Raw genomic sequence first — 71,785 nt, forward strand, 5'->3', positions numbered from 1 at the left:
AATAGAAAAAGCAATCATGAAATTCATTTGAAAAAATAAGTGGCACAGACTAGCCAAAGTAATCCTTAGTAAGAAGAGTGAAGCAAGAGGCATCACAATACCAGACCTCAAACTATACTACAGAGCCATACTAACAAAAACAGCATGGTACTGGCACCAAAACAGACATGTAGACCAATGATACAGACTAGAAGACGCAGAGACAAACCCACATAAATACAGGTAGCTCATACTAGACAAAGGCATCATAAACATGTTATTAGAGAATAGATAGCCTCTACAAGTGGTACTTGGAAAACTGGAAATTCATATGTAACAAAATGAAATTAAACCCCTGTCTCTCACCCTGCACAATAATCAACTCAAAGGGAATCAAAGATTTAGGTATTAGACCAGAGACAAAGTGCCTAAGAGAAGAAACAATATGCCAAAATCTTTACCATGTTTGCTTACAAACTGGCTGCCTTAACAAGACTCCTAAAGCACAAGAAGTAAAATCATGAATCAATAAATGGGATGGATTCAAACTAAAACGTTTCTTCACAGCAAAGGAAACAATCAATAAGGTGAAGAGAGAGCCTATAGAATGGGAGGAAATCTTTACCACCTGCACCCCAGATAGAGCATTAATCTCCAGGATATATAAAGAACTCAAAAAACTCAACATCAAAAAAACAAAATAATCCAATCATTAAATGGGCAAAGGAACAGAGCAGACACCTCACAGAAGAAGATACAATCAATCAACAAATATGTGAAAAAATATTCAACATCTCTAGAAATTACAGAAGTGCAAATCAAAACTACACTGAGATTTCATCTCACTACAGCCAGAATGGCAATTTTCAAGAATACAAGCAAAAATAAATGTAAGTGAGGATGTGGGGGAAAGGGTACACTTGTACATTGCTGGGGGGACTGCAAATTGGTGCCGCCACTCTGGAAAGCAGTGTGGAGATTCCTCAGAAAACTTGGATGGAACCACCATTTGACCCAGTTATCCCACTCCTCAGTTTATACCCAAAGGTCTTAAAATCAGCAAACTACAGTGAGGCAGCCACATCAATATTTACAGCAGCTCACCTCAAAATAGCCAAATTATGGAACCAATGTAAGTGCCCTTCACTCGATGAATGGATTAAAAAAATGTTGTATATATGCACACTGGAATATTACTCAACCTTAAATAGGAATTAAATTATGGTGTTTGCAGGTAAATGGATGGAGCTGGAGAATATTATGCTATGCAAAATAAGCCAATCCCAAAAAAACAATGGCTGGATGATTTATCTGACATGTGGATGCTGATTCACAATGGGGGGGGGGTCAAGGAAAAATAGAAGTATTTTTGACTAGGTCCAGGGGATAAAGGGAGAAGAGGAGTATGGGGGGGGGGTAGGAAGGACAGTAGATGGAATGTGGTAATTATTACTCTATGTACATGTATGATTACATGATTGGGTTGATTCTACAACCTGTACAACCAGAAGAATGAGAAGTTGTGCTTCATTTATGTATGATGTGTCAAATGCATTCTGCTGTCATGTGTAACTAATTAGAACAAAAAGAGCATCTTTTATACAAAATAAACTAAAGTAAAATACAAAAAAACACACACAGTGGGGTGGAGCATGGTGGCACACACCTGCAATCCCAATAACTCAGAAGACTGAGGCAGGAGGATTGCAAGTTTGAGGCCAGCCTCAGCAACTTAGTGAGGCCCTATCTCAAAATAAAAAATAAAAAAGGACTGGGGATGTAGCTCAGTGGTAAAGTGCCCCTGGGTTCAATCCCCAGTACCAAAAAAAAAAAAAAAAAAAAAAAAAAATCCCACAATGGGAATATTTACCTCACACTCGGTAGAATTGCTATTATTAAAGATAAAAAATAACAAGTGTTGAGGATGAGGAGAAAAGGGAACTCTTGCACATCACTGGTGGGAATGGAAAACACTGAACTAAAAATAGAACTACTGTATGATCCAGCAGTCCCACTTCTGGTCTATCTCTGAGTGAAATGAAATCAGCATGCTGAAGAGACACCCGCTGTCCCCTGTCAAGCATGATTCACAACCGCCAGGTTCTGAAATCAGTGTGCCCATAGGTGGATGAATGAATACAGAAAATACACAATTTAATACTATTCTACCTCAAGGAGATGATGTGTCATCATCTGTCATGACACGGGCGAACCTAGAGGAACTGACGTTAACTGAAACAAGTCAGACACCAAGGGACAAGTGCCACAGGATCTCACTTACGTATGGCCTCTGAGGTGTGGGATCTCATTGAAGCAGAGTGCAGAAGTGTAGTTAAGGGGCTGGGAAGTAGAACAAGGTGTGGTACTGGGGAGATGTTGGTCAAAGAACACAAAAGTCCAGTTAGAGAGGAAGAGTGAACTCTCGTGTACATTGTGATGACTTGGCTAATACCAACATGTCTTATAGCTGAAAACGGATAGGAGAGTACACCTTATACCACAAAAATAAAATCGCTAAGGATGTGAGGTATTGCATGTGGAATTGACTCAACAGCCATTCCACTATGTGTGTATCTCAGAACAACATGTTGTGTACAATAAATATATACAATTAAAACGATTCAAATAAACAGTAGAATGAGGACATTCACTTCACACTGCCCCAATCTGGGCAGAAAGGCTCTATGGAGAGGTGGTCTGTGAGGGTCACCTAGGCAGAGTCAGCAGTTGCTTCCTGTATCAGCGCTGCAATCCAGACCAAAGCCAAAGCACCACCCTGAAGAAGCACCCTAAGACCCATCTTCAGGGGAAGGGCTTTCCCTATGAAAGCTACTCCATGGCATTGGAAAAGGCAAAAATATTCCATAAGAAGCTCATACATTGATGTAAAGACAGTAGAAAGAGGAAAATGTCAGGAAACATGACACTAGCAAAGAAACACAATTAGCCTCCAGTAACTGGCCCCAGACAAAAGAAGACTTGCAAGGTGCCTCAAAAATAATTCAAAATAATGACCCTAAGGAAACTCAGCAAGATACAGGAGAATATTGATAAGCAATTCAATGAAATCAGGAAAATAGGTCATGATCTGAATGAGAAATTCAACAAAGTGATAGGTCTGATAAATATCTGGCCCGAAATCTTAGAGCTGAAGAACTCAATGAATGAAATAAAAAATACAACTGACAACTTCAACAACAGACAAAGCAAGAATACAGCAACCGACTAAAGAAAGGATATATAAACTTGGAAATAGGTATTTTGAAATAACCCAGAGTAGGGAAATACAAAAAAGAGAGAGAATGAAAAAGAGTAAAGACTATGGGAATTATGGAACACTATTAAGTAAACAAAAATATTAGCATCAAAGGAAGTTTCAGAGGGAGAGGAAATGAAGAAGGCACAAAAAGCTTGGTTAACAAAGTAATAATGAAAAACTTCCCCAAGTCTTAGACAAGATAGATATCCAAATCCATGGAGATCAAAGGTGCCCAAATAGATTTCACCTAAACTACATCTTGCTTAGGCATATTATAACCAAACTGTCAAAAGTCAAAGACAAAAACAGAATTCAAAAAGCAACAAAAGAAATGTGTCAACTCACATATAAGGTAGTCCTCATTTGATTATTGGCAGCTTTCTTAACAAAAATTTCAGGTCAGAAGAGAATGGAATAATTTATCAAAGGGCTGAAAGTAAAACCCTGCCAGCCAATATTACTATACCCAGCAAAGCTAACTTTCAGAAATGAAAGAGAAATAAAATGACCACCAGACTGATTGTACAGAAAACGCTTGAGGGAGTATTTCATCTGGAAGTTAAAGAATGATAATTACCATGAAAACATATACAAGTATAAAATTCAGAAGTCAAGGTAAATTTATCATTAAACTCAGAGTATTCCAGCAGTGTCATGGTTGGTAGGTACATCTTTCAAGTCTGCAGCACGAAGCCTAGAAGTCAAAATGCTCCAAAGCAGCTGTGGCTAGGAGGGAGAGAAGATGGCGCATCCAAGAAAGTGTGCACTCCCAGCAGTTCCTCACTACAAGGCTTAGCAAGCAGGAAAACCGCTCCCCAGCAAGGTGGGTGGCCAAGGGAGTTCATGGAATTCAATAGCGGACAGTAGAAGAAACCTTGGAGACACAGAAGGTCAGAAACTCCAGACGTAATAAGAAACGATAAGTCAGAGACACACTACTTTGGACACTGAATAGAGGGGGAGCAAAGGAAGAGAGAGAGGAAAGCATGGTGGAAACAATATCGGCTTTCCTGTGGCCTAGGGAAGGATGAGCCTAATGGTCTGAGAGTCGGTGAGGGAAACTGCTGAGTGAAAAGCAACCAAAATGGCTCCAACCGTAGGCAGCTAGTCCTGTGGGAACCAGAGTCGCCAGCATGGGAACCACTTATAAAGGCTGCGTGGCCACAAGCAGAGGCAGGAGATCGGAACTCATAAAGGAAGTTGCTACTCTGACCCAGGAGTCGCCTACTGGGACCCCCTGAGTGAGGTTGGCCAGTATGGCTGACTACCATGGATATGACTCACATCCACAGTGGTGAACCTGAGACCTGTGGGGCTTTAGACTCCAGACTCCAAAAGTGGCATTTACAGGAGGCGCCCAAGCCAGACACCCAGCAGACATCAGCCTCTCCCCAGCGGCAGGGTACATGGATCAAATCTCAAGTACTCTTGGACAGAGTCCCAAACTTCACCCCAAACTTAAACCCCATCTCCTGGAACTTCCCATTTAGAGCTCAGCACCACCCGGATGACAAGGGTACAGAATCCGTCAGCACTCTCCCGTCTGTTCCACCCAAAGTGGAAGAGGGGAAGATGATAGCTGCTGCATCAGCTTTGGCTCCTGGCCACGATGCTGGCAGCCAGTGAGGAACACGGGACACTGGACCTGCCAACCTCCGGCCTTACAAGCCCCAAAATAAACACAAAGAATGAAGTCCACCCACGCCCACAGTTCCTACCACCGGGGGGAAACAAGCCCTTTACTGCTCATTAAGAATATTTATCTTTTCCCCCATATCCCCCATATTTTACTTTTTTATTTTAATTGTTCATTTTTTTTCCATTTCATTTCATCGTACCTTATTATTTTTTACTTTTTTCCATTCTGCAAGATTGGATATGTGCGTGGGTGTGGGTGTTCTCACTGTGTGGACAGGTTCCATTATACACATGAATTTTTTCATACGATTTTATTTTCATTTTAATTGCTTTATTCTCCACCTGTTTAATGTTCAGCCTTGGTTAAACTTGGTGGGGTGAAGTCATACTCGGGTTTGGGTGGTTGTGATCGTCCTTTGCGCATGTGTTCACACCTTGGTTTTGTGTGGCTTACTGCCCCTTCTTCACTGTCTTCCCCCATCAAAAACCTGGCTCTTCTGTTCCCACTTCCTCTCTTTCACTTTTTAAAATTACTTTTAGTTATTCTTTCACAGCCCCCTCTCTACAGCAGTCATCTGCTCCCCCTCTCCTGCCTCTCCTTTTTAAATATTTCAAACTTCCTCCTGAGCTTCTGCCCTACTTTCTCTTCACTTAAAAGCCTGTAATCCCACCACCTTATAGAGGTACATTGTTTTTGCAATTCACACCACACTCCTGCTGTTTTGATGATCAATACAGTGGATGACACAGTATGACCTGTTGCTTAATGCCTGATTTCATTCACAAACTTTTTATTGTTGGTGCTGATGTTAACTTCCGAGCCCTCCATTCCTACGTAGGTGACAATTAGTGTTGTACAGGTCAGTAGGCCCTGGACATTCAGCTTCATGCTGTGCATCTGCTGCTAACATTAGTATTATTCCTGGTGCCCCCTTTCTCTGAGAGAGGCTGGGGCACTTCCCATTCACAGAGTAGAGACCCTTCTGCCAAGCAATACTCAGGACTCAACCAAGCAACAGCGAATCTCATTCAACACATGATCTAGCCCCTCTCAAACTTCAACAATAATTCAATAAAGACTAGGGCAGACAAAAACCCCAAACCAGCAACCAGGCCCCAAGGAGGAACAACCAGAGGGAACCTCAGGTCACAGCCCTGAACATTGACTCACGCAATGAAAATGAAGAGAAGTCCCAGAACCAAAAGAATAATAATAACAACAACTGATCACAGAAGGGCACACGTTTAAAACAGGAAGGGAAGTGCATCTCAACTGGTGCTCAAGTCCAAGACCTGGGAAAACATGAGGAAACAGGCAAAAAACCTCCCCCCAAAATTGACAATCCCCCAACAAAGGATCCCACAGATCCATAAGTGGATGAAATCCCAGAAAAAGACTATAAAAATAAAACTATTAAAATGTTGAATGAACTCAAAGAATATCCAAGGAATGAGGTAAGAAAGCAAATGCAGGAGATGGAAGAGCATTTCAATAAAGAAACAGAAATCATGAAAAGAAACCAGTCAGAACAGACGGACATGAGAGACGCAACGATTCAAAATAAAAATTCACCTGAAAGCATCACCAAAAAGATGAGATTGTGTAGAAAGTAGAACTTCAGACCTTGGAGATTGGGTACATGAATTTCAATACTGCTTTAGTCAGCTTTTTCACTGCTGCAACTAAAGGACCCGACCAGAACAACTGAGGAGGAGAAAAGTCTATTTGAGGGCTCACAGTTTAAGAGGTCTCAGACCATAGAAAGCTGTCTCCATTCCTCGGGGCTCGAGGTGAGGCAGAACATCGTGGCAGAAGAGTGTGGCAGAGGGAAGCAGCTCACATGAGGGTCAAAAAGCAGAGAGAGACTCCACTTGCCAGACACAGTATAAACCCCAAAGCCACACTTCCAATGAAACATTTCCTCCACTCTCACCTCACCACCTCTGGTTACCACTCAGTTAATCCCATCAGGGACTAGTTCACTGATTAAGTTAAAGCTATAGCCCAATCATTTCTCCTTCAAATCTTCTTGCATTGTCTCACAGGTGAGGATTTGGGGTACACCACATCTAAACCACAACAGATACCAGTATGCAATAGGAGGAAAACCATGATCAGAATATACAAGAACTCTGGGACAGTATCGAGAGAACAAACCTGCGAGTTGTTGGAATAGAACATGGAGATACAGGCTAAGGTCATTGAAGAATATGTTCAATGAAATAGTAATGGAAAAATTCCCCCATGTTAGAAACAAAATAGATAGCCACATGTAGGAGGCATATAGGACAAGTAGACAAGATCAGAACAGAACCTCTCCAAGACACATCATAATCAAAATGCCTAACAGAAAATAAGGAAAGAATATTAAATGGTGCAAAAGAAAAACATGAGGTCTCATTTAGAGGCAAATCAATAAGACTTCCTTCTGACTTCTTGACTCAGACCCTAAAATCAAGGAGGACCTGAAATGAGATATTCTAAGCTCTAGAAGAAAACAATTGTCAGCCAAGATGGCTGTATCCAGCAATGCTATTTTTCAAAATCAATGGAGAAATAAAAACCTTCCATAACAAAGACAAACTAGTTTATGACCACTCAGCCAGCAGTATAAAGAAAACTCATAGACACACTGCACGCAGAACACAAAAACGAACCCCCAGCTTCCAAATAGATAAAGATCACTAGAAGGACAACCAACTGAATGAAAATCAAGACAGAATTAAATGTAGCAAACAACCCAAAATGTCTGGAAGCAACAAACATATCCATAATAGTAATGTAAATGGTCTCAACTCCCTGATTAAAATATGTGGATTATCATAAGGGGTTAAAACATCAAGATCCAACTATATGCTATTTGCAAGAGACATATCTCATAGGCAAAGGCAACCACAGGCTTAAAGTTAAATGATGAAAAAAACATATTCCATGCAAATGAAGTCAGAAAACAAGCAAGAGTTGGGAAAGGTGGCACACACCTGGAACCCCAGCAGCTTGGAAGGCTGAGGCAGGAGGATCACAAGTTCAAAGCCAGTCTCAGCAACTCAGCGGGACCCTGTCTAAAATAAAGTACAAAAAAAAAAGGGTGGGGATGTGGCTCTGTGTCTGAGTGCCACTGGTAGTAAAAGAAAAGAAGGAAGGAAGGAAGGAAGGAAGGAAGGAAGGAAGGAAGGAAGGAAGGAAGGAAGGAAGGAAGGAAGGAAGGGAAGATGGAAGGAAGGAAGGAAGGAAGGAAGGAAGGAAGGAAGGAAGGAAGGAAGGAAGGGAAGATGGAAGGAAGGAAGAAAGGAAGGGAAGATGGAAGGAAGGAAGGAAGGAAAGAAGGAAGGAAGGAAGGAAGGAAGGAAGGAAGGAAGGAAGGAAGGAAGGAAGGGAAGGAGGAAGGGAAGATGGAAGGAAGGGAGGGAAGGAGGTAGGATGGAAGGAAGGAAGGAAGGGAGGGAGGGAGAAAGAGAGGATGGAAGGAAGGAAGGAAGGGAGGGAGGGAGGATGGAAGGAAGGAAGAAAGAAAGGAAGGGAGGGAAGGAGGAAGGGAGGATGGAAGAAAGGAAGGGAGGGAGGGAGGGAGGATGGAAAGAAGGAAGAAAGGAAGGATGGAAGGAAGAAAGGAAGGGAGGGAAGGAGGAAGGGAGGATGGAAGGAAGGGAGGGAAGGAGGTAGGATGGAAGGAAGGAAGGAAGGAAGGAAGGAAGGAAGGAAGGAAGGGAGGGAGGGAGAAAGGGAGGATGGAAGGAAGGAAGGGAGGGAGGGAGGGAGGATGGAAAGAAGGAAGAAAGGAAGGAAGGAAGGAAGGAAGGAAGGAAGGAAGGAGGAAGAAGGAAGGAAGGAAGGAAGGAAGGAAGGGAGGGAGGGAGGGAGGAAGGAAGGAAGGAAGGAAGGAAGAAAGGAAGGGAGGATGGAAGGAAGGAAGGGAGGGAAGGAGGTAGGATGGAAGGAAGGAAGGGAGGATGGAAAGAAGGAAGGGAGGGAGGAAGGGAGGATGGAAGGAAGGAAGGGAGGGAGGAAGGGACGATGGAAGGAAGGAAGGGAGGGAGGGAGGGAGGGAGGAAGAGAGGATGGAAAGAAGGAAGAAAGGAAGGGAGGGAGGGAGGAAGGAAGGGAGGGAGGGAGGGAGGGAGGATGGAAGAAGGAAGAAAGGAAGGAAGGAAGAAAGGAAGGAAGGAAGGAAGGAAGGAAGGAAGGAAGGAAGGAGGAAGGAAGGGAGGGAGGGAGGGAGGATGTAAAGAAGGAAGAAAGGAGGAAGGAAGGAAAGAAGGAAGGAAGGAAGGGAGGGAGGAAGGGAGGAAGGGAGGAAGAAAGAAAGGAAGGGAGGGAGGAAGGAAGGGAGGATGGAAGGAAGGGAGGGAGGAAGGGAGGATGGAAGGAAGGAAGGAAGGGAGGGAGGGAGGGAGGAAGAGGATGGAAAGAAGGAAGAAAGGAAGGGAGGGAGGGAGGAAGGGAGGATGGAAGGAAGGAAGGAAGGAACGAGGGAGGGAGGGAGGGAGGATGGAAGGAAGGGAGGGAGGGAGGAAGGAGGATGGAAGGAAGGGAGGGAGGGAGGAAGGAGGATGGAAGGAAGGGAGGGAAGGAGGAAGGGAGGATGGAAAGAAGGAAGAAAGGAAGGAAGGGAGGGAGGAAGGGAGGATGGAATGAAGGAAGGAAGGAAGGAAGGAAGGAAGGAGGGAGGGAGGGAGGAAGGGAGGGAGGAAGGGAGGATGGAAGGAAGGAAGGAGGGAGGAAGGGAGGATGGAAGGAAGGGAGGGAGGGAGGATGGAAGGGAGGGAGGGAGGGAGGATGGAAGGGAGGGAGGGAGGGAGGGATGAAGGCGGATGGAATGCAGGGAGGGAGGAAGGAGGATGGAAGGAAGAGAGGGAGGGAGGAAGGGAGGATGGAAAGAAAGAAGAAAGAAAGGGAGGGAGGAAGGGAGGATGGAAGGAAGGAAAGAAGGAAGGAAGGAAGGAAGGGAGGGAGGGAGGATGGAAGGAAGGGAGGGAGGGAGGGAGGGAGGAAGGGAGAGAGGAAGGGAGGATGGAAGGAAGGAAGGAAGGAAGGGAGGGAGGGAGGAAGGAGGATGGAAGGAAGGGAGGGAGGGAGGAAGGAGGATGGAAGGAAGGGAGGGAGGGAGGAAGGAGGATGGAAGGAAGGAAGGAAGGAAGGAACGAGGGAGGGAGGGAGGGAGGATGGAAGGAAGGGAGGAGGGAGGAAGGAGGATGGAAGGAAGGGAGGGAGGGAGGAAGGAGGATGGAAGGAAGGGAGGGAGGGAGGAAGGAGGATGGAAGGAAGGGAGGGAGGGAGGAAAGGAGGATGGAAAGAAGGAAGAAAGGAAGGAAGGGAGGGAGGAAGGAGGATTGAAGAAAGGGAGGGAGGGAGGAAGGGAGGATGGAATGAAGGAAGGAAGGAAGGAAGGAAGGAAGGGAGGGAGGGAGGAAGGAAGGGAGAGAGGGAGGAAGGGAGGGAGGAAGGGAGGATGGAAGGAAGGAAGGAGGGAGGAAGGGAGGATGGAAAGAAGGAAGAAAGGAAGGAAGGGAGGGAGGAAGGGAGGATGGAAGGAAGGAAGGAAGGAAGGAAGGAAGGAAGGAAGGGAGGGAGGATGGAAGGAAGGGAGGGAGGGACGAAGGGAGGATGGAAGGAAGGGAGGGAGGGAGGAAGGGAGGGAGGAAGGAGGATGGAAGGAAGGGAGGGAGGGAGGAAGGGAGGATAGAAAGAAGGAAGAAAGGAAGGAAGGAAGGGAGGGAGGGAGGATGGAAGGGAGGGAGGGAGGGAGGAAGGGAGGATGGAAGGAAGTGAGGGAGGGAGGATGGAAGGGAGGGCAGGAGGGAGGAAGGGAGGATGGAAGGAAGGGAGGGAGGGAGGATGGAAGGGAGGGAGGGAGGGAGGATGGAAGGGAGGGAGGGAGGGAGGAAGGAGGATGGAAGGAAGGGAGGGAGGGAGGAAGGGAGGATGGAAGGAAAGGAGGGAGGGAGGATGGAAGGAAGGGAGGGAGGGAGGGAGGGAGGAAGGGAGAGAGGAAGGGAGGATGGAAGGAAGGAAGGAAGGAAGGAAGGAAGGAAGGAAGGAAGGAAGGAAGGGAGGGAGGAAGGAGGATGGAAGGAAGGGAGGGAGGGAGGAAGGAGGATGGAAGGAAGGAAGGAAGGAAGGAAGGAACGAGGGAGGGAGGGAGGGAGGATGGAAGGAAGGAAGGGAGGGAGGAAGGAGGATGGAAGGAAGGGAGGGAGGGAGGAAGGAGGATGGAAGGAAGGGAGGGAGGGAGGAAAGGAGGATGGAAAGAAGGAAGAAAGGAAGGAAGGGAGGCAGGAAGGAGGATCGAAGAAAGGGAGGGAGGGAGGAAGGGAGGATGGAAGGAAGGGAGGGAGGGAGGAAGGAAGGGAGAGAGGAGAGGGGAGGAAGGGAGGGAGGAAGGGAGGATGGAAGGAAGGAAGGAGGGAGGAAGGGAGGATGGAAAGAAAGAAGAAAGGAAGGAAGGGAGGGAGGAAGGGAGGATGGAAGGAGGAAGGAAGGAAGGAAGGGAGGGAGGGAGGATGGAAGGAAGGGAGGAGGGACGAAGGGAGGATGGAAGGAAGGAGGGAGGGAGGAAGGGAGGGAGGAAGGAGGATGGAAGGAAGGGAGGGAGGGAGGAAGGAGGATGGAAGGAAGGGAGGGAGGGAGGAAGGGAGGGAGGAAGGAGGATGGAAGGAAGGGAGGGAGGAGGAAGGGAGGATAGAAAGAAGGAAGAAAGAAGGAAGGAAGGGAGGGAGGGAGGATGGAGGGAGGAGGGAGGGAGGAAGGGAGGATGGAAGGAAGTGAGGGAGGGAGGATGGAAGGGAGGGCAGGAGGGAGGAAGGGAGGATGGAAGGAAGGGAGGGAGGGAGGATGGAAGGGAGGGAGGGAGGGAGGATGGAAGGAAGGGAGGGAGGGAGGAAGGGAGGATGGAAGGAAGGAAGGAAGGAAGGAAGGGAGGGAGGGAGGAAGGGAGAGAGGAAGGGAGGATGGAAGGAAGGTAGAGAGGGAGGAAGGAGGATGGAAGGAAGGGAGGGAGGGAGGAAGGGAGAGAGGAAGGGAGGATGGAAGGAAGGAAGGATGGAAGGGAGGGAGGGAGGAAGGGAGGATGGAAGGAAAGGAGGGAGGGAGGATGGAATGGAGGGAGGGAGGGAGAAAGGGAGAGAGGAAGGGAGGATGGAAGGAAGGGAGGGAGGGAGGAAGGGCGGATGGAAGGAAGGGAGGGAGGGAGGAAGGGAGGATAGAAAGAAGGAAGAAAGGAAGGAAGGAAGTGAGGGAGGGAGGATGGAAGGGAGGGAGGGAGGAAGGGAGGATGGAAGGAAGTGAGGGAGGGAGGATGGAAGGGAGGGCAGGAGGGAGGAAGGGAGGATGGAAGGAAGGGAGGGAGGGAGGATGGAAGGGAGGGAGGGAGGGAGGATGGAAGGGAGGGAGGGAGGGAGGAAGGAGGATGGAAGGAAGGGAGGGAGGGAGGAAGGGAGGATGGAAGGAAAGGAGGGAGGGAGGATGGAATGGAGGGAGGGAGGGAGAAAGGGAGAGAGGAAGGGAGGATGGAAGGAAGGGAGGGAGGGAGGAAGGGAGGATGGAAGGAAGGAAGGAAGGAAGGAAGGGAGGGAGGGAGGAAGGGAGAGAGGAAGGGAGGATGGAAGGAAGGTAGAGAGGGAGGAAGGAGGATGGAAGGAAGGGAGGGAGGGAGGAAGGGAGAGAGGAAGGGAGGATGGAAGGAAGGAAGGATGGAAGGGAGGGAGGAAGGAGGATGGAAGGAAGGTAGAGAGGGAGGAAGGAGGATGGAAGGAAGGGAGGGAGGGAGGAAGGGAGGGAGGAAGGAGGATGGAAGGAAGGGAGGGAGGGAGGAAGGGAGAGAGGAAGGAAGGATGGAAGGAAGGAAGGAAGGAAGGAAGGAAGGAAGGAAGGAAGGAAGGAAGGAAGGAAGGGAGGGAGGGAGGAAGGAGGATGGAAGGAAGAAAGAAAGTAATGAGGGATGGAGGAAGACAAACAGGAATCTCTATTTCCATATCTGACAAAGCAGATTTCAAGCAAAATTAATCAGAAGAGAAAAAGGACAATACATACTAGGAAAATGAACAATCCCACAAAAGCTAAAAAGTAAATATGTATACCCCAGTAAATATGTGCACCTAATTAGATTTAAAAAATATTTCTTGACATTAAATCTCAGATAGACTCTAATACAATGATACTGGTTGGTTTCTACACACCCTATCCTCATCACTGATAGACAGGTAGTCCAAACATAAAATCAGTAAATATGTCTTTGACCTGAATAATACTATAAATCAAATGGATCTGAGAGACATGTTCAGAATATTTCACTATAAACAGCTGAATTTAATTACTCAGCAGTTCATGGAATCTTTTCTAAAATAGACCATATTCTAGAACTCAATTCAAGCGTCAGCAAATACAAACAAAAATGGATATAATCCTGTGCATCTTAAGAGATCACAATGGAATGAAATTAGAAATCAACACTAAGAAAAATAATAGAAACCACATAAACACATGAAGATTAAATAATATTCTTTTTTTTTTTTTTTTTGAGGAAGACTGGATCATAGAAGAAATCAGGAAATTCATAGAAAGAAATGAGAACAGAGATAGCAACATATCTGGGGTGGTATGAAAGCAATTCTAAGGTGCAGGTTTACAGCATTAAGTACCTACATTAAAAAAAATATCCCTTGAGAGGCTGAGGCAGGCTCACAAGTTCAAAGCCAGCTTTGGCAACCTAGCGAGGCCTTAAGCAACTTAGAAAGATCCTGTCTCAAATTAAAAAATAAAAAAGGACTCAGTAGTTAAATGCTGCCAGGTTTAATCCCAAGTACCAAAGGAAAAAAAATTATGCATCAAGGCTTCAGCAAAGTAAGATGAAATAATTCCAAAATCAGTAAAAAACAGAAAATAATGAAGATCAGAGACAAATTGAATAAAATTGAAAGTAAAAAATACAAAGGATCAAGGTAACAAAGAGTTGGTGCTTTGAAAAGATAAATAAGATTGATAAACCTTTAACCAAATTAACAGAGAGAGAGAGAGAGAGAGAGAGAGACCCTAAATCAACAAAATTAGAGATGAAATAAGAGACAGCACCACATACACTTGTGAAATCCAGAGAATCATCAGAAACTATTTTGAAAATCTACACTCCAATAAACTAAAAAAACTAGATGATAAATTTTGAGACACATGACCTGCAAAACTGAACCATGACAATACAGAAAATCTAAACAGACTGATATCAAGTATAGCGATTAAAGCAGCAATTAAAAGTCTCTCAACAAAGAAAGACTCAGGACCAGATGGATTCTCAGCTGAGTTCTATCAGACGTTTAAAGAAGAACTAATGCCAATATTCCTTAATTATTGAATGAAATAGAAAGGGAAGGAACACTGTCAAATACATTGTATGTCAAATACATGGCATCACCCTGATACCAAAACCAGCTAAGACACTTCAAGAAAAGAAAACTATAGAACAATATCCCTGATGAACACAGATGCAAAAATCATTAATAAAATATTAGCAAACCACATTCAAAAACATTAAGAATAGTACGCCATGGTCAAGTGGGTTTCATTCCAAGAATGCAAGGTTGGTTCAACAAGCAAATCAATAAATGTAATTCACCACATAAATAAAATTAAGAACAAGAATCACATAATTATCTCAATAGATGCAGGAAAGATCTTTGATAAAATCCAGCACCTTTTCATTCTAAAGTGCTGGAGAAACTAGGGATAGAAGGAAGTTACTCAACATTATCATGGATATATATGACAAACCCAAAGGCAACGCCATCCTGAATAGGAAAAAACTGAAAGCGTTTCCTCTAAAATTAGGAAGAAGACAAAGATGTGCACTCTGAACAGTTCTGATCAATATAGTTCTCAAAACTCTAGGCAGAGCAATCAGGCAAGAGAAGGAAGTTAAAAGCACACAAATAGGAAAAGAAGTAAAACCATCTCGATTTGCTGATGAGATAATCCTATATCTAGAAGACCCCCCCAAAAATATTCCACCAAAACACATCTAGAACTGATACATAAATGCAATAAAGTAGCATGACACCAGATCAACATTCATAAATCAATAGCTTTCCTATATTCCAACAGTGATTCTGCTAAGAAAGAAATTAGGAAAAATATCCCATTCACCATAGCCTCAAAAAATAAAAGAAGGGTTGGGAATTAATCTAATCAAAGGAGTGAAAGATCGCTGCGATGAAAACTATAGAACACGAAAGAAAGAATTAGAAGAAGGCCTTAAAAGATGGAAAGACCTCCCATGTTGTTGAATATGCAGAATTAATATTGTCAAACGGCCATGCTGCCGAAAGCAGTATACAAATTCAACGCAATCCCCATCTAAATGCCAATAGCATTCTTCACAGAACTAGAAAAAGCCCCAGGATTCATTTGGAAGAATGAGAGATCCAGAAGAGCCAAAGCAATCCTGAGAAAGAAGCACAATGCTAGGGGAAGCACATAACCTCATCTCAGATATACAACAGTGACAGTGACAGAAGAGCCCGATATTGGCATCAGAATAGACGTGCAGACCAATGGGATAGAAGAGAAGACACAGAGGCAAAACTTACAGCCCTCTAATATTTGAAAAAAGGTGCAACAGTATATGTTGGAGAAAAGACAGACTTTTTAACAAAGGGTGCTGGAAAACTGGATATTAATATGTAGAAGAATGAAACTGGATCCCTATCTCTCACCTGACGCAAAAGCCAACTCAAAGTACATCAAGGACTTAAGGATTAGACCAGAAACCTCACAACTGCTAAAAGAAAACATAGGGCCAACACTCTGTATTGGCACAGGCACCAACTTCTTTAGAAGACCCGAAAACTCCATTAGGAAGTTTCTAGAACTCATAAATGAATTCAGCAAAGACGAGGAATATAAAATCAACTCCCATAAACCAAACACATTCCTATACATCAGCGATAAAGCCACTGAAAGAGAAATTAGGAAAACCACTCCATTCATGATAGCCCCCCAAAAATAAAATACTTGGGAATCCATCTAACAAATGAGGTGACAGACCTCTATAGTGGAAACTACAGAACACTCAAGAAAGGAATTGAAGACCTGAGAAGATAGAAAGCTCTCCCATGCTCTTGGATAGGCAGAATCAATATTGTCAAATGGCCATACTACCAAAGGAGCTATACAGATTTAATGCAGTTTCTATAAAACTCCCAATGACATTTTTCATAGAAATAGAAAAGGCAGTCATGAAATTCACTTGGAAAAATAAGAGGCCCAGAATAGCCAAAGCAATCCTTAGTAAGAAGAGTGAAGTAAGAGGCATCACAATACCAGACCTCAAACTATACTACAGAGCCATACTAACAAAAACAGCATGGTACTGGCACCAAAACAGACATGTAGACCAATGATACAGACTAGAAGACACAGAGACAAACCCATACAAATACAGGTAGCTCATACTAGACGAAGGCATCATAAACATGCATGGGAGAATAGATAGCCTCTTCAACAAATGGTGCTGGTACAACTGGAAATCCATATGTAGCAAAATGAAATGAAACCCCTATCTCTCACCCTGCACAAAACTCAAGGGCCTTAGCATTAGACCAGAGACTCTGTGCCTACTAGAAGAAAATGTAGGCCCATCATGTTGGCTCAGGAACCAACTTTCTCAACAAAAGTCCAAAAACTCAAGAAGTAAAATCAAGAATCAAGCATCAATAAATGGGATGGATTCAAACTAAAAAAACCTCTTCACAGCAAAGGAAACAATCAATAATGTGAAGAGAACCTACAGAATGGGATAAAATCTTTACCATGTGCACTATGGTAAAGAGCATTAATCTCTAGGATATATAAAGAACTCAAAAAACTCAACAAAAAACCCCCAAATAATCCAATCAATAAATAGGCAAAAGAACTGAACGGGCACTTCTCACAAGAAAAAATACAAGTGGTCATAAAACACATGAAAAAATGTTCAATATCTCTAGCAATTAGAGAAATGCAAATCAAAACTATACTGAGATTTCATCTTACTCCAGTCAGAATGGCAATTTTCAAAAATACAAGTAACAATGAAAGTAAGCGAGGATGTGGGGAGAAAGGCACACTCATATATTGCTGGTGGGACTGCAAATTGGTGCAACCACTCTGGAAAGCAGTATAAAGATTCCTCAGAAAACTTGAAATGGAACCACCATTTGACCCAGTTATCCCACTCCTTGGCTGACACCCAAAGGACTCAAAATCAGCATACTACAGAGATACAGCCACATCAATGTTTATAGCAGCTCAACTCACAATAGCCAAACTGGAATCAACCTAGATGTCCTTCGACAGATGAACGGATAAAGAAAATGTTGTATATATACACAATGGAATATTATTCAGCTGTAAAGAAGAATGAAATATGGCATTTGCTGGTAAATGGATGGAAATGGAGATTATCATGCTATGTGAAATAAGTCAATCCCAAAAAACCAAAGGCCGAATGTTTTCTCTGATATGTGGGTGCTGACCCACAATAAGGGAGATTGGGGAGGGGAAGAATATAAATTAATTGGATTAGACAAAGGGGAATGAAGGGAAGGGAGAATGGGATAGGAAGGACAGTGGAATGAATCGTATGTAACTTTCCTGTGTTCATATATGAATATGGGATCAGTTTAACTCCATTACCATGTATGACCACAAGAATGCGAAGTTATACTCATATGTATATGTGTCAAAATACACTCTACTGTCATGTATATCTAAAAAGAACAAACAAAAATGGTTGTTTAAAAAAAGAATTTAAGCAAGCCACTTTTTAAAAACGAAAATTATATGGAATTTTTAAAAAAATAAAGAATAGGTGAGATGCCAGCAAACTCAAAAGCTTCTGAACAGCAGAGGAAATGATTAGGAGTATAAAGACAGACTGCTCACTGTCAGGCGTCTATCATCCGCCATTTGCCTGCCTCTCGCCTGTCCATCGCCTGCCTTACACCTATCCATCACCCAACGCTCGAGGTTCACGTCCTGATCGTCCAACAACAGTCAGTAAACTGATCGCCAACCACCAGTGGAGCACCAGCTGCCAGCTGTCGCCTGGAAGTTCACTGTTACAGTACCTGCAGGTTTGATTACACGTGGCTTCCGACATTTTGAGACAACAGCCAGGCCCCGTAGTACCCCTGGCCGGACTGATTGAGCCCCGTCTCCAGGATCCCTCAGCCCGACCGATCACTCCCTGCCTCTGGGGCCCTCACATTGACTGACTGCTCCCTGCCACCAGGACCCCCAGACCAACTGACTGAGCCCTATCACCGGGACCCCAGACCAACTGATTGCACCCGGCCTCCAGGATCCCACAACCACACCAAACACACTGGACCTTCAGGACCCCTGCTGGACCAACCTCATCTCATCTCCAGGACCTCCAGCTGACCATGTCCACCCCTGAGCTGCAGCTCCCTATTTGCCAACACATTTCGAAGCCAGAGCAGCCATCTTGGATAATCCTGGAAGCCGGAGCTCCGATCTTTGGGTGGGGCAAATCCCATCCTGCGACTCCTACGGGAGACTTGAAGCTCATTGTCAGGTACCTCTCATACATCAGGCTACTGAACACTGGGAGGTTTCATTAGTATATGAATGTTATACGGTAGATTTTCTTTTTTCTCCTTTTTAAAAATTTAAGTTTTTATTTCTTTACTTTTCTTGCTCTCTTTTCCTTTTGTTTACCTGTTCCCTCAGAGTCTCTTTCTCCTTTTTTACATGCTAACATCCGATTCCTTTTGATTACACTCTCACACTTTCTATTTTCTAGAACTTCTGTATATTCTTTTCTCATCCCATTAACAGCCACATTCTACATCCCTCTGCATCCTCTTTGTCCTCCATTAGAAACTGCAGACCTTATTGCAAACCTATTTGTTTTACTGAAGATAATATTTGAACTCATTCTGTTTATTATGACAATTTTGTTATTGTCTTCATAGGGGCTATTTGTTCTAGGATTGCATAGTGTCTGATTTGGGCACTGCTAATATTGATCTCCCCTTAAAGAAAGGGTTTTGGAAACCTATAGGGCCACTATAAGCCTATAGGGGGAAATCTGCAATACCCCAGATCTGCACTGCTAGAGGGGAAGATACATGAACAACATGAAAAACAAGGGAAGAAAATGATCCAAACAAATCTAGATTCTATAGTAATAGAATCCAATGACAGTATGTTAGAAGAAATGTCAGAAAAGGATGTCAGATTATACATGATTAAGATGATTCATGAAGCAAAGGATGAGATTAGAGAACAAATGCAGGAAATGAATGATAATACCAATAAGCTGAAAGAGCACCTGCAGTAAGCAAAAGATCATTTCAACAAAGAGATGGAGATTCTCAAAAAAAAAAAAAAAAAACAAAATGGAAATCCTTGAAATGAAGGAGACAATAAACCAAATAAAAAACTCAATGGAAAGCATCACCAAAAGACTAGACCACTTGGAAGACAGAACCTCAGACAATGAGAACAAAATATTTAATCTTGAAAATAAAGTCGCCCAAACAGAGAAGATGGTAAGAAATCATGAACAGAATCTCCAAGAACTATGGGACATCATGAAAAGACCAAATTTAAGAATTATTGAGATTGACGAAAGCACACAGATACAAACCAAAGGAATGAACAACTTATTCAAAGAAACAATATCAGAAAATTTCCCAAACCTGAAGAATGAAATGGAAAATCAAATACAAGAGGCTTACAGAACACCAAATGCACAGAAGCACAACAGATCCACACCAAGGTACATTATAATGAAAATGCCTAACATTCAAAATAAAGATAGGATTTTGAAGGCCATGAGAGAAAAGCATCAGATTACATATAGGGGTAGACCAATATGGATAGCAGCCGACTTCTCAACCCAGACTCTAAAAGCTAGAAGGGCCTGGACCAACATATTTCAAGCTCTGAAAAAACATGGTTGCCAACCAAGCATCCTATACCCAGCAAAACTAACCTTCAGATTGGAAGATGAAATAAAATCCTTCCATGATAAACAAAAGTTAAAAGAATTTACAAATAGAAAGCCTGTGCTACAGAATATTCTCAACAAAATATTCCATGAGGAGGAAATGAAAAACAGCAATGTAGGTCAGCAAAAGGAGGAACTACCTTAGAGAAAAACCACTCAAAGGAGAAACCGAGCCAACTTAAAAACCAAAAATAAGCCAAATGACTGGGAATACAAATCATATCTCAATAATAACCCTGAATGTTAATGGCCTAAACTCATCAATCAAAAGACATAGACTGGCAGAATAGATTAAAAAGAAAGACCCAACAATATGCTGCCTGCAAGAGACTCATCTCATAGAAAAAGACATCCACAGACTAAAGGTGAAAGGATGGGAAAAAACCTACCACGCACATGGACTCAGTAAAAAAGCGGGGGTTTCCATCCTTATATCAGATAATGTGGACTTCAAGCCAAAGTTAGTCAGAAGGGATAAAGAAGGACATTTCATACTGCTAAAGGGAACCATAAATCGAGAAGACATAACGATAGTAAATATTTATGCCCCAAACAATGGTGCATCCCTGTGCATCAAACAAATCCTTCTCAATTTCAAGAATCACATAGACCACAACACAATAATTCTGGGTGACTTTAACGCACCGCTGTCACCACTAGATAGATCTTCCAAACAAAATCCAAAGAAACCATAGAACTCAATAACACAATCAATAACCTAGACTTAAAAGACATATATAGAATATTCCATCCATCAATGAGCAGATTCACTTTCTTCTCAGCACCACATGGAACCTTCTCGAAAATAGACCATATGTTATGCCACAAAGCAGCCCTTAGGAAACGCAGAAAAATAGAGATACTGCCTTGTGTTCTATCAGATCATAATGGACTGAGAGTAGAAATCAATGACAAAATAAAAAAGAGAAATTACTCCAACACCTGGAGACTAAATAATATGCTATTGAATGGAACATGGATAACAAAAAACATCAGAGAAGAGATTCAAAGATTCTTAGAGATCAATGAGAACGACGATACAACATATCAAAATCTCTGGAACACTATGAAAGCGGTACTAAGAGGAAAATTCACTGCGTGGAGCACATTCCAGAAAAGAATGAAAAGTCAACAACTAAATGACCTAACATTACAGCTCAAAGCCTTAGAAAAAGAAGAACAAAATAACAGCAAAAGTAGTAGAAGACAGGAAATAATTAAAATCCGAACTGAAATCAATGAAATTGAAACAATAAAGAAACTATTCAAAAAATTGACAAAACAAAAAGTTGGTTCTTTGAGAAAGTAAACAAAATAGACAAACCCTTAGCCACACTAACAAAGAGGAGAGAGAAGACTCAAATTACTAAAATACATGATGCAAAAGGAAATATCACAACAGACACCACTGAGATACAGAACATAATGAGAAGCTACTTTGAAAATCTGTTTTCCAACAAAATAGAAACTACCGAAGACATTGGAAAATTTCTAGAGACATATGCTCCTCCCAAACTGAACCAGGAGGACATACACAATTTAAACAGATCAATATCAAGCAATGAAATACAAGAAGCCATTAAAAACCTACCATCCAAGAAAAGCCTAGGACCAGATGGATTCTCTCAGGCGAATTCTACAAGACCTTCAAAGAAGAACTCATTCCAATACTTCTCAAAGTATTCCAGGAAATAGAAAAGGAGGGTACGCTACCGAACTCATTCTATGAAGCTAATATCACCCTCATATCCAAACCAGGAAAGGACACATCAGGGAAAGAAAATTTTAGACCATTATCCTTGATGAATATAGATGCAAAGATCCTTAACAAAATATTGGCAAACCGTATCCAAAAACATATTAAGAAAATTGTGCACCATGATCAAATGGGGTTCATCCCTGGAATGCAAGGATGGTTCAACATTCATAAATCAATAAACATAAATCCATCATGTCAATAGACTTAAGGATAAGAATCATATGGTTATTTCCATTGACACAGAAAAAGCGTTCAACAAAATACAACACCCCTTCATGCTCAAAACACTAGAAAAAATAGGGATAGTAGGAACATACCTGAACATTGTAAAGGCTATTTATGCTAAGCCCATGGCCAACGTCACTCTTAATGGAGAAACACTGAAACCATTCCCTTTAAAAACGGGAACAAGACAGGGTTGTCCTCTTTCACCACTTCTATTCAACATTGTCCTTGAAACTCTAGCCAGAGCAATTAGGCAGAAAAAGAAATTAAAGGGAAATGAATAGGAAAAGAGGAACTTAAGCTGTCACTATTTGCTGATGACATGATTCTATATTTAGAGGATCCAAAAACCTCCTCCAGAAAACTTGTAGACCTCATCAATGAATTCAGCAAAATAGCAGGCTATAAAATCAACACACATAAATCTAAAGCATTTTTATATGCAAGCGACAAAACAGCTGAAAGGGAAATGAGGAAAACAACTCCATTTGCAATAGCCTCAAAAAAAAAAAAAAATACTTGGGAATCAATCTAACCAAAGAGGTAAAAGATCTCTACAATGAAAACCACAAAACATTGAAGAAAGAAATTAAGGAAGACCTTAGAAGATGGCAAGATCTCCCATGTTCTTGGATAGGCAGAATTAATATTGTCAAAATGGCCATACTACCAAAAGTGCTATACAGATTCAATGCAATTCCAATTAAAATCCCAATGATGTACCTCACAGAAATAGAGCAAGCAATCATGAAGTTCATCTGGAAGAATAAGAAACCCAGAATAGCTAAAGCAATCCTTAGCAGGAAGAATGAAGCAGGGGGTATCGCAATACCATAACTTCAACTATACTACAAAGCAACAGTAACAAAAACAGCATGGTATTGGCCCCAAAATAGACAGGGAGATAAATGGTACAGAATAGAGGACACAGACACAAACCCAAATAAATACAATTTTCTCACACTAGACAAAGGTGCCAATAATATGCAATGGAGAAAAGATAGCCTCTTCAACAAATGGTGCTGGGAAAACTGGAAATCCATATGCAACAGAATGAAACTAAACCCCTATCTCTCACCCTGCACAAAAATCAACTCACAATGGATCAAGGACCTTGAAATCATACCAGAGACCCTGCATCTCATAGAAGAAAAAGTATGTCCAAATCTTTACCTTGTTGGCTTAGGATCAGACTTCCTTAACAGGACTCCCATAGCACAAGAAATAAAAGCAAGAATCAATAACTGGGATAGATTCAAACTAAAAAGCTTTCTCTCAGCAAAGGAAACTATCAGCAATGTGAAGAGAAAGCCTACAGAGTGGGAGAATATCTTTGCCACTCATACTTCAGATAGAGCACTAATTTCCAGAATATATAAAGAACTCAAAAAACTCTACACCAAGAATACAAATAACCCAGTCAACAAATGGGCTAAGGATATGAACAGACACTTCACAGAAGAAGATCTACAAGCAATCAACAAACATATGAAAAAATGTTCACCATCTTTAGTAATAAGAGAAATGCAAATCAAAACTACACTAATATTCCATCTCACCCAAATTAGAATGGCGATTATCAAGAATACCAGCAACAATATGTGTTGGAGAGGATGTGGGGAAAATGGTACACTCATACATTGCTGGTGGGGTTGCAAATTAGTGCAGCCACTCTGGAAAGCAGTGTGGAGATTCCTTAGAAAACTTGGAATGGACCCACCATTTGACCCAGCTATCCCACTCCTTGGCCTATACCCAAAGGACTTAAAATCAGCATACTACAGAGATACAGCCACATCAATGTTCATAGCTGCTCAATTCAGAATAGCCAGACTGTGGAACCAAACTAGATGCCCTTCAATTGATGAATGGATAAAGAAACTGTGGTATATTTATACAATGGAATATTATTCAGCTATAAAGAATAATAAAATCATGGCATTTGCTGGCAAATGGATGAAATTGGAGAATATCACGCTAAGTGAGATAAGCCAATCTCAAAAATCCAAAGGACGAATGATCTCACTGATAAGGGGATGATGACACATAATGAGGGGGTGGGAGGGGAGCAAGAATGGAGGAAGGAGGGACTGTGTAGAAAGAAAAGAGAGGTGGGAGGGTTGGGGGGGAGGAAAAAATAACGGAATGAATCAAACATCATTACTCTATGTAAATGTACGAATATGCAAATGATATGCTGTTACTCCCTGTACAAACTGAAACAACATGTATCCCATTTGTTTACAATAAAAATAAATTTTAAAAAAAGAGTATAAAGAAATGGCCTAGATAATTGGAAAAATCTTTGTCAGCTGCTCCTGTGATAGGGAATTATTATCAAGAATATATGAAGAACTCAAGGAGCTTAACACCAAAATAAAAATAATAAAAACCCAAACAAACAAAAATGCCAAATAACCCAATCAATAAATGGGCAACAGAACTTGAAAGATATTTCTGAAAAGCAGCAGCACATATGGCCAATAAATACAAGAAAAATGTTCAGCATCTCTAGCCATCACAGACATGCAAATCAAAAACTACATTAAGATTTTATATCAGCCAGGCAGGGTGCCCACACCTGTAATCCCAGCTGCTCAGGAGGATGGAAAGTCCTAGGTCAGCTTCAGTAACTTAGCAAGACCCTGTCTCAAAATATAAAATTAAGAGGACTGGGGATGTGGTTCAGAAATAAGTGCCTATGTGTTCACTCCCTGGGACAAGGAAGGAAGGAAGGGTAGGGAGGGAGGAAGGAAGGAAGAAAGGAAGGAAGGAAGGAAGGAGAGAGAGAGAGAGGGGAAGGAAGGAAGGGAGGGAGGGAGGGAGGGAGGGAGGAAGGAAGGAAGGAAGGAAGGAAGGAAGGAAGGAAGGAAGGAAGGAAGGAAGGAAGGAGAGAGAGAGAGAGGGGAAGGAAGGAAGGAAGGAAGGAAGGAGAGAGAGAGAGAGGGGAAGGAAGGAAGGAAGGAAGGAAGGAAGGAAGGAAGGAAGGAAGGAAGGAGAGAGAGAGAGAGAGGGGAAGGAAGGAAGGAAGGAAGGAAGGAAGGAAGGAAGGAAGGAAGGGAGGGAGGGAGGGAGGGAGGGAGGGAGGGAGGAAGGAAGGAGAAAAAGAAAGGAAATCTAATTAGAAGAAGGAGGAGATAGAAAGGAAGGGGAGGGGGTGGGAAAGGGGAAGAAACGCAAAATGAGTTTGAGAAAATCATGCCATACGCACATAGAAATTTACTACAGTGACTTCCACCTTTATGGCCTGTAGGAAGCACCAAATTTTAAAAAGCTAATAAATGAGCAGAAGAAAGTCAGCAGAGTGGCGGGGGGGGGGGGGGGGGGACTGTGGATGGTAGCAGAGGGTCCAATGCCATGCGGTTGTGCCTTTGCCCAAACGAACCAACCATGTGTGTACAGCGCTTTAACAGATGATTTAAAAATAACCGTGACTCTGATAAGCTACGAAGGAGCACCCCAGATAAAGAGAGGTCACTGCAGACACTGAAAGTAACTGTGCCCGTTGCGGAGAGGGAGGAAGCCCGAGTGCACACGACCAGAGCCCGGCTGCCTTCCAGCTTGCAGCAGTTGATGACAGCAAGGGATGCTTTATGTGGACCCCGAGGGAACCAGGAAGAACATTCCAGAAGATGCACTGATGGGAAGCATCAAAGCTTCTCACTTCAGGAAGTCACCAAACCACAAAGGGAAGCAAGGAAGAGAGGAAGAAAGGGACAACACAACTGTAAAAACCAAAAACCCAGAAAGCGATTAATGAAATGGCAGAAGACGGTCTTATCTGTCAAGAAGAACCTTGAATACAAGTGCATCACACTTGAAGGTGTAGAGCAGCTGAATGGACTTGTCTTGAAGGCCCAATTACATGCTGCCAACAAGACGCTGCTAGTGAGAACACACGAACTGGAAGGTGTTCCCAAGGTTCCATGTGAAGAGAAGCAGGAGCCGAGCAGAAGCAGCTATGCAGTCTGACACACGCAATTCTGAGGGAAAAGAAGAGATGGTTATATAATGATAGAAGGATTGGTTCAGCAAGAAGATCGACACAACAATTACAGATGCATATGAACCCAATACCAGAGCACCCCAAATCCAAAGCCAACATTACTAGACCCAGAAGGAGAGGTGCTACCACACTAGTATCACAGGACTTTGGCCCCACGTCAGCATTCCACATCCCACAGATGGAAAATCAGCAAAGATCAAGAGATTGACCCTGTCATCTAGGTCAGACGGGTCACAGTTACCACTGCAAAACGCACGATCTCAGCTTCAGGGGCGGCGTTCCAGGACAGATCATCTCCTGAGCCCCAAATAAGTTTTAACAGATTTAAGGAGATCGTGATGGTGTCCAGTACATTTTCAGACCACAATGGTATGAACAGAAAATCAACAGCAGGAGAATCTTCAGAAAATTCAAAATGCATGGAAATTTCAAAAACCTACTCCTGAATTACTAATGGGTCAAGGAAGAAATCAAAAGGGAAATTAAAAAATTCTTGAGGCAAAAAAAAAAAAAATGGAAACACATCAAAGCCAATCAGATCCACAAAGGAGTTCTGAAAGGGAAGTTTATAGCAATTAAGTGCTACATCAAAAAGAAAGAAAGATTTCCAATAAACAACCCAATGTTGTACCTCAAGGAACTACAAAAGCAAAACCAAACTAACCCAAAAGCTACCAAAGGAAGCAAATAGTAAAGATCAGAGCAGAAATAAATGCAATGGGGCTAGGAAAGCATTACAAATGACCAACAAAACAAAGAGTTTTTTGTTTTTCTTTTTTTGTGGTACTAGGGTGAACCATGGGCCTCACACATGGTGGGCAAGTGCTCTATCACTGAGCCATGCCCCCAGCCCTTTTAATTTCTTATTTCGAGACAGGGTTTTGTTAAGTTTCCCAGGCTGGTTTCCAACTCACAATCCTCCTGCCTCAGTTTCCCAAGTTGCTGCAATCACAGGAGTGGGACCACTGTGCCCAAGTGACAAAACTCTAAGCCTGACTAAGAAAAGAGAAAACTCTCATAAATAAAATCAGAAACAAGAGAGGAGACATCACAACTGATACCACAGACAGAAGATCCGAAGAAACGACCATAAGCAATTATGTAACAACAAGTTGGTTCATCCGACCAAACGAATACATTTCATTCAGTCACATCAAATGTACCAGGAATGAGTCCAGCTGGGTGGGATAATCCCAGTGACGTGGGAGGCTGAAGCAGGAGGATCGAAAGTAAAAAGCCAGCCTCAGCAACTTATTGAGACCCTAAGCAACTTAGTGAGACCCTGTCTCAAAATTAAAAAGGCAAATGGATGAAATTGGAGAATATCGCGCTAAGTGAGATAAGCCAATCCCAAAAAACCAAAGGACGAGTGATCTCTCTGATAAGCGGATGATGCCACATAATGGGGGGTGGGAGGGGGGCAAGAATGGAGGAAGGAGGGACTGTATAGAGGGAAAAGAGGGGTGGGGGGGGGAATCACAGAATGAATCAAACAACATTATCCTTGTAAATGTATAATTACACAAATGGTAGGCGTTACTCCATGTACAAACAGAAACAACATGTATCCCATTTGTTTACAATAAAAATAAATTTAAAAAGATAAAAATAAATAAAAAAGGGCTGGGGATGTAGCTCCGTGGTTAAGTGCCCCTGTTCAATCCCTGGTACCAAAAGAAAAAGAAAACAGATTAAATTGGACTGATAGATGATGTTTTGGATAAGAACCCCAAATCCCAGACAACAACAGCAAAAAGAGACGAACGGTATTACATCAAATGAAAAAGCTTCTGTACAGCAAAGAGTGAGGAGACCACCTACAGAGTGGGGAGGGTATTTGCAGACTAAACATCTGACAAGGAATTAATTTCCAGATTATAGAAATCATTCAGGTAACTCAACAGCAAATAATAATAATAATCCAATAAAAAAATAGGCAAAAGACCTCAGTAGACATTTCTCCAAAGAAGGCACACAAATATACACAGCCAGCAGGTGTACGAAAAAAACGTCAGCCTACTAGTCCTCAGGGAAATGCCCATCAAAACCACAGCAAACTCTGACCTGGCTCCGCTTGCAATGACCACAATCAAAAAGACAGCAGACAGCAAGCATGCAGGACACAGAGAAAAGGGACCCTGCACCTCGCGATGGGAATGCGGATTAGAAGAACCACGGCAGAAAACACTCTGAAAGCGTCTGGGAAACTTCAATATGGAATCGCCAGGTGACCCAGCTCTCTGGCTGCAGGCCCTAGATCCAAAGGAAGTGACCTCAGTGTACTGCCAAGACTGCTGCCTCCCAGGTTCCCCGCAAGGCTGGCGCCCCTTAGCAGACGACCGAGCGTGGAAAAATGCAGTACCTCGACATCGTGGAATACTCTTCCGTCAGAAGAGGGGCCATCCTGTCATTTGCTGTGTGGGTGGAACGAGGAGATATCACGGTAAGTGAAACAAGCCAGCCGTGAAAGGATAGAACCATGTGACCTCACACACGTGTGGACTCTAAAAGCCTTTCTCTAAAGAGCAGCAGAGAGCGGAAGGACAGCTCTCCGAGGCTGGGGAAGGGTTGATGGGGACGGGTTGGTCAACAGGCCTCGGGTTCCAGTAGGTGGGTAGAACGAGTTCTGGAGCAGCAGGGTGGCCACAGTTAACGATTTCAAAATAGCCGGAAGAGAGAATTTGGAACATTCTTAGCACACCAAAAGGATCACTGTTTGAGGCCTGGGGTCCCTGCTTGCTGTGTCATTCCACAATGTATACTTTTATTGAAACATCACATTGTATCCTGCAAAGATATGCACTTATCATGTGTCACTTAAAAATCAACAATACTGGACGGGCAGTGCAGCCCAGTGGTACAGCAGTGGTCTAGCACGTGTAAGTCCTCGGGTTCAGGCCCCAGCACTGTAAAAACAAAACCACATTTTTATGGTGCTGCATGATATGGTGACAGTGAATGCCTGTCATAGGTCTGCACAAGCCCACAGCAAGCACCGCAGAGAGAGGAGGCCTCCAGTCAGCCGTGGACTCTGGCTGACAGAGATGTGTCCGCATAGGTTCATCAGTGAACCAAGTATACAGCCCTGGTGGGGGTGTTGCTAATGGGGAGGTTTTTGGCGGGGGGCAAGGGGGCAGTGGTGCACAGGAAATCTCTATACCTTTCATTTTTAAATTAAAGTTTTATTGAAAAATAAGATTTATTCCAGACACCTCTGACAGCATCCACTCTAGAAGGCACCCTGCCCTTAGACCCTCTCCGACCCCTCAGTGCCAGGTCCATTCACAGTTCTTGCTAACCCTCTCTCCATGGTCTGCGTCCTCCTTCTCTGCAAAGGATCATGGGCCGCATTTGCTCAACTCTGGGTTCTAGTGGCCTTTGGCGGAAGGCCCTTAGTGCCAGATGGGTGGCTCTGGGCATGCAGTGTCAGCATTCCGGGGGTGGAAGTGGGGTGAGATGATGTGAACTCAGGTGAGGCCTGTGCGGTGTTGTGTACAGGGGCCGGCTTCTCTGGCTCCCCCACCAGGGGACACTACCTGCTGTTGCTGGCTGTCCCCCCTAGGGGGAGCTAGGCAGGACGATATCCCAGTGCTTGTATCTACTCTCAGCAACAGATGAGGTGTGTCCTGGGGAGTGGGCCCTGTCCACCCCAGGGCCACACAGGCTCCTGGGCAGCAGCTGCTTCAGACCCAAGGGGTTGGCCTTCTGTCCTCACCTGGCAGTCTGGAAGCTGAGCTTCCCTGGGGGACCTGCAGTCTGGATGGTTCTGGGGAGGCAGGAGGGGTCTACCAGAGCAGTTCAGGGCCTGTGGCTCTTGGGGTCAGCCAGCTACCTCAGTCTGCTCTTGGTATTGCTAAGTCACCGTCTCCGACCCTCTGTCCTTCCCACTATCTTTCATGTTGGGTGTTGGTGGTTTCAGAAGGCCTGGATGGGGTACTCAGAATTGCCAACCACTCCTCCCCCTGGCTGCTGGCCAGGCTCACAGCCCACCTGCTCCCTGGCAGGCTTTCTGGAAGGCAGGGTTAGGCTTCAGAAGGTGGGGAGGACTCCCTGCAGTGACATCAGGGGTAACAAGAGGGAGGAAGAGGTGGCCCCCTTGGAGACCCTCAGGGGGCTGAACAGGGGCTCTTGGGGGAGCACTTGACCATGTGAGGTGTCTAGCACCTGGAGCTGAGGCCCTTCTGGAACACGAGCTGTCAGCCGTGGGGTGCTGTTCACACCGGCACCCTTAGGAAGGACGCTGCATCTTGACTTTACAATCTGGAAACTGGAGGTCCCAAGAGGTGAGGCTGGGGAGCTGCCTAGGGTTCCTAGAGGAACACAGAGACCCAGGTCCTCTGCACTCCAGGCAGGCCCTCACCGGCACAAGCCTGCAGCTGATCCCCTGGGGACTGTCTGGTAGTTTTCCATCCTGTGCAATAGGGAGCCGAGGAGCCAGCAGGGCTTCATCTTCACAGCCGAGCAGCGGTTCTGACAGCTGCAGCCCCTCCCAGAGCAGTCCCCAGCCCAACCACAGGCTGGCTAGGGTGTCTGGCAGATATGCAGGTCCTGGGCACCCTGGTCAACCGCCCCGCACAGGTCGGACACCTGTTCCCCCTACCCACTAGGTCATCTGCTTGCTGCCCACTCTCCTGAAGCCCTAATCACAAGCCCTTGGCTCTCTGCCCCCAGCAGGTACCCTCCGCGGAGCAGATAGGGTCAAGATCTCCAGTAGCACCCCGCCGTTCCGCAGGCCAATGTCCTATCTGCTGCCCTCCCGACGTCGCCGGCCCCCGCCACGGCTCCCGCGCCCCACGCGTCTCCGGCCCGGCAGAGCGTGGTGCTCAGGGCGGCGGGTCCCGCTCTGCAGCCGCCGCCCCCGCAGCCTCGCCACCCGCCGGGAGACGGGCGGTGCGTCAGCGACTCGCAGCCCGCGCGCACTTCATTTATTCAATAGCTCCAGGCCCGAAAAACACCAGCTAAATTGCATCCCATTTTCCCCAAGCCCATTAGCAAACGGCGGCCGCCTTCTCCGCAATTCTGCAGAGCCACCCAGGGCTCCAGGGGAGGGGGCCTGGCTCCGCCTCTGCGCCTCCCGCCCCCCACCCAAAGGCTCCAACTCAACTTTGCATGTCTGTGAAGCCCTCCCCCCCCCCCCCCCCGGAAGACCGGCCTGTTCTGGTCAGGGCGAGGGTGGGCCTCCCCCCCCCCCCCGCCCCCGCCCCGCAGCCCCCAGTGACCCGAACTGCAAAGTTCACCCCAGCCTGGGGCCCCTTGGGGGGCTCTGGAGGGGCCCCTTGGGGGGCTCTGGAGCAGCCCCCACCCGCTGGCGATGGCATGGCACACAGATCTCTGCCCCACCGAGTTCACTTCTTTTTGCTTGAAGATGGGAAAGGGGACAGTAAGAGTTGGCTGTGGGGGGGGCGGCATTTTGAGAGATAAGGGACTGAGGGTGGGAAAGGGCTTTGTAAACAGGTCTTGCTGCTGGAATCTGTGACCTGGCCGCAGTTGGGTCACTATACATACGGGATGACACTTTCTCCCCTCCCCTGAGGCTGGCCACCCACACTTCACTGACCAAAATCTCCTACAGGCTTATTCTTGTCTCCCTGACTTGGTGTCCTACTAGAGAGTGACTGGAGACCCTCTCACCACCGGCCTTAGTGGGGAGCGAGACCCCAACACATGAAATACTTTAAGTGTTGGACATCGCCCCCTTACAGGTTACAAAGTGCAGGTGAGCTGAGAAGTGTGGATCTGTCACCGAGAGGTTGGATGTGTCAAAAGCCCCCAGAGAACCTGGGCGGGGGAGGTCATGTTGGAAAGGTGGGCAGCTGCTGCCCTTGCCTCTGGGGGCACTCCCAGGGGTGCCTCTTGCTGTGCACGTGGGACTGGGCAGTTGGAAAATGAATGAAGTGAGCCCTATTGGGGTGGTCTGCACCGTCTCTGCCACGGGAGGAAAGGGGGCCTCCCCAGAACCCTCCTCAGGAGCTGGCCCCTCAGCAGGTCTGTTTGGGGTCTATATACAAAGGCGGAAGCGAGAGAATGGTGGGCGTACGGGATAGGCCACAAGCACTTTCAGCAAGGGGGAGGTGGCCCTGATCTGAGGGGCAACCTAAGCAGGACCGGAGCCCCTGCACCAACAGAGGCACCACACACACCCACTGAGGGTCTCTTCCTGACTTGGAGCCAAAGTGAGACTCCTAGAAGGCACAAGGCTCCCAGGAGGCCCAGCCAACGTCTGGGGACCTCGCTGCCCTCCATGACCCACTGAAGAGCTTTCCCTGGGCCCCGGATGCTATTCCTGGGGCTCTGCTTGGGTCTGCCAGCAGGTGCCAGGAAGCATGGGGAGGCCAGCACTAAGGGTGGACGCCTGGCCAGGGCAGGGTGGTTGCAGGAATGCTCTGCTTGGCAGTGGATCCTCGGGAGGGAGCCCCCTCTTCAGTGGGAACCTAGCACGTCCTCAGCGCCCTCGCCTTGCTGAGGAGGAGGGTGGCAGCGCTCATTTGCAGGTAGGGACACTAAGGCTCAGAGGTGAGAAAGCCACAGTGCTGGCGAGTGGAAAGGGACACGTGTGAAGGCCAGTTCTGACTCTGGAGTCCATACCCAGGTCCACCGCACTAGGTCCCCAGGGTCGCCACCTGGCCTGGACACCCCACTTGGGTTGGAAAGACCCCTTTACGATGCCTCTTCCCAAAGTCGCTTTTCAGAGTAGAAGTGTTTTTCAAAAGAAGGAGCATGTCCCCCACAGGGGGACTCTGGAGAAGGGCTGGAGGCCTCGAGCTCAGCGGGGGCCCCTGGAGTTTTGGGGGTCTCCATAACTGGGCTACCCCAAGGCTCTCCCGACTGGTGACCAGCACTAGCCAAAGCTACCCCAAACCGGGGGACAAACCGGGCTGGGAAGGAGGCCTCAGTTCCCTCCTCTGTCACGTGCAGCCATCCATCCGGGGCACCACTGGGGGCTGCAGAGGGAGGCTGGAGGGGCAAGACCCCCACCCAAAGCTGTCTGCATGATGGGGGGCTGCAGAGGGAGGCTGGAGAAGGGCCCCCACCCAAAGCCCTGTGCAAGAGGGGGGCTGCCTGCCTGTGTTTGCAGCCATTGGGGGGGGCGGTGAAGACCTAAGCTGCCCCCCAGCCAGCTCAGACTGAGGTGGCTGAGCGCGGGCGGCAGTGGCTCTGGGGAAAACAGTGAGTCACCGGCGGCCGGAGCGTGCGCTTCCCGGCTGGAGCGCTGCGGCGGCAGGTTTCATAGGTAATTATGTAATTTACGAGGCAGCCGCTCGGGGCTGTGTCTGAGTCAGCCCGGCTGTGTCGTGACCAAGCGGAGGCTGGCAGCACAGAGGCGTGGGCACAGCTGTGCCCCAGGCCCCGGCCTCTGCCCTCGCGGGCCTGGCAGCCAGCCCCGGGCCCAGCACACAGACAGCAGGGCAGGGAGGGGCCTTTGGAACCTGGGACTGGTAGAAAGCTTGTCTCTGTGGCCCAGAGCTTGCACACCGTGGGGGGGTGGGGGGATGGTGAGCCCCCAGATTCCCAAGGCTGCTCCCTGCCAAGTGCGGGCAGGGCAGAGACCAGCAACTCTAGATGTCCTCCTGAGCCAGACGCTTGTGACTCCGTCCCCCTTAGCAAAGCCTCTCTGAACACAAGACACAGGAGCACACGCACATCTTTGTAACGTGTGTTTATTGTTCAAACGGCTTGACAACAGTGTTTGGAAGCCGGAGCAGGAATTCCGACCTTCTCCCAGGCTCAGAGCTGCTGGAGGGATCACATGCCAGTCGCTCCTTCCCTGTGATCACCCCCTCCCCTGGGGGATGATCTCCCACCTCCCCAGCTCCCGCAGGCTCCCCAGCCAGGGCTCTCCAGTCCTGCTGCGGAAACAGTCCCAGGGTTGTTAAAACGTGGGGGAACAGCTCAACATTCAAACTGTTCTTCCTGCTTGGGTGTGGGGAGAAGCAGGGACCTGCCAGGGTCACGGGGTGGACTGCGCCTTCTGAGAAGAGGGGACATCTTGAGTCCTTGAAGTAGGAGGAATCCATGGAGGAAAAGGGAGAAATCAGGGGCAGAGACTCCCGAGGCAGGTCCAGGCCAGCAGAGTAGCCCCTGCACAGGGTTGGGAGGAGAGAGTCAGGTTTCCCTACAGTGTCTCCCAGCACCCCAAGTCCTACGAGTCACCTGGACAGCCATGTCCCACCCTCACCAAGAGGGCGGGCACATCCCCGCTTGCCTTCTCCCTTAGTGTCCCATCTGCGGGGCAGTCACCTCCCAGGACAGTGACTAGATGGAGACACTGGCCTGCAGGGTGTCAGGGTGTCAAGCCAGTCTGCTCCTCTCTCCTTCCAGTGTTTTCTCTCCCAAACAATCGCCTCTCCACCTGGGCCCCCTCTACTCTTCCTGGCTAGAACCCACCACAGACACCACCACACCCGGAAAGAGATAAATAAATAAAAGAAAACCAAGCTCCGCTGTGGAAGGCAGTCCAAATCTGGTTTTTTTGTTTTTTTTTTTTTTTGTTTTGTTTTTTTTTTTCCGGCCCGAGTTAATTACACTTTAAATTGGCATGTTTGCTGATGGGGGGCGCCCCCTCCCTCTGCAACTGTTTGTACAGTAAAACTCAGCAGGCTGGCGGGCTCCCCCAGCCTTGGCAGGCCTCGCCGCTCCCCTGCCAACAAGAGAACAGAGCAGAAACGTCTATTTTTGAGGGCTGGAGAAAACGAGGCTGTCACAGACTGTGGCAAGCGGTGCTCCACCCGGCTCCGGAACCTGCCGCCCAGCTTCTTGCCCCAGGAAAGACCAGGGGCCACGGAACAGGGTCCCGTCCCCAGTCCGCCAAGGGCCTAGCCTGGTCAAGACTCCCCCGTGTGGCAGCACTGCCCTGGGGTTTCCCCGCCTCTTGTCCCTGGAGCGAGGCCACAGAGAATGAGGAGGGAGCTCTGGGCAAGAACCTGGGGCCCTGTGTCATTCCCTCTCCCAACATGCCCTGGCAGCTCCCTGGACAGGTGGCGTGACCTTTGCCTTCCTCAACCAACCCTGATAACAGCCCTGGGCCTGCCCAGAACTCATGTGCACCTGAAAAAAACCCATCCCTGCTCAGAGCCCAGAAGGTCCTTCAGCAGACACTTACCAAGCCCAGGGAACACCTTGGGGTCAGGTGTCCCCAGCTCATAGCCACCTCTCTTCAGTGGAAGCGGCCTGGTCACCCCGTCCTAGCCCCCGGCTCATGTTGGACCGCCGCAGGGTCTGTCTCCGGTCCTAAAGACCTTCCAAGTGTAGGTCCAGCTGCCTGCAAATGGAAAGCAAGGCCAGCAAGCCTCCAGAGGCTTCTCTGCTCTACGCCGCATGCTGGGGACAGGAACACCCTGGCAGGAAAGTCAGACTCAGGCTGGGCCCCAGCAGAGCTGACTGCAGAGTCCAGGTGATCAACGTCTGCCTGCAAACGGGGGCCGTGTGTGGAGGCGCAGGGGAAGGCTTCCTGGAAGAGGCAGGCCCTGGGGCTGCTCACCACGCCTGCTGGCCCTTCCTCGGGGTCCTGCTTCTAGGCTAACTGGGCCCAGGACCTGGCACCTCAAGGCAGACATTGGCCTTGCTCACAGGTAACACGCCAGCTCCTCTCCACGCCACGGGATAATGGGGAAATGACGAATGAGGCTCCGTGGGGCCCTGCATCCCAGCCCTAAAGCCTGTCCTCAGCCATGACAAATGGCCCTTCCACCTCCGCAGGGTCTTTTCAGAGGCCCCGCTGCACAGCCTTGGCAGTGTTGGTGGAGATTTATGTCTGTCTGCCCCGATTCTTCTTCATTTCTCTGCTTCTTTATTACCTCTAAGAGCATGTTTTTAGTTATTCATTCCACAAACGTTCTCTGAGTGCTTCCTGTGTGATTCCGTCAGGCAATAAAGACATCTGACTCATTACACCTTCGTGCCTGGAACATTTGCTCTGGACTGGGATCCAGGCTGGATTTGATCCACGGAGGTGGTATCATCCGAGCACCTATTTGGAGCCGGCCCTGCGGCAGAGGTAGGGCCCTGATTCCAGAAGCAGAGCTGCAGAGCAGTGGCCCTCCCGCTGACCTGGAGGTCTCGGCGTGGTTTCTGCAGCCCCCTCAGTGTTTACAAGGAAGGCGATGGCCAAATCCCCAGGGGTGGGCCTTGCCCACGTGCCAGTGCGGGAGAGAACCACGGCACCTCCTCCCGCCCTGCACGGACCCGGTTTCCTCACCCGCCCAAGGGTGCGAACAGAAGCACAGGCCTGAGGGACATGGATTCCGAGTCCCTCAGCCCCAGCACGTGGGGCTTCTCTGCATCCATGGGGGTTCTGAGGTCTGGGCTCTGTGGGCCCTCAAGCACCGTGCCAGCCTCTGAGTGGGCCCAGGGGTACAGGTCAGGGTGGGAGCAGGGGGAGGCCCTGGGCACACACAGTGGGGGACACAAGCCCAAGTGTGTCACTTTTCCAATCATGTCCAGAGTAAGGTAAATAGGGCCTTGCACACCAGAAAACCAGGTGGGCCCGGTGACCTTGGACTGTGGGCGGGATTTACCGACTGCCTTGGAAACAGACCCCATTACTGACCCTCAGACCTAAGGGTCCACAGCGGCTCTCATGATGGCCGCTTGGGGAACAGACATTTTCATTTGGCTTGTTGGATGAGAAAGGCCCTTTGTTTGTTTTCCCTTCTCCTCAAACAATAGATAAATCAGTAATTTTGCCTTTAATGAAATTCTGCACCAAGCAGCACAGGGTCGCCATCTTTGGGTCTGAAATGAGTTGGGAACATGCAAGCGGCTGATTGCCTGGTACCCCGGACTGACATTTTGTCTCATGCATAATTCTCAAGTGGTAGATGAGGTACCAAGCACTCTCCCCCACGGCGGCCCTGGAGACTCAAGGGCAGCCATGCCTGCCAACGCTGCTGTGTGGCAGTGGTTACTGCAGCAATTAACGAAGGCTAACGCCTGCCTCCCCACCCCCACCACACACGCTTAATATATTCCAAAGATGTGTCAATGCATTAACAGCAATTTTCATCTCCAAATGTTCCCATTTAGTCAGTTCTATGCATAAAATATTAGCCCTGACTCCAGGCTCTGGCCCGCTGCCGACGGAGTTCCCCAGAGCATCTGGCTGGCGGGGCCGGGTGGGAGCACACTCTGCCGCATCTGCAGCCGAGTGTGGGGGCCCCGGTTCCAACAGTGGAGAAAAGGACTCAGACCTCGCTGACCTGCCCTGCCACAGCCAACCCCAGACTCTCAAGTGACATCCTGGAAGGGGTAGAAAAAGCTAGAACACTAAATAGCTTTTAACAAATGTGAAGAATTTCTAAACAGTGATTACCATATTCATGAAGCCAGTCGCCACATCTCCGGGCTTCCTGGTTTGTGCTCAGCACTTTCCGGGGGATCAACCTAATGTGGTCTCTGCCCTCGGGGATCCTATCAGTCAATCAACATGTACTCACTGCTCACTACTGTGGGCCAGGCCTGGGTCCCAAGGCTGGGGACACAGCAGAGGAGAAGATAGAAAAACTCCTGCTCTGCAAACATTCCAGTCTGGGTTGGGAGGGTGTGGGGGCGCAGGTTAACGGCAGGCCTCCTCAGAGAGCCACAGACAGGCTAGGAAAAAAGGCAAGTTCATGACCAGAGTTTGTGCCCAAAAGAGGAGGGCTTGTTCTGTCAGGTGCTTGGGGTGACCCAAGGAGCAAGGGGCATCCATTGCCTTTGGAATCCTGAACCCCTGAGAAAGTGGTTTGCAGGACATGGGGTGCTCACAAAGGCAGCATGGTCCCTGCAGGGGAAGGTGCATGGGCAGGAGCCCAGAGAGCGGATGGAAATACACCGGGTTTGCTATGACACCCAGGGGACAGGACCTACCCATGGGCCTGGAGCAGTGCAGTGAGATGGATGGACTCTGGAAAGTTCTCCCACCAGAAGCAGGAAGGGAGACGGTGGGAGACTCAGTGGGGCTCTGTGTGGCAGCCCACAGCAGCGGGGCAGCCCCTCAGCAGGGTGTGGACCTGCAGGTGGAGAACCTTTGGGAAGAGTCTGAGGGCTCCCCCTGGGCACATTCCTGGGAGCCCCCGGGGAAAGGCAGAGACTGCACCTGTGGAGAGCGTGCAGCCTTCAGAGAGAACTTCCCGAGCTCGCTCGGCCTTAGGAGGAGCTCCAGGAAGACACCTGGCCCTCGGCCTGGACACTTTCCTGCCCCCAGGCGCAGGCCGCCTCTTCTGAATTACTGAGGCTCCAGATCAGGCTGCTGGGGTGACCTTCGTGAGGTGTGGGCCGGGCTGAGGGGCAGACCTGAAGAGCAGGGGGAGGTACAGGAGAGCCCAGCCGGGCCACGCCTGCTGGACGCAGGGTGGCGGCAAGTGACTGGGGTACTCTGATACTTCCGAGAGCCCTCCAGCACGGCCTGGACCTGGGGGACCGAAAGACCAGGTGACGGGTCCCACATACAGTCCGTGGGGACAACCCACAGAGACTTCTGCCGCCTGGCATGTCGCACAGAGAAGTCTTCCGAGGCGGGATTCGATGCCGGAAAGAGGTTGACTGTATAATATTCATCGTATAGAAAGTGAACACCTCACAGGCAACCTATTTCAGGTACCACCGAGCAGCGCCGACTCCGGGTAGGAGGCTTCTTCCTCCAAGGCGGCCTCCCCACCACCCCGCCGCCCACCTCCGGGGCCGGCTGCAGACGTGAGTCAGGCGCATGCTTGGCCGGCCGTCAGCCATGCACCGTGGGCCCAGCAGGCCGGGCGGACCCCTACCCTCCCGACACACTCCCAGGCTGCAGGCAGCATGCAAGGCGGGGTCTGGTGGTGAGGAGAGGTCGACCGTGTATTGTGCGTCTTGATGAATGCGAACGCGCCACGGGCAACCTCTCCTCGCGCACCACAAGGAGCAGCATGCGTGGGACGTGGGCCGAGGCTCCTCCGGAGGGTGTGGGGGTCCTGCCAAGGGGTCCACGTGGGATGGAGGGAGGCAGCCAGTGCTGGGCAGCATGCGGGCAGGACTCCCTGGAGAGGGGCGGGTGCCCCTCCGCCTGGACCTGGCTCCTCAACCTCAAGGCATCAAGCAGGAGCTGGACCAGGCCGATCATCCATCGCACACCGAGTGGGCACTTCGCGACCACCTCCCTAGTGCCAGACCCAGGCCTCTTCCCCAGGGCCGGCACGACCCCCCGGGAAGCTCGCCCAGGGCAGGGCCCAAGCTGCGGCTCAGCGGAGAGGGCGACAGCGCCACGCGGAGCCCATGCGTTCACGTACCCTGCACTGGCGGCGCCGCGCACCCTGCGAGTGGTAGGCGGTACTGAAGACAGGCCATCTGTGTTATATTCGTCATTAATAAAGCGAACTCTTCACAGACAACCTCTCCTCAGGTACCCACAGTGACGCTGCCACAGGACCTGGACCCCTCCGCCGGTCACGCTGTCTCCGAGTCCGCCCTGGGGATGGATTGGACAGGAAAGGTGAGAGGAACCAGGAGGAGCCGCGCGCGCCCCACCCAGCCGCCTGTCAGGTCCCAAGCCAAAGCAGCGACCCCGCCCCGGCCCGGGCCCACCCCCACTCCCAGGAGGGCTGCACCGCCAAGAGGTCCTCCAAGGTGAGAGTTGATACTGAGAAAAGATCAACCATGTATTATTCGAAGTCAATAAAGCGAATATAACACGGTCGATCTCCCTTCAAGTACCAGCAGAGGTGCTGCGCGAGGAGCAAGCGGGTGGGCCGCAGGCTGCAGTGGGCGCCGACGGCTAGTGGACCAGGTGAAGTACATTAGGAGCAATTACTTTCCAACTGGTCGACCATCCGTCCCGCGCCCCAGAGCGGTGCCGACGCTGGCGTTCTTCCCCGAGGTGCCCGGCCTCCAAGGCGGCCTCCCTGGTGGAATTTGATACCGAAAAGGGGTTCACCGAGCAACATTCGTCGTCCGGATGCAAAGTTGCTCGGGTAACCTCTCCCCAAGTACCAGACTAAGGCAGAAGCGTCAAGGTGGCCATGCTTCCCGAAGACCCTCCCTAAGGGCAGCGCGAAGGCCGGACCTCAGGGGCCACAGTTTCACACTCTGCAAGGACCCTCCCTTGCCCTGCCAATCCAGGAGCGAATCTACCGTCCATCGCCTCCTGGAACAGAGGCTGAGACCCTTCCCCAAAGCTGAGCTCGAGACCCAGGTGGGATCTGACACAGAGCAGGGGTGCTTGTGCGTGGGCTGAGGACAAAGATGAAACCGCTCACACCCGAGGCTTCCTTCCCAGCCCCAGAGAGGGCGACTCCTGGGACGACCCCGGGCTTGGGGTCTTCCCTTTGGAAGAGTTGGCTGGGCAAGGACACTAACGCCCAGTAGTCACCCGCCTTGGACTTCATCCATGCCGCCTCTGGTCCGCAAGGCACCCCCACCCCAGTATGCTCCAGTGATTTAACACGTTAAAAACAACAATGGCCTGCCCCCTTGATTAGCCCCGTAAACAAAGCAAAAGAAACTTGAGAAATAAAGAGGGTGGGGGGGCGAAGAGAGGAAGAAAACAGCAAGTGAATGACAAATGACCTCTCCTTCCCAAAATGGCAGAGCAGCCCAAGGCCAGAACCCCCGCTGTTCCAGAGTCACATCACATCCAGAACATGCCTCCTACAACCCGCAGGCTCGCCAGTGAGGGCTGGGCCAGACGATAAACGCCACAGGCAGAGTCTGGATTCTGTGCCCACCACCCACTTTGTGGACTTTGGAGTGGGACCGACAGCAGAATCCTTTCCCTGGCATCGGCGTGAGTGCAGGAAGCCCTCAGAGTCTTGCTGCTGTGGAGCAAGAGGCCAGCCACGGAAGTTCTGTCACAGAGAGAAAGAACATGTCACGGGTAGCTGCCCCCTAGGAGTTACGGACACTGACCTGCAGCTCAGAGTCTCTCTCCACAGCTGCCGTCTGGAAGTGCTCGTGAGAAAGGCCCGGGTGGCGGTGTTGAGGGGACGAGATGACCTACATCGCGACACTCAGGCTCGTCCAGGGCTGCACTCAGCACCCACCCCAGAGAGGGCTTTTGGTGCTGACCATCCCCTGAGAGTGGCGTGGCTTCTTAAGTCCTCCAAGGTGGGGCTGATCTGGAAAGAAACCCAGCATGCAATGCTGGTCACCAAATAAAACATGCTAGCAAATGGCAACCTCTTTCACCTTGACCCTGGGACATCAACTCTAGAATGACCTCCCAAACTAAGCTCAGCCTCCATGACCAAGTGCCATTGGTCACCAATGAAGAGCACATCATGGAGGCCACCGTGGAGAGGGCCAACACCAGCGTCTGTGAAGGATCGCACCTGGATTGCCCATGCTTCCTGCACACAGCAGCAGCATGGCGGGCAGTGTTCTGAGAGGCCCAACCCCGGGGACCAGGGAGCCTCACTCCAGAGTCAGCGTTTCACCCAGAATGCCCCATGCGGATGCACGGGGGCTGCGGGAGGCGCCAAGCCAGGTGACACCAGCCACATTATGCACTCACACCCCCAGAGGACGCCTCACCCCTGAAGTCAGCACGCCTGTCCAGGAAGCTGTCTGGGAAGGTTTGGGACAGAAGAGATGGTCAGCTGCTCGAAGGACAGTGGCTTTTGACCCTCAATTCCCACTGACCCCAACAACTCCCTTCAAATAAGCACGAGTTTCGCCATCAGAACGCGAACTGTACAGCATTGATTTTCATAAAAACATGTTTTTCGGAGTGAATTACATTAAACTAATCCAATTCCCTGTTTAGCTTCCTTCACGGCACTGTTGAGCTGTTTTCATTTCTTTTATTTCCCTTGTTATTTCCCCAAAATTATTTTCATTAGGATCAATTCTTTTCCATTTAAAAGTCTGAATGAAGATTTGATTCCTCAATGTGTTTTTGTCTACATCAAATATTCCTGTTTACAGCAGCCGCCACCAGGAACTTCCTCTGTGGCCACCAAGTCTACATCGTTCCATTTCCCCAGGTCAAATGTCGCAGCTGAAATGTTGTCAAGAAAATTGGATTCTTCTGCCAATTTGTAGTCAATTGAACACATTTTCCTCTGAGCCGTTTCAGTGGTTTTTAGTGTTATTTTGTGTTCATTATTTTTATCACTATTATTGAATATAAACAGGGAGAAATACTGATTGCCTCTACGCATTTCAGCAACCCACTAGAAACCCGGGCGGGAGGAAAGAACTGAGACAAGGAGGGGCACAGAGAAGCCAGACGAAGAGGAGTGCTCCAAGAGGTGACCACAGGAGGCTCCGAGGGCAGGGGCGCTGGCCACTGGCACTCGTGAACATGAGCTCTGTTTACCCACAAGGTCCGAGTCTCTTCCACAGCTAAAATGCCTTTGGGGTCAGTGACCAAAGTGTTGATGTCAAGACAGAGGTCTGAGGTCAGAACTGAGTCCCACGTGGCACTGGCGCCATCCTCCACGGGCCCAGAGACCCAGCTCTAGTCGCCATCTGCTCTCGTCCACCAGGGAGGGTGGCCACCATGTCCACACCACCTGTCCTCATTCCTGGGCCACAGGGTCCCAGAAGCCTTCCCAAGCAGGATTTGACACTCAAACAAAAGTTGCCTTTGTGTGATTCAACGTGAATAAAGCGAATTCACCAAGGGCAACCTCTGCTCAAGAGTCAAACGTCGGCACGGGCAAGAACACCAACAGGATGCCTCTTCACCTGGGCGGCACTGCCCGCAGGCTACTGCGACTCGGGCTGCTGGCTCACTCGCTCTCTGGGCGGCTGGCACTACCTTCCAGGAGCCCCCAGCGTGGTTGGAACACGGCGTGCCAAGAACCAGCTTGCCGGGCTCCAGAAGTGGCCCCTGAACTGACTTTGGGTGCGGGGTAGGTGTGGGCACACGCGGCAAGATCAGGCCATGCTTGGGTTGGCATCTGTCCCGTAACCAGAGGGACATGAACACCGAAGTCCTGTTCCCAAAGCCAGCATCTCCTTTGACTAGTCCCCCAGGGGGACTTAACACAGAAAAGGGAGCTGCAGTTTTCCTGTGTGACCACCGCAGAGTCTGTCCAGCCCACTGGGAGGTCTTGCATGCTGACCTGGAGGCTGGCGAGTCCTCCTGGAGGGCAGCATCCTAGAGGTGGGCAAGACTGTAGGACTGAGCCAACAGTGTCCTAGGGAGAGAGGGGCATCGGGACATCCTCCAGCCCCTCCTTCCAGATGGTCTCAAAGACGGTTCAAAAAAACACATGTCAGATAGCGTCCACCCTGTTCCTGCATCTCAGCCTCACATCTCCCTGTGTGCCCAGGGCCAGGAGGCAGGGGACAGGGCTCTATCTTCAGGGAGCTGCATCCTAATAGGCAGGAGGTTAAAGAAGTTAAAGCAAGGTCAACATACACTCTGACAGCAGCCACGTGGTAGTGACCATGACAAGATCGTGGTACTCCTGCCTGCACGCCCACCACCACCTACGCACCGAACTCATACCAAGTTTCCATACCCACCTGTGGAGCAGGTACCATCCCCATTCTTCAGATGAAGACAGGGGGGTGGGAGAGGTAACAGGTTATCAACTCATTTCAGATCATTAGCAGTACAAACACCAGGTAGGAATAAATACTGTTAGTGACTCTTCTCTTGCACCAGGGACAGTAAAGTCATCATGGAGGCCCGCCCTCAAACACTGTCAGTTCTCACTGTGAGGAAACGTCCCTCCACCCCATAGCTGGCTGTGTTTCCAAGAGGACACCCTGCGGGTTAGGATACTGAGGGAGTAGTAAACATATAGAAACAAATAGAAGTGTGTGCGGGTGTTCAACCGTCTCTTAAAGCATGCCTCTAGCCAAGAAAACGACTTGATGCCTGCAAAGGTTCACCAAACGAGCTTCCTTCACTCATGAGTCTCCCAGGAAGGGAGGGCAACACAACCAGAAAAACCGTGCCCTCCTCTCAAAAGTCGGCACCATTTCTGGGAAGTCCTGCGTTGACAGGTGACCCAAGTCAGACGTAAAGCTTGTCATGCGGAAATGACCCATTTCCTTACCCTGCCCAGGCACTGGCTGGAGCTTCCCCTTGTGAAGTTTCCCAAGAAGAATTTAGTACCGAAAGGAGATTGGCCATGTAATACTCATCATAAATATAATGAACACACCATGGACAACCTCCATTCGCGTACCGGACTCGGGCGCTGGCTGCAGTGCGTCCCAGATGGCAGGCCTAAGGACAGATGGATTCAGAGGGTCAGGAAGCAGCGATGCACACCATCCGTGAGCCCACTCTCTGTGGTCTGGGCACCCCCACCCCTCACTCCCCAGAAGCCTCTCAAGGAGGACGCGTTCCAACAGGGCCTGTCTGCAACGCGTCACGAAAGGGCGGCAGAAGAACTCTCGTCCAGCAGAAAAGCCCTTCAAGGGAAGGGCCTCAGGAGCCCACGATCTGCCAGGAGGCAGACATGCCAAGCTGCGCATGCCTGAGCAGCAGGGGTACCACAAGGGACCACTGTCCCCTCTGTGGGCATCTGCTCCTGCTTCTGAACTGTCCTAGGGTGCTTTATGGCCAGATGTGATACTTAAAAAAGAAATTCAACTATGGATGATTCGTCACCTGAAGGTGGCATGGGAGACCCTCCAGTACCCTGAGGAGCTCTGATAATAAGAGCTCCCCTTCATCCCCGAGGAGGTGGGTGCCACCTCCGGAGTCCTCCCAGGCTGGGTCCACACAGGGTGTGGCCCGGGGCACAGGTCAGGAGTGCACATGCTCTCCTGGGTCACCGGATCCCTCCACCCTAACACCAAGGCACCTCCCTAAAGTCAGACTCTGCTCCAGGAAGTCCTCCAAGGCGGGATTTGGTACTGAAAAATAGGTCAACCGTGTATGATTCGTCACAAATAAAGCGAAGGCAACACGGATAACCTACCTTCAAGTACCGCGCAAGGGCACCGGCCAGGCCCGGTGCCTCATCTCCACACTCCGCTGCCTCTGGGAAGTTCCCCGGTGGGCAGAGTGAACGCTGCGGGTGAGCAAACTGACTGCAGAGAGCCAAGCGCTCCCTGTGCAGCACCCGACCTTCCCTCCCATACCCTTCAGCCACCCAGGCCTCAGCACCTGGGCCGAGACTGGCCACATAGCTAGGAGCACCTCGGGAGCTGAGGCACGCACTACTGTGATCATGGCAGGGGGCCATTCCCTCGCTTCACGATAGCCCGGAGGCCAGCAGCAATGGTATTCTCTCTCGTCTGGTGTCCAGGAAGCCCTTCAAAGACCTTGATTGCAGGGCCGATCACACAGAAAGGGGCTGCACTGAATGCAAACTGCATTGCACGGTGGCCTGGCACCGACCTCAGATCATGGCCTTGACCCCGCGGGTGGTGGAACTCCCAGGACATCCTCCTGAAGAGAGACGGTGTGCTCGGGGTTCAAGGTCTAGCAGACGCGAGTGCCAAGCACAAAGCTTCCGCTGCTGACAGCGAACCCACGTACCTGTTGAGCGATGCCGGTTCCAGGTCCCTCCGGAGGCTGGCACTGCAACATGTCCTCCTGCCAAGGCAGAGGCAGCACTGAGAGGGGGCACCTGGGTACCGCCATCTTAAACAGACCACAGAGAGATGTGCAGATAGAGATGGCAGCGTGGACCACAGCACATGGGGTTTCTCAGGGTCAGTTAACTCAAGAAGAGACCAAGGCACAGGATAGAAAAGTACAGACAGAAAAGGAAACAGACCCTGAAGTAAAGGAGACGCCCATCTCTAATAAAGAAGAAATAGTAGGATCCAGAAGAATGTGACGGAGGAGAATAGTGACTGAGTCATTTCCTGGTAAAGTCACCAATATTCAAGACAAAAGAAAGAACCGAGATATTAAGCAGGAAAAGAAATCATGCAGGTATTCCAGAGCAAAGCAGGTTGTCCTCAGGCTTGTCAACAGCACTGTTTCGATAGCAGAAAACGATGGAACAGAGTCTACAAAGTTCTGAGGGAAGGAGACGGGGACCCAAGAGGGGCACCCCAGGTTTGACCCATTATTCAGCTCAAAGGGTCAATCCCAACAAGACCTGACAGAGAAACTCGCCTGCACAGATCAACCGCAGCCACAAGCACTTTGGATAAACACACAGAAGAAGGGATAAAAGAGACAACGCCTCAGGCTGGAAGAGAGAACAGAATTCAGAGTGAACACCTGCCACCTGCCCACAAGGAGGGCAGGGCTCCCAGACCTACTGGGGGCACCCGGGGTCTGCAGTCATGAAACCCAAGTACAAGCAAGCACAGGAGATGTGACCCGGGGCCCAAGGGAGGTGGGCCTGGGACAGAAAGGCAGACCAGAAACGACCAAGCCCAGGGGCCACTTCTGCCTGGGCAGTGGGTCTAGTGGGTCTCCCTAAAGGCACCAGGAGCTGCAGGACAAAGACGTGGCAAGGATTTCTACCCACCCAAAGGCTGAGACCCTTGAGCCAAGAAGTTGGTAGACTATCTAGTCCCCACTGGGGAAACCCTCAGGGTGCCAGACAGACAAAAGCAGCCCATAATGTCACGGCTCTCGGCCTCGGAACAAATCACCTCCATCCTCCACCCAGCAGCCTCGCACAATGGGAGGTTCAAAGCTCTCGAAGGAGAGCCTGTCACGAGAGCGTTGAGGGATCCACAGAGAGAGGCCACAGCTATAAGGAGGTAGATAAAAGTCCCTTTAAAGTGACCAGAGGGGTTAAAAAGAACTTGAAATCATGAAGACCGAACAGAACAATATTGACATTTTTAGAACCGAAAGACCTCTCAGAGTATAGAACCCAGAGTCTTTCCAATGACACAGAAAGACCTCCCGGGTAGGGCGGGTGTGGCTCAGTGGTAGACGCTTGCCAAGCACACCTGAGGCCCAGGTGCCCCAAACCCCCTGCATGAGCTAATACAGTTTGGGTAAGCAGGTGCTGCGTGGGGAAGTCCAAAGAGCTGGTGACCACTCCGTGCAGAAGGTGCTGGAGAAGCGTCTGCAAATTTTTTTTTCCTTGGCATAAAAGCAAGAGATAGGTCTTTTCAAATGTCCAAGAACCCAAGGATAAGGTCTTTAAGCCATTCTTGAAGAGATGATGGAATTCATTCCACTGAGAGAGAAATTAAAATCAAAACTCAGGACTAGAGAAACCTCAGTTTGAAGAAAAGAAACACAAGTCATCAATAATGAATCCATTTACACGCAGGACTATGATCGAACACTTTCAAGAAATCACATGCAAATATTCACAATGGAAAAATTTAAATGCACTACTGAAAACAAAGCAGGCCAGGGGCAGCGGGAAGGGCTGTTTCTGTTTTTTTCAAAAGCAGAAGGGAAACTGAAGCAGCTCAGAACACCATGACCCCAACCGCTCCGTGTTTTATGCGATCCTTTTCCTTAATTTTATCGGGATCATTGATGGGTTCATATCTCTTGCGGTAAACAAGAAACACTTAGGAATTCCTTCGATCTCCTTTAGCTATTCCTTACGTTAAAGTAAAAATCAGTCAACGTTTTCAGCCACGTGAGTGGGTTCAGGGGGACCTCACGTCACAGCCTCCCCTGGTCCACTTTCTCCGTGTGCGCATGTGTTCACATGAGGCCTGAATCCCTCAAGGCCTGTGGTTATATGTGAGCAAATGCAGAGTTGGGTAATTTTTCTCCTTTTTCATTGAGAGTCTCCACATTGCTGGAATGTTTATCATAAGCACGTGCCATTTTTATGAATAGAGTATTAAGGTAGAACAACTACTACTTTTGAGAAGAAAAATTAAAAACTGGATATAGACGTGCCCTCATCCTCAGCTGTCCTGTGGTAGCCAGACCAACAGGAATGAGTGTGGCTCCCCTCTAGGGGCCTCAGGTGCCCAAAGATACCCGGGGAGATGTGACAGCCAAAGAGGCCAGCGTGTGTCGGGCCTCAGTAGACAAGGCACACTCACCGTGGTCAGCCTCCCCGTGACCAGGAGGTGAGCCTCCTGCATCTTCCACGCAGCTGGGCAGCTCGGGAGTGGCCTCCGGGACAGGATGGAACCCTGAGGAGGAGTGGACCATGCACTTCAATTCCCAAGTCAGGCCCGCGTCTCTGCCTGGCCCCAGGCTCACGGGCCCACGGTGAGCACTTCCCACACTTAGCTGGACACGAGGGTAACGCTCAGCCGCATGGGCTGTCAGGGCACCAGGTCAGCGCACGTCATGGCCAACGCAGCGGGCCAAGTGTTTGCAAAAGCAGGTTGCCCCCCTTGGTGAGTCTAGGTTCCCCCTGAAGGAGCTCTCAGCAGGTATGGGGCCACTGGGTGAGTAAACTGAGTATCACACAAGGTCCAGGTTCCCATCTTATCTCTGTCTCAAGGGCTGACTAGATGTTTCTAGATGTCCCTCCATGGTAGAACGTGATAGTAATTAAAAAGTGAGCCAGTGCATTTCAGTATTAGTTTTTGAAAAGTCGGGCGTCCCGACAGCCTCTCTAGCTTTCTGGGAAGTGGGGAGTGCTCCAAAAAGTCCTCTGAAGGCCAGTTTGTATATTGGGGTGAGTGGGTCAATAACATGCACACTAGGGAAGGTACTTGTCATGGACTCAGGCATCCAGAAACCCACCTTGGATGCATCACAGGCTCAGGAAGCCTTCTGAGGCAGAATCTGACACTAGAAGAGAGGAGAGCCATGTATGACTCGCTTTGATGAATCGAATTCATCACGGCCAGCCTCTCTCCAAGTACCACATGTGAACGCTGGTGAGAAGTCCACTGCCTCTCTTGCAAAGGTGGCTGCCCTCTCGGAAGTCCTGTTAGGAAGGGATGGGATAACGTTGGGTAGTGGGCCGAGCCGAGTGACATACACCCACAGTAAGTGCATGCTCACCCGAGGCGCACTTACCTTAAAGGGGTTGGTTAGGTTAGTCCTCCTGGACAATAGGGGGCACTATTCCACTGTAGTCAGGAAGCGAGCACACCATGGCAATGGCGATGATGAGGCGGCACTTCCGGGACGACTGTGGCTGCCTCTCCAAGCCAGTATCAACTCCATGGATTTTCCTACAGAGACCCGGGATGCTGGGGGTTAGAGGACCAGGTGATATAACAAATAAATAATGTTCTTTGAAGAACAAGTCAATCACACACCCAAGGAGAGGAGCTAACCTACTTCAGGTCCCTCAGGGGAAGTCACCATCATGTCCAACATCTGAAGTCAGTACTTCAAGGAGGCTGTGATAGACGTAGGAGCTACCAAAGATGACTCATTGCATTTTATGAAACACAACCCCCAAGACCATGGTTCATCCTGGTCCATTGAGCAGTCACAGCCACAGTCCATTGACACTTCCCCAAAGTTGGCAGGATCTCCAGAAGGTCTTCCTGGGGCGGGATTGATGCTGAGGGTTGGTGACTAGGTGGCCCACAGGGTGAACAGAGTGCATGCCCCTCTGGTCAACCAGTCACACACCCTGGATGGTGCTGGCACCAACATCTCTTCTGGAAGTTGGCCTCTTTTCCAAGTCGTGTGAAGTGATGCTGGTGGTGGAACCACAGTGATGCTTGGGGCACCACAGCTGCCTCCCCGGGGCTGGCCTGGCCCACCAGGAGGTCTCTTACAGCTGGAGCGGATGCGAAGTTATCAGACCAGGTGACTTACGGCTAGGCCAAGCACACTGTCCGTGGCCAACCATCTGTACTTGGCTTCTCTACACCGTTGACACAAAAATCATCTTCCTTCAAGTTGTCATTATTTCCAAGAAGTCCTTAGAGGCAGCATTTGGTACTGAAAAAAGTGTTGTCCGTGAATGATTCGTCATAAGTAAAGCGAATCCACCACGAACAACTTCTCTTCAAGTACCACAGAAAAGCAGAGACAAGATAGACAAGGGGCACCTTCCACATCTCCAAGGGCCATGGTCTGCAACCATTGTCCTGTGGGCAGAGTGGAACTGAGCATTAGTGAGGTGGCAGACGTGTCTTGAGAACACGCTGAACCATTAAGAGTCTTCCACTCACCTCCACTGCAGTGATGTGGGCACAGTCCCCCTTCCCTGGAGCTGGAATTGTTTTTCCGCATCCACATGGGCAAGGTTTAGAAATGAGAAGAGGGAGGCCAATTTCTCAGGTCAGGAGTCATCCGCAGGTATGTGGAGCCCAGGGCTTGTGAAGAGGGCCTTGGACTTCTCAACAAAGCTCACTCTGCTATCCATCAAGCACATGGAGGCACCAGCCAAGCTCTTCTGGGTCCCACCAAACTGAGGAAGTTCTGGAGCAAGCCTCCTTACTGCCACTGCAGGGTACTCCTGTATAGATGCCCAGCTCAGGCCCCCTGGTATCCTCAGGAGGACCTGAGGAAGCTCACCAAGCTCTCCCTGACCCCAAGAATCTCCTACTTCCTCCCCACCTCCACCACCCATCTCACCCCAAGGATTCCATCAGAAATGACTGGTTCCCTTTTTCCCAGACCAGTAGGACCAGGTTTCACTTCCCCAGGTTGCAGTGGATTCCCACTAGAAGCTCACCACTCCTCAGAACTTGACTATGGTCCCCAAAAACTCAACAGAAGAACACACGTCCCACACTTCCACGTCCCACCTGCCACTACCCTTCCACAAGACATTTGTCACCAGCAAAATCCCTCCTGTCCTCACTTCTCCAATAGCCCCCACCCCGCCCCATGGAAGCCTGTGTTCCCCTGAGGACACAGAAGACTGTTTATCTTCTTACTTCCCATACGACAGGTTTGCAGTGGGTAGACAAAGTTGCTTCCTCTTTTCCTTTTTGGTAATGACACATATTGACAAGCCACTCAGCTCACCAGCACTGACCCCACAACTTTCTAACTTCTTACTTTTCCTTCCACCCACACCAGTTTTCCAGCCCCAGGTCGCTGCTTCAGCTTGTATGTTGGCCATATGGTCTCCACATCTGCTGACCCACCCTAGACCCTGACTCAGTGGTTACTGCACCTCTGGAGTCTCAGACCCACCCCTTCCCCATCTTCCCACTCCTGATGTTGATTGGGCTCATTCAATCCACCCACATATCTGCTGACTCCACCTTCAGGAAGCCTGACGGGTTCCATTTTTCCCATTTCCATGGTCCAAGCCTCCATGAGCTCTCCCAAGATTAGCACAACAGCCCCGGATTGGACTCTCTGTCACTACCCTTGTGGTCAGTGTACCTTTTCTCTGTTCCCTGATCACAACCTTCCTGCAGCCTCCATCTCAACAGAATAAAATCTGAAGTCCTGTTGGAGTCTGTGAGGCTGCCAGCAACTCAGGAAACCTACATGGGCCCTCTTGTCTTTGCTTATTAAATTTGCCAGAGGGTGTTCCATGGGTCATGTCCTCCTAAAGATCTCCTACCGCAGATCTCCACCTGGTCCATTTCCAGAACTCATATTGAACACAAATGTCCAGCCTCTTTTTGCCTTTCACTGGCACCTTACTCTGATTTCCTTTTCTCCATATAACTTAACAATCGAAAAAATTATTCCTCATAGTTGGTGTTTATCTGTCTCACCGAATGTCAGCTCCACGTGAGCAAAGATTTCCTTTTGTTCAGTGCTCTTTACTATGGTCTAGAATCATCTAGAATACAGAATGCACTCAATCAATTCTTGCAGAAAGACTGCACAGACCTTATAGTAATAATAATAACAAAATGATCTGATTTTTTAAAAAAGCATCGTGGGCAAGCAGGTATCCTGTCCTACAAGCAATTAGAACCGTGGGCTGGACATCACTCTCCTGTGGGTGTGAGCCAAGGGTGACGCATCAGAACTGAAGCTCTGACATGCCCAGCTCACTCGCCACACATGTGAAAAGATATAGCAGATGCCCTATCTCCCCATAAGTGGGCACCACTGCCAGAAAGCCCCTCCAGGCCACATCTGGTGCTCAGAGAATCTTCCCTGGAGCAAAAGTCCTAAGAATGACCAGTTAAGGGTCAGTAAATAGCACTGTTGGGAGAAGCCCAACTCATCCTCCTGTGCACATCTCTGGAGATGCATCTCACCAAAGGCTGAAGTTCACTTGAAGCGGGAGGCAGATGTTCCCTGTGAGTGGCATTCTCACTGGTCAAACTCCTGGGATGGTTTGGTTCGGATACCAACACCACTTCCAGTCAACCACAACCTTCCAAGGCAACCTCCTTGCTCAGAAATTGGATGCTGGTCACTGGTGCAACAGGTGACACAGCATAAAGGAAGCTTGTGTGTGGGATGGCTGCCCACCACATACCTTGAGTGGGTACTGAAGCCAAGACCTCCGCCCTGAAGGTGGCGCTCCATCCAGGAAGCCCTCTAAAGCAGCATTTGGCACTGAAAAACTGGATGTCCCTGTATGATTCGTCATAAATACAGCGAACACAGCAGGGATAACCACTCTTCAAGTACCGAAGGCGAACGCTGGTGACCACATCCTCTCAGAAGCAGCCCTGCTCCAGCCAGTCCTCCTGAGGATGAATTGGGGACTAAGGGTTAGGAGATTGGGAAGCGGCATTGTAAACCAAGTCCATACTCTCTGGTCAACCATGCATTCCTGTCCCAGGATGGGCCGGAGGCCAACAGCTCTTCCCAGGCAAGAAAACACCTGACTTGGCCTCAGAGAGCTCAGCATAAATCAAGCAAACCCAGCCATGTCTTTCCATGTGTCAGGAAACAGACGAGAGCGCCACCACCTCTTCCTCTGAGCAGGTGTGGCCTCCAGGAGTCCATCCTGAGAAGTCACTGATAGGCAGGGACTGTGGACCAGCTGACATACATCATCTGTAAAATGTATGTTGTCTGATCAACCATCCGCTCCCCTATCACGGACAATGCCCCGCTGCAGGGTGGTTCTGTAGAGATACGTCTCCAAGGAGTCTCTCCTGAAAAACAGCAGTTCCATTGGGATTAGCCATGAACATGACATCAGCCCAACCAGGCATCCCAGGCCTTGATGCCCCAGCTTGGGAATAGCATGACTTAATCCTAACCAAGGCGTGATAGCCAGAAGGATTTACATATGCAAAGAAAGCACTGTAGGGTGAACCAATATGGACAACACCTTCTCAGGGGTGGCTAGGGAGTCCCGACACCTCCTGTAGGTGGCCTGGACATTGATGCTCAAAGACAAAGAGCGCCTAGAACCCGACTGGACAATGTGCCCTGTGGCCCCTGGTGCATCAGGCCTTCACAGACCTTGACTTCTGGCGGGGTGGGCCGGATAGTATCCACCATCAGTACCGCACTCCCCAAACTGGGAAACTCTACCACAGAAAGAGATGCCATCTGTCCCCAGAAGTCCCCTAGAGACAGCTGGTGTGGGCCGGGGGACACTGGGCACCCTATCACATGGGTCCACTGTCCCCTCTCTCCCTCCTGATGGTGCTGCTGTAGGTCTCATCCCTGATGCTGGGACACCCTCCACACCTCCCTCCACGATTCTGAAATGAGGTCACCTGTGTGGCATCTGTCACAAACGGTGCAAAGCACCCTCACCAAGCCCCACACAGTGATGCTGGCAAAAACATCAGCATCCCGTCAATTTGTGGGCTTCTCCTAAGAGTGGAGTGGGTCTTCTACGTTAGTGGATCAGGGGGCATGTGGTCAACACAACCTGCCCTGGGTCAACCCTGCATGCACAACCTCAGGTGAAGCTTGAAAGTTTTGTCATCGTGAATTTGGTGGTGTCCCCCAGAGGCATCCATCCCGAATCAAATCCATGCAAAGACCCAACCATGCTGGTCATCACAAATAGAACACAGTCATCCAGCCAGGGGCGGCGAGGCTCTGGGGAAGCTCTAAGGTGCTGCCCTTTGTGGGGTGGGGACCCTGGATGTGGTGGGGCCCAGGCAACACCATCCTTCCAAACTGAGAAGGAGGGAGGGCCTGCTTCCTCTTCCCTGTAGCCGAGGGACATCCTAAAGCCTGGGTTCTTTTCCCCAGATGGGTGCCATATGCAGGAAGCCCTCAGAGCTGGTGAGGGGCTGGCCGTGTGGTTTCTACCAGGACTGAGTGAAGGGAATCAGTCTCTGCCAGTGCCAGGTGATGGGATAGGAAAGCCCAGCCAGGCAGTAGCTGTGCCCTGTGGATATCCAGCTGGAGGGGATGGACACTGGGACCATGACCTCAATGGGGAAGAGAGAACAAAGGCCATGCCAACCTGCCTGCTGCACACCTGGAGGGGCACCAGGCCTGTGCCCAGGGAGCCTTCTTAGTGGAACTTGACCCTAAAACCCAGAATGTCCCTGGAGAAGTCTCCATGGAGCAAGTCACTGTTCCTCAAGCAACCCAGTGGAGCGGAAAGCCGTGCCCCTCCACCAGAACGTCACCCTGAACACCTGAGTGCCAGGGGCAGTGCCAGGGTAGTTCTAGCCCAGGGAAGGGGGCTCAGCCTCGTGCAAGTCATGAAAACACATCAAGCTCACTGCAAACGTGACACAGCCACCAGGGCTCTTCCCGCTGGCCTCGCTTCCAGGAAGCGGCCCCGTCCAGGCTCAGAATCGGGGCGCGGCTCACAGCTCACACAAGCACACCGCTCACGTGTCTCGTGCGGGAGCCTCCGAGGCAGAGTTTGATATTCAAAAAGAGGTTAACCATGTATTATTCATGGCGAATGAAGCGAACATAGCACGGATAACCTCTCCTCAAATATCCTTCAACAGTCTGACGTGAAAACCATGGACTCCTGCCACCGTCGTCTTTGCCTCTGGAAGATCCTTCGTAGGCCGCGCTGAGGCCCAGGAGTTGGGGAGGCATGCTCGCCAGCGACCTGTAGAGAAAGCACCACGCTGGCATCAGCCCCCGTCACCTCATCTTGGTTCCAGGGCCTGACACCGAGGCCCAAGCCCCACAGTTGGAACCGCGTTCAGAAAAAAAAAAATAGTCTACTACCCCAGCATTCCTGAGAGATGGCTTTGGTGACCAGAAGCCAGCAGATGGACGCGTGGCATGGATGAGCAAAGGCATCATGGATAACACCTCTTCTGAGAACTCAGGAGCCACCGAGCCCTGCGGACAGGATCCCTCCTGCAGAGACGGCCTTGGTTCCAGGATTTCCTCCTTGGGGCTGACTGGAAATGGAGTGTGACAGAATCAGACGGCCACGTCACCAGGAACGGGGAAGTGCCTGCAGACCCAGCACGCCACACGTCTCGCAGTGAGTCGACACCGGCGACTCCCCAGAGTCGGTCTTGTGCCTGGAAAGCCCTTCGAGGCACGATTTGATTTTAAAGAACAGTAATCTCATGACATTTATGCAGAAAGCAAACCCATCACAGATAACCGCAGTTCAGACCCCAAGGAACAGCACATTGCTTCCAGGAAGTGCCCTCATGACGGATGGTGGAGGGAATGTGGAGAGACAGGGACACACATCACAAATAAAGCACATCATCTCCAGCCCCGAACGGCCACAAGTGTTGTCCACAGACCAGCAGCATTAGCATCACTTGAGAACTTGCTAAAAATGCAGAATCTTGGTCCCTGAATCAGAATCTGCTTTTTAACAAGATCCCTAGCTGATGAAAATCTTAGGAACATTCTAGAGTTTGAGAAACACCACTCTAGCCAACAACTCAGACACGCAGGCACACCCCACCCCAGAGGTGTTGTGGACTCCATGCCTCATTCCAGATGGGACTCTCCGATGACACAGGTCCCAAAGAAGGCATGAGGCCGTGTCACGCCCACCAAGAATAAACCATGTATCCAATGGGCATCAGCTTAGGAGCCACAAAAGTAAGTGGTGGTGGGAAACGTTCCATGCTATCTGCACCACCCACAACTGACCCTCTGTGCTCCTAACGCTGCCGAGGGTCAGTGGATACTGGACCACACTCCCCTGATCCACCCTCTATGTGCCTAAACAGGTGCTCGACCCCCCTCGCCCACAAGGAATCCCTCACAGGCTGATTTACTAAGAAGAGAAGGATGAAAATATCTTCCACACAGAACACTAAGACCGCAAGCCCCAGGGGGCATCGCACACCGGAGCTGATGTTAGTCCAGGGAAATCACACGGGTGATTTGCATTCTGGGATCACTGAGTTAGTGGTTACAGATCATCAGTTAAATCACACTCTGTGGTGGGTCAGGCACGGACGTCCTTCGCCGAAGTCAGCATTGTGCTTGAGAAAACTTCTGAAGTAAATTTGGATACTAAAACAATGGTTGTCCGATATTAATCATCATAAATATAGAGACCATACTACGGACAACCATTCTTTAAGCACCAAAGAACCGCACCATCAAAGGAGACCTTGGCTTCTTCTCCAAAGACAGGGGTCTCTTCCGGTATGTTCTTCTCAAGTGGTCCAGACAGGAGGGTTAGCAGGTGAGCTTCACACACTGAGGGTCAAGCACATGCCTCGGGGGTCAGTCGCACTCTCGAGCATAACAAGGGGGTCTGACCCAATGATCTGCCCCTGAGCTTGGCTCCATGTCCAAGAGGTGCTTCCAAGAAGCAGGATTTGATAAGCTGTCACCCAGGAGATATGCCTGTGATCAGTGCAGACAGTGACAGCACCAAGGAGCCCAAAGGCCCCATGCCAAGCTTGGCCCTGCCTCTAGGGCCCTGGGGTTGGGGCACAGCACCCCACTCACACCAGCTGCATGCTCTCTCCCCTGTCTGGGGAGAGGCTGGCACATGCATGTCTACAGAACTGGTCTTGGCGTCCAGGAAGTCCGCCGAGGCAGGATTTGATACTCAAAAAGAAATTGTCCTTGTATGATTCATCCCAAATGAAGCGAACGCACCAAGGATAATTTCTCCTCCAGTACGAAACGGCACACAGACAGGAACATCAGCACCCAGGCCTCTGGCCCAGGGCTGAAGGGTGACTACAACTCGGCACACCAGGTCAGCACCCATGTGCAATGCGCACACGCGCGTGCAGGACACATGCAGCATGGAGGGCCTCTCTTCCAGCACCAGGAAGGCAGATGCCACAGGACCACACCCTACTCAGCCTGGCATCCTCGTTCAAGGGCCCCTCAAAGGCAATGGATGTCAAGAATCAGGGACCCTCTGTCTCTCAAGTGGAGCAAACTTTCCTGGTGGCCCTGCTGACCCCCTGGCCTGGGCATTGTGTTCCGGGAGCCACTGGGACAATGGCTTGGCTGCTGAGCTTTGGTGGCCCCCATCCTACATGTAGCACGAACCCTGGGCTCCCTTAGCCATTCACATACCTGATGAAGAACGTGACTTCCACGTCAACACTGTCCCCAAAGCCCAAGGGGCGATTTTGATAACAGCACCAGCACTACCGATACCAGGAGTAAGATCTCAAGGCACGAGCATCACGGCCACGCCCACCAAGTGTGAGCACCAGGCTACCCCGTCTGAACTCATCCAGCCCCAGCACCCCTGCCGGGAGACACCCACACGGTTCCCATCTGACAGTGAGACAACAGGCACAGCACGATGTCTTGCTCAGGTTGCACACTTGGGAATGTCAGAGGCAGGATCCACACATGGGAGTGTCGGGCTCCAGAGTCTGCGCTCTTGATACTGAAAAAGCGGATGACCCTGTACGATTCGACACGAGTGACACGAACAGGACAGGGATAACCACTCTCCAAGTACCAAAGGTCAGCACGGAGAGAGCCGCCACCCGGCGGGCTCGGACGCTCTTCCAGGTGGGCTCCTGGGGACGAATCACATGCCGAGGGTCAGTGGCCAGCCGCACACTCCAGGCACGACATGCACACTCGGGCGCCAGGTCCCGGCGGAGAATGAATCCGCTACCCCACACCCTCACTGCCCGGCCATCAGCCCCGCCTGGAGGCTGCCCGCGTGGGAAGCAGGGACCCAGACCACACACACAGTGCATGCTTTGGGGCCCACCCCCACACGACCAGGACAGGGGATGTCCCCGAGGCCTCTGTGAAGCCGGCCCTGTGCCCGTGAAGCCGTCTGCCACACACAGGATGGACACGCACAGCCATGCACACACATACCGCATCCCTCGCTGAGTGTGCACCGGTCCAAGACAGCGTTTGATACTCACAGAGAGCTTGCCCTTGTATATTCCATGTCAATAAGCCGAATATACAAAGGGCAACCTCGCTTTAAGTACCAAACAACAATACGGGCAGGTCAGCACTAGCATTCAGGGGGTCGGCCTGGTCTCCCGGTGGGCATCCTGGGGAGGGATGGGAGGCACGGAATCAGCACACCAGGTGGCAAACACCAACTGCCAGGCATGTGCCCACCGGCTGGCTCTCCATCCCAGGAGCCCAGGGAGGGCAGACTCTGAGCCCCTCACTGGCTTCACCACACTTTCCGGTGCCAATGCAGATCAGGACTGGCACAGAGGGCTGGCCTCTCACTGTCTGCCGGAACACCCGGGAGGGGGACCACTGTCTCTAGCACAGGCACCTCCTCCAGGAGGCCCAGCAAATGTATGGTAGATAGAGCAAAGGCCCTGTAGTCACTGTTCCTTCCTACCTCCCATAGAGGACTGACATCTGCCTCCCCAGGGCCAGCTCAGAGAGGCTGGCAGCATGTCCACAAAGTCAGGCTGGGAAAGAGTTGCTTCTGAACAGGAGAAGCCATGTACCACTGAGGAATGGAGAAAGCAGCTCCCCACCCAGAGGCATTGCCCCCAGAGACACCCTTAAGGAAAGAGCGGGTAGCAGCTGCTGCAGGTGAGCTCCTGCTCCGCTGCCAGGTGAGGCACTCACCTCGCCTCCAAGGACAGGCGCACTCCTTAGACTGCTGGCAACACCCTGCCTGATGCTGGCTCAGGTCCACAAGACCCCTGGGGCAGGCACAGCATGACAGCAGAAGGTCAGCGGCCCCAGAAATGCCTCGGCAAATGCAGGACCAGAGCCCTCTGCAGGCCGTCATCCTGTGGGCGAACGGAATGCTGCGGTCAGAGGACTAGGACACAGAGGTCGAGATGAAAACAGGTACCCTCTGACCTTCCAGCATTCACGTACCTGGTGCAGGGCTGACAGCCCCCAGCTTGTTCCTGGGATTACTTCCTGTGTAGGACGCTGTTGCAGGCAGCACTTGAAATAAAAAATGACAAAACACAAATAGCTCTTAAAATTTGTCTCAGGGACCATGAACCGGAGAACGTCCACCCACACACCAAAGGGCAGCATCCATCCACAAACCTTAGCCTCTCCGCGAGGCTGACAGCGCCTCCAGGAAGCCCTTCTGGGGTTGATGGGTCAGGCACGAAGCCATTGGGAACAGGATGGAGATGGTGCCCCGGGGCCCGTGTTGTTCGGTCGCTCATGCCACCTTGATGGTCCGACATCATGCCTCCTGCTAAGATTGACACTGTGAGCCAGGAGCCCCTGGATAAGAGGAGGCAGGTCATCCTTAAGCAGGCCAGTGTGCAGGTGCAGGGAGGGCCGGGCACCAGCAGCTCAGTCAAAGCCAATGCTGTTTCCAACCAGGAAACCTGGATGTACCTGAGCTGGGCTGAAAGGTCAGCTGAGCCGAGGGCATCCCAGGCAGAGTTTGATACACAAATAAGAGTCTCCCTCTGTATATTCACCATTAATCAAGTAAACATACAAAGGGTATCCTCTCTTCAAGTACCAAAGAGCAGGTCACAGAGCGGGTGAGGGCCATGCTGTGTGCTGGCCAGAGTGGATGCTCCACCTGCAGGGCCTGGGACCGAGTGCGGGCAGTGACTGGCCAGCTCCGGAGGGGGCCCCACACCCTGAGACCTAGCCTTGAGAGGTATCAGATCCAGGCCTCCTGCCAGCCGGCAGAACTGACTTCCAAAAGAGGGACTGGCCAGGCTTCCCATTGATGGAATCAACATGCACCTGGAAGCCGCTTCAGACCTCCAGGCCACCCGGAGGTCGGAAGCACCACCTCCCTCTGAAGGGACTCACGTGGGGCCGCACACACCTGAAGACATGGCTTCCGGGGTCCTTCCCAGGTCCGAGTGGTGACACCCACATCCCGCCCGCGAGGCTGGCCATGAAGCGTCCCAGAAATGAGTGAACCCAAGAATGCAGCACCTGAACCTGCCTTGGGAGAGACAGAAAGCAGACCCGAGTCATTACGGTCACCTAACCCCCAAAAAAGGCACCCTCTGGTGCAATCCATTCGATAATGCCCCGAAGGACAGTCATGGGGTCCAGTGACACTCCCAGCGCAAGAGCAGGCTCAGGGGACCCCCCCCAGTCACCTGCCTCAGAATGGCAGTGAGGCACGTCCTTCACCAAGGTCACCACCCCGTCAGGGCTGCAGCCACAAGGCGACCAGCACATCCACACAGCCTGGTTCATGGTCTCCACGCATCTGTGTCCAGGAGGTGTGAGCAGGGAGCCTCCAGCAGGCACCAAGAAAGGGCAGGTCCTTGTGCAACTTGTCCTTTAAAAAGCAGGCGGCCCTTGCACTCAGTGCAGGTGGCAGCAGCAGGACCGCCCCTCACCACCCGCCAGCCTGGTGTGGCCTCCAGGGGAAGAACCGGGCACCAGGGGTGCAGGGAGGGCCGGCACCAGCAGCTCAGTGCTGCCGGACCAGGGAACCTGGACGCACCTGAGCTGGGCCGACGTCAGAGATGGTCCTGAGGTGGAGCTGAGCCGAGGGCGTCCCAGGCAGAGTTTGATACGCAAATAAGAGTCTCCCCCTGTATATTCGCCATTAATCAAGTAAACATACAAAGGGTATCCTCTCTTCAAGTACCAAAGAGCAGGTCACAGAGCAGGTGAGGGCCATGCTGTGTGCTAGCCAGAGTGGACGCTCCGCCTGCAGGGCCTGGGGCGGAGTGGGGGCAGTGACTGGCCTCATCTGGTTGGCTCTGGGGTGGGGCCCCACACCTTGCACGCTGTGGCCCGGCCCTGATGTTGGCTTTGCTTCCCAGCATCACTGCAAGACAGGGCATCCTGCGTGGCTTGGCACACAGTGAAAGGGAGACGTCTGGCCTCCCTCTAGGGTCGGCAAAACCACCCAGCACAGAACCAGAGCCCCTGCCCAAAGCCACTGCCTTCAGGAGTCCTCCTGAGGACATGGGCTAGTGGGAGCTGGAGTTCCCCACAGCATGCACCATGAAAGAAAGAGTAGAAAGCCACAGCTCCACCACCAGCCACCCGCTCGAGTCATGCAGCAGCGCCCAGGCCGGCCTCCCTTCTGCCGAGGGCGGCCTTGTGTTCGGAAGTTCCGAGAGCAGTAGGCTGTCACCCCTCAGCAGCCGTCCAGCACCAGGTTCAGCAGAGGCAAAGGAAACCCTGGGCAAGCACTCTCGCTAAACCAGCAAAGCCCTAGTGACCCAGTGCTGATGCCAAAATGCCTACAGACAAGAGGACACCTGCAGTCTGGGGCCTCCTGTCCCAGGGGCGCTTCTGGGGCCACCCTTACTTGGGATGGGCACCCCTCCTCCTTTAAGTCAACAATAAAGTCCAAAAGTCACTCTGAGGGTGGGCTGGGATTGGGAGGTGGGGACACGAAATGACCCACTTTTATAAGCGGCTCTGACTTGCTATCGGTCGCTCTCTCACAAATCTGGGAGGTGTGCCGACCCTGTGCTCTCTTCCCGGAGGCAGGCCCGACACCTGGGCAGCCCTGCCAGGCCGCAGCCATGCCAATACTGTGCCCACCAAGGAAGGCAGTGTTTTCTACACAGAACAGTAGCTCTGCAAAGAAAGCCACCACCTCATCTCCAAGGAGAGCATCTCTCCTAGAGGGTTCTTGGAAAGATGACGGAGGGGGGGGGGGGGTTCAGAGAGCCAGATGGCAAGCTGAAGAGGCAAGTCAGGTGGCCAAGAGTGACCTGCCCCAGTCCTGGCCCTCTGACATCCCGCAGCCTTGCTGCCCAGGCGGCTCAGGACGGATTTGCTCCTCGCAGAGAGCTTGCCCTTGCATATTCATGGCAAGAAAAGCAAACACACAAAGGATAACCTCTCTTCAAGTAGCAAACGATAGCATCTCCCCACGGCACTGTGAAGCGGGTGTCGGATCCAGGCGTCACCCTAAGATAGACAGATGGGGTGCACAGAATCAGGGGACAGGCGGCGGAGCCCGAGAGCAGTCTGCACCCAAGGGCACATCGCACGCCCATGTCCTCCACACCCTGCAGCCCGGCCCTGCCGGTGCCCCTTCCTGAAACCAGCAGCCCACCCAGGAACCCACTGCAGAGGTACAGGTCACAGAAGAGAAACTGAGGCCAGAAAACACATCTGAACGTGGTGAGCACGCAGGGAGCAGGCCTTGCTCCAGGTCACTGAAGCCTTACTGAGAGCAGCCTCCTCACCACGCATGAAATACAGGCAGGAGGCAGGTCCTCGAGCGCGACCCCTGCCCGAGTGAGGCTGTGCCCGGGAGGGACGCAACACACCCTCCCTCCCCCGGCGCTTCCCGTCGACGGAGGGATCCAAGCAGCATTTGATACTGAAAACGTGGATTTTCCTCTATGATTAATCATAAATAATGTACTCATAGAAGGAGAATCTACCTTTTAAATACCAAAGAAGGATTGCGTCCAGGGAAACGTGCATCCGCGCTTGCGAGGTCAAACATGAAACTCCCACAGAGCAGGCGCCGCCCCCCCCCCCCAGAACAGGAGCGGTAGAACCACGAACGTGTGGCCACACTGGCCCCTTCACCCGTCCTGAGCACCCGTCCATACCACAGGACACCACAGGACACAGGGCCGCCATCTTTACGCCCACCCAGGCCTTACAGTCTCTTCCAGAAATAGTTCCAAAGCAGCATTTGATACTGAAAACATGGATTTTCCTCTATGATTAATCAGGAATCACGTAAACATAGAAGGAATATCCACCTTTTAAATACCAAAGGAGGATTGAGTTCTGGAAAGGAAATTCTGGCCGGCTCATCAAAGCACACCCAAGACAGCAGAGTCACCCGCTCGCAGTCCATGACAAGGCCCTGGTCTCTCTGCCAGGCTGGCTGCTCCGTGAGAAGGACTCCTAAAGGCGGTCGCTGGCGGAGGCGCGGCAGGACGGGGCAACCTCCCCGGCCATGCACTTACCCGAGGCTGCGCCCGCCTCACCTCCCTGCGACGGTTTCCGTCCCAAGCGCGAGTTCCCAGGGCAGCATTTGATACTGAAAACGTGGATTTTCCTCTATGATTAACCATCAAACACGTAACCATAGAAAGAAAATCTACCTTTTAAATACCAAAGAAGACTTAATCCTGCAAAGTGTGAACTAGGCGCAGTCCATCGGAAGCACCAGAGACGCCGCACAGGAGAGACTGGCTGTCACAGGGACTGACCACAGCCCCACCCCGTGCCCAGCGGGCAGCACGTGAGAGGGTCTCCTCAAGTCGAGCGGGTGGCCCACAGGCATGTGGCACAAACCACGCACATGCTCTGAGGTCCACCCTGCGAGCACTTACCCTGAGCAGTACCTACTGTCTCCCTGACGGTGGCTCCAGTCCAGGCCTGTTCCCAAGCAGCATTTGATACTGAAAACGCGGAATTTCCTCTATGTTTAATCATAAACAACATAAACATAGAAGGAATATCCACCTTTTAAATACCAAAGATGGGTTTAGTCCCGGAAAGCATGAGCCTTAGCACAATCCACCAGAAGTGAAGGTCACACGGGACAGGCACCCTCAGTGTGGGCCATGTGGGACAGCGGCGGGTACGCCGAGTCCCTGGAGGACAGGGATGCCAGCAAGCCTTGCCAACAGCGGCACAGGTTCTGGAATCGGCCCGCCATTGGCTCCCTAAGGGATTTTGTGTTCAGAAAGGCCTTGAAGGCAACTCTCGATGCTGAAAGGTGGGTTTTCCCTCTATGCTTAACCATGAATCCTGTAAGCATAGAGGGAATATCCACCTCGGGTCGCAGAAACTGAGCTACCTGGGAGGCACCCACCTGCACCCAAGGCGTCGGGCCCAGTCACCGGAGGCGGCAGCACGTTCTGCGCTCCCTGTGGGAGCTGGGGTGCTGGCCTGGCCCCTGTGGTCCACCTGGTGGACCTGTGACTGGGCACAGGACCTGGGTCTGCCTTGCTGCCACTCTCCCAGGTGGGAGGCACCCTACGGTCTCTCCCCTCACGAAAGCTCATGGCAACATTTCATTCTGGAAAAGTTCACCATAACTAAAGCAAGCAGAATAGGGATTCTATCCTTTAAGTTCTAAAAATATCAAGGACAAAAATAAATAAATAAATAAATAAATAAATAAATAAATAAATAAATAAATAAATAAATAAAAACCCCTGCAGGGTCCCCAGAGCCAGCGTCACCTCCAGACAGCCCTCCTGAGGCACCAGTGACAAAGATCCTAACAAAGCATGTGCTGGAACATCCTTTCACATACCTCGGGGAGTAAGGATGCCAAAGAACCTTCCAGAAAGTGAAGTTTGAGTCCAGAAGGCTCCAGTGGGCAGTGTTCAGTGGCAACTGACAGACTGGGAGGAGGGGCAAACAGGTCAAAAACAAGGTCTGCTCACACAGGTGCGGGCAAAGCCGATGACCACAGTGCCCGCGCCTCACCACCAGTGCCCCCAAGACGAGCACAACAGCCCGACACCACCCCAGGGGACCTGGATGCAGGCTTTACCGACAGGGGCTGTGAACTCGTGGTAAAATGTGCCTCCCAGGGGAAAAAGTGAAGCACCGAGAGCTTCAGGTTCGGTCCCCATCTTCAGCGAGATGGCTACCACCACCAGGAAGTCCTCCTGGAAACAGATTCGATGCTGAGCACAGATGGGCCAGGTGACATTTTTCAAACACAGAATGGCCAGCATTCTTAGTCCCTATAGTGGTACCGACCAATCTCAGTTTTCCAAAGTTGGAAATGGTTCAATAACGTCTCATGTCTGCCGCTCACCAGGCAGAGTCCACCATCCCTGCTAAGGAGGACCCAAAGCCAGGAGGTGAGCAGGCAGGGTGACAGCCATCATCTACCAAGAGCCAGGCCCCTCCCGGCAGTGGCAGCAGGCTGAGGAAGAAGCCTGACCCCCCCAGGCCCCAGCACAATTTGTCACAAAGCTGATGCACACGGATGAGCAGGACTCACCTCCCACGGCAGCGTCCCCGGGTGCACGGCCTCCAGGAAGCCCTGTTGAGAATAAGGAGACATGGCTGGTTAGGGGATCAATGGCCTACGTGACAAAGTAGGTGTTCTCTGCAAGCAGACGCCGCTCGTGGATGCCCAGCAGTTCCTGCAAGCAGGGTCTGAGAAGCAGCTCCCGGCAGGCCCGGGGTGGGGCCGCTTGCTTGCTTTCTTTCTTTTTCAACTTAAATGCAGAAGCCAGAGGCCCTGGACAAATGTAGTGCTGCACCCAGGGGTCCCAGGTTGCCACCCATTGTCTCCCCAAGGACTGGGCACCCCTCTCTGAGGGTCCTGAGTGGCCAAGACGATACCGTGGTACCAGCGGTTAGGTGGCATCTGCCCCCTGGATCATCAGCTCTGGGTGTCAACTGACACCTCCAAATGCCCAGCCCTGCTCAAAATCACTGAGCCCTGACCCGTGTGCTGGCCCACGGAGCCGAGGAGCTGCTCCCTGCTTTGGTGACGGGGGCTTGGCCTCCAGGAGACTTCGGGGACATGAGCCAGAGGCCAACTAGGGGAGAGAGGACGGGCCACCTGGAGACAGAAGGTCTAGGGTGGCCGTTTCGACCAGGCATCTGAGAACACTCCCTCAAGCTGAAAGGAACTGGCCGTCCAAGAGGAAAGCCGGAGTCATTATGAAAGTCAGTCGCATGGATCTAGGCTGTGCAACGCAGCCTGGCACGCCTGTGTGTGCTCCTGACACGCCCGCTGCACCTCCCACCCGCCCCGACCTCCGCTCAGCATCTGCCTCTGCCTCATCTGTTCTCCTATGGGCTAAGGTTCAGAAAGGCTTTGAAAGTAACTTTACTGCTGAAGATGTAGGTTTTCCCTCCTTTGGACACCCAGGGATCGCACAGGGTAGGTTTTAGGATTCTTCTCAATAATCTGAAAATCGTGTTAAATGTGGTTTTGTTCGCATGTCTCTGTCAATTCTTCAAAAAGAAATTGCTGTCGTAAAACCCAATTTTTAACGTATATTTACTTTCTGAAACAAGATCACAGGGTAATTCACTCGATAGTCTCAATTCTCAAAGTAAAAACTAAATAAAGGAAACACTTTCCACCTGGCACGCCATCTGCTCACATGCCCTCCACGGGCGCTGACAGCATATCCCACAGCAAGTCCTTTGAGGAGGCACGTCATGCTAAGAAGGGGTCAAAAGCAGCCATGTCACAAAACCCCCCTCTGAGCCCCTCAGGCCAGATGCCACCATCCTGGGTCTCTGCCAGCTCCCAGGTCATCCTCCTGCAAGAGAAAGAGCAGATGATGTCAATGCATAGGGGACAGGTATCACCAACAAGAGGCTGCACTCCTGGGACCTGCCTGTGATGCACCAGGGGTGGTGCAGGTAACGGTGCCCATCCCACTGTGAGCAGCGGGGCTTGGAAGCCCCCCGAGGGGCTACAGGAGGCTGCTTCTGGAAGGACAGGAGCTGGCAGCTTCACCTGGGCACCACGGGACAGCTGCTCTTCACATCCCCCAGGTGACTCAGAACCAGAGTCCCCTCTAGGAGGCCTGAGGGTGAGGGTCCTTGGGCCAGGTGGCCTGTGTTATACCCAGGATACACAGGGGGACACACCCTGCCAGCTAGCGTGCAGACCAGGAGAGCCATGGGGGCACATCTTGGGCAGCCTGTCCCCATGGACCTCCTGACACAGATGGCCACTATTTTCCAGAGGTGTCTTGGTCCCCTGGGGGAGCATAGGCCCAGAGGACGGTGTCCACTGAGGCCAGATGGGGTAAGCCCTAACGGAGGCTGCCATCAGCATCTCTTCCAAGAAGCCGCTGCTATACTTTGGAGGTGGATGTGACGATGTTAAAACAGAGGTCAGCCACTCTGCCCATGATGAACAAAGCAAAGCAAGGTGGACGATCTCTCCTCGGGCACCAGCGCACAGTCCAGGAGCCAGCCCTGGCCACTGGTCCCAGCGGGCCTCGCTTCCACATCCTCCTGGGGTCGAGTCAGTGGACCAGGAGGTCCACAGCACTGTCTAAGCAATCGCCCCCCTCGTCCAAGACCTGCCGGTGTCACTAAGGGTCTCAGATCAAACACTCCCTCCAAGTAGGATGTGCCGCCAAGAGGAGGCTGGCCAAACCTCACGCATCACAAAGGAGAGGCAGGAATACCTGCCTTGAGTACCACAGGCCAGAACGGGTGCTGCCCGGGCTGCTGGCAGGGGGGTGAGCTTGTGACCAGACACCAGGTGTCCCTGAACCCAGCCACAGCAAGCCAGCGGGCGCTGCCCTCGGGTAAGCCCTCCACGTACATACCAAGACGGGCTGTGCCACCAAGAGTTCCACCGGGCCACGGAGCTCTTCAAGGTGAGATTTGATACCGAAAAAGAAGTGCACCATGTTTGTTTCGTCACATATAAAGCGAAAATAACATGGGCAACTTCTTTTCAGGTACCAGAGGTCAGCTCTTGCTCCCTCCAACAGTGCGCCTGGGGGAGGGACCCTGGGGAGGGCGTGGCAGCAGGGGGACAGACACAGGTGACCACATGCCTGGCAGAAGGAGAAAACAGCTCAGGCTCACCTGGAGGAGGCTGGAAACACAGGCCCCGGGCGAGGCCATCCGAGCAGCATCCACTGCAGATGAGGCCAGCCGGCCAGCTCCCTCTGCTTCAGGCCCCCAGGGGGCTTCGGAATTCAGCAGCAGGACAGGGGGCTCCACCCGCACACGCTCACGGACAGCGGCACTCAGAGAAGGGGTGGTCCCTGGCCCCGAGGCAGACTCTCCTCCCGGAGGCTCTCGACAGAGTCCTCTTCTCCAGAGAGAAAACAAGGACATTGGATGAGGTGACAAAAGGCCCCACAGGGTTTCTCTCGGTGCCCATCCATCCACGTGCCAGCTTGGTCTGGCTCCCAGGTCTCCTCCCTGTGACCCTGGTTCCAGGGAGGCAGAGTTAGCTTCTCAAAAGCTGGCAGTGGCTTATAACTTACAACACAAACAGCAAACCCATCACAGGAGCCAAGGAACAGCGGGGACAAGGACATGGCAGCAGCCCCCAAAAATCAGCATCGCTAGCAGGAAGTCCTCCCAGGGAGAGGCGGAGCCTGGGGTGAGGGTCATGGAGAGGCCCCGCCCACCCTGGGTCGGGGCTCTGGAGAGGGGCAGTGGCCCTCCCCCGGACCCTCCACATAGTCAGTGTGTGTTGTCATTTGTAAATTAAAATCCCAGGACACTGCACTCGAAGCACACACACAGTAAATCCGCAAGAAAAAGCCACCTCTCGGGGAGAAGACAATGAGGACAATCACCAAGAGAAACGCAGAACAGAAAAGCACACCAGGACGGCGCCATCTGCTCGTGTCACAGTAAAAAAAATCCCGACTCACAGTGGCTTAAACAATAAGGGACATATAGACTTAAAATAGCTGAAAGGTATGTAGGCAGAACATTCAAGCTTCAGGCAAGGTTTGATCTAGGTCCCAGATTGAACTCTGTCACCCAGGTCCCCAGCTAGGTTCCTTTCACGGTACAGTCCTCCCCTTCTGTGTCTGCACAGTCCCACGCACTTCTCATTAGGTCTTTAAATGGCCATGGGACTTGAAGTCTCACATTACCACAAGGCACCACTAAAGGGAACAGAGAGGTTCTGCTCTGGCAGCTCTCACTGGAAAGCAAGAACCATTTCCTTTCCCAGAAGCCTTAGCAAATATCTCCTTGCATGTCATTGATACAGTGGGGAAGGGGCCCAGCTACGAAGCCATCACAGCTGCAGAGGGCAGGGATCAGCGGAGGCACTTACACCTGTGCTGGTGGACCAGCGGGCAGGGAGACTCAAGTCACAGGGAGGGAAGAGTGAAGTTTGCTAAGGGAAACCAGGAGCAAAGACAGGTGGTAAAGTCCTGGCCCGGTCCCTTTGAAGGCCACCATCCTTCTCCGGTCTGGCAACTGCACCAAGACGTCCTCGAGGCAGAATAGGATACTGAAGGAGAAGTGCACCGCGAATGTTTCGTCACAAATCAAGCGAAAAAGACACGGGCAACTTCTCATTGAGCACCGCACGTCAGCACTGCAGGTGACATGGCTCCTCCGAGGTGGCGTCACCTCTGCTGACCTCCGAGAGTGAACAGGCATCGTTAGGGTCAGGCAAGCCCTGGGTCCAGGAGGCCCTGCTGGCGGGCTATGGACAAGCCCACTGCGTGTGCTTTGAATCTCTGAAGTATCGCGGAGTGCCCGTGGCACAGAAGGGCTCACTTGGCTTCCCCAAAGTCCTCTTGGGACAGAGGAGGGGGAGGAGAGTCACAGTGACTTCCCTTGCTGGACTCCAACCCCGCCCCATCAGAGGAAGGCAATGTCTTCCCTGCTGTGGCCCCAGGGGCCAGGCCACCCTCAAGGCAGGGTGCCAGAGGGTAGTTTAATGTTCACTAACACCAGAACATGCCTCCCCGTCGGCAGCACGTCAGAAGAAGTGGAAGGACCAGGCCTGGGTGCAGGGCAGGGAGCTGGGGTCTGACAGTTCAGGATGGAGACAGAATGAGACCCGACGTGTCCCCAGCCCAGGCAGACAGTGCCCAGGTAGCTCCAAACCCACCCTGGCCCATGCCTGCACACACATATCTGCGCCAGCCCTCCTCCTGGGCAGGGCACCTCCCCTAGCTCCCCACCCCCACCTTTGGCCTTGGTCACATGACTTGCTTTGGCCAAAGATAGACGAGCATAAACGTGCCCGTTTGCAGCCTCAGTCTCAAGAAGTTTCTGCATTTCCACGTACTGACTCAGTCTCTACAGGAGCCCAGAGGGTGACAGGCACAGAGTGACCACCTGGGAGTAGGCCTCTGCTCAGGCTCTGCCCTGGGTGTGGAGGGCATGCCTGGGGTTGGGGACCAGGAGGTCCCTGCTGTGAGTAGCCTGTGTGCTCCCCAGTGGATACCCCTTCGTACCTCTCCACTGACTGAGGCCCCGACACCCTGCCCAAGCTGGGTTCCATCCAGAAGGCACTGTAGCCCGCAGCTGGTGCTGAGAAGTGTCCACTGTAGAGTCCTCACACGACAAGCAGAGCTGGACACCAGACACAGGTGAGAATGGTGTCAAGCCCCTGCCACGATCCTGGGCATGGACCAGAAGTCAGCCCGGGGGAGAGGGTGAGATGCCAAGTGATGATGGCCCCTGGACCAGGGCTTACTTGTGAGGGGCTCGTTGTGACCACCCTGCTAGCTCCTCAGCCCCTACCTCCCTCACCAGAGGTGCTGCAGACCCCAGTGGCCCTGCCTGGGTTTTGGCTTCACATCCGAGAAATCCTCCAGGGGGTTGTTAACCACCGAGGAGAGACGGACCACACAACGTCCGCCCGCAATGGCAACCCTTCCAGCAGCCTGTCAGGTGCCACAGCCAGGGCTGACGTCACACTCAGCACTGTCTCCGGTTCCCCACCCGGGCCCCCCAGGGCTGGGCTGTGGCAGACGGCACACACCCTACACGCAACACAGGCTGTGGGGCAGGCCTCCCCCGGGCAGAGACATCCAGGGCTCCTCCCCAACATCTCTGCGGTCATGCCAGTAGCCCTCCGTGGCAGCACTTGACACTGATGGCTGCTCATCTCTACTGTAAAAAGGTGGGCCCCTGAAGCATACCCCTCTTTAAAAACCACAGGTTCACACTGGCCCGAATCCTCCCACATCTTCTCCAAAGTTGCCAGGTGTGCCAAGGTGTCCTCCCACAGGTGGACTGGGTGCTGATGGATAGTGAAACGGGTGACCTACATCGTGAATGAAGTGCACGTCACCGGTTTACCATCCCCTCAGCCACCCTGGAGAGCGGCTGGCACGACGGTGCCTTCAGTGATGTTGCTGGCGTGTCCTGAACGCCATCAGAGCAGGACCACACCCTGAAGAGCCACCGCCCACCACCGGTCATCAGGTGGACTAAGCCACAGTGAGCAGCCTCCCTCCAGCAGAGCCTGGCTCCTCTGCAAACATGGCTTCCCTTCCAGGACAGGGCTGGCCCAGGGCACCCCCAGGACACATGCCACACAGGCCTCCTCCCTCGAGTCTCCCCCATGGAGCTGGCAATGTCCCTTCCCTGAAGGCTGCAACAGGAACAGGAAGTGCCTCCAGGGTGGGATTTGATACTAAAAAAGAGGTTTCCCGTGTATGTTTCATCATGAATAAAGAGAAGACAACACGGACAACCTCTCCTTCAAGTATCGAAGATGAGCACGGATCAAAAAAATGAGTGAAAGAAAACAAACCCAAAAATGAAAACAAAAAACAAAAACAAAACTGCCGGATCTTCGCCGATGTTGGTGTCACCTCCAGGAAACTGTCGCAGGTCTATGCTGCCCCAGGTAGACCAGATGTCCTAGGTCTATGCAAGGAGAGTCTGGTACACGTGTCTGCCAAACACCCTCAAGTCACCCATGAAACACTGCCCACCGTCGCCAAGACCATTTGGTGCCCAACCTTGTGACAGTGGAACCAGGGTCCCTGGAAGTCCAGCAGGCCTCGGGAGTGCCCCTGGGCACAACGGCTTGCATCCTGGAGTCAGTGTGTCAGGAGAGCTCACCCACAGGCCCAAAGGGTGGTCTGATGTAAGCCAACACCCAGGCCCCAGGGTGGGAAGCCGGCTGTGGGTCCCAGCAGCATCCAGGCCAGGCGGGATTCTAAAAGCAGATGCACAGCATCAGGTTAGTCCACAGCAGGGTGCATCCCAACAACCTCCCCCACGGGAGGACCACCAGGAGCATCCCCAGACAGAAGAGCAGGCACGGCCTCCCCTGCCTTCCACGGCACTCAGTGCAGACACGAGAACAAGTGCTGTTTCCTGGAGATTGCACGCCAAATGTTGATGCCAGTTCCAGGTTGGCTTTTCCAATGGCTATAAAACTCTGCTAACCACTATTTTTTGATTATAGGGGGAAAGTATCTCCAGACTCCTGTTCATCACAAGAAGCAGACCCACCCTGACAGGACAGGAGAGACCAGAGTCAGGAGTCACGGGACAGAACAAAGCTATGCAACAGCGTCCTCCCTTCTGCCCAGGATGGACAGGGGAGAGGGTCTCTGAGTCCTGCTGCTTCCCTGAAGCCTCTCATTTGTCT

The 71,785-nt window shown here is 51.0% G+C and overlaps 2 long non-coding RNA genes across 4 annotated transcripts; both read right to left on the reverse strand.

The window, feature by feature from the left end:
• Positions 1-37,707: 37,707 nt before the first annotated feature.
• LOC306655558 lies at positions 37,708-43,566 on the reverse strand. The gene is made up of 3 exons (XR_013762294.1): positions 40,725-43,566; positions 39,631-39,721; positions 37,708-39,288 (listed from the first exon to the last, which is right to left on the reverse strand). It is a non-coding gene; the product is annotated as an uncharacterized lncRNA (long non-coding RNA).
• Positions 43,567-45,427: 1,861 nt separating this feature from the next.
• On the reverse strand, positions 45,428-49,298 carry LOC306651691. 3 transcript variants are annotated; one of them, XR_013761181.1, is made up of 4 exons: positions 48,919-49,298; positions 48,652-48,809; positions 48,373-48,559; positions 45,428-47,810 (listed from the first exon to the last, which is right to left on the reverse strand). It is a non-coding gene; the product is annotated as an uncharacterized lncRNA (long non-coding RNA). The 3 variants fall into 3 exon arrangements; XR_013761182.1 differs by having other exon boundaries at positions 45,428-46,882; positions 47,718-47,810; positions 48,373-48,809; XR_013761183.1 differs by having other exon boundaries at positions 48,373-48,809.
• Between the last annotated feature and the right edge of the window lie 22,487 nt (positions 49,299-71,785).

Source organism: Sciurus vulgaris, assembly GCF_902686455.1.
Source record: "Sciurus vulgaris genome assembly, chromosome: 2".
NCBI lineage: Eukaryota > Metazoa > Chordata > Mammalia > Rodentia > Sciuridae > Sciurus > Sciurus vulgaris.